Source organism: Schistocerca cancellata, chromosome 9, assembly GCF_023864275.1.
Source record: "Schistocerca cancellata isolate TAMUIC-IGC-003103 chromosome 9, iqSchCanc2.1, whole genome shotgun sequence".
In the NCBI taxonomy this organism is placed as follows: Eukaryota; Metazoa; Arthropoda; class Insecta; order Orthoptera; family Acrididae; genus Schistocerca; species Schistocerca cancellata.
In genome coordinates, this window is record NC_064634.1 from 99741584 (window position 1) to 99805391 (window position 63808).

General features: G+C 43.4%; 1 protein-coding gene across 3 annotated transcripts; it reads left to right on the plus strand.

The window, feature by feature from the left end:
* The first annotated feature begins 25203 nt into the window (after positions 1–25203).
* On the plus strand, positions 25204–57099 carry LOC126101090 (BRCA1-associated protein-like). 3 transcript variants are annotated; one of them, XM_049911769.1, is made up of 3 exons: positions 25204–25335; positions 53947–54102; positions 54950–57099. In XM_049911769.1, exons 1-3 carry the CDS (start codon positions 25330–25332, stop codon positions 55187–55189), a joined length of 402 nt encoding a protein of 133 aa, XP_049767726.1. In that variant the 5' UTR covers positions 25204–25329; the 3' UTR covers positions 55190–57099. The 3 variants fall into 3 exon arrangements, 1 of the variants encoding a protein (XP_049767726.1); XR_007522256.1 differs by having other exon boundaries at positions 25226–25363; XR_007522257.1 differs by lacking the exon at positions 25204–25335 and adding an exon at positions 25461–25576.
* Positions 57100–63808: the final 6709 nt, after the last annotated feature.

The following is a 63808-nucleotide window of genomic DNA, read 5'->3' on the forward strand; positions in this document are numbered from 1 at the left end:
GCAAAATAAACACGATGAATAGGGTGTGAGTAAACGAAAATGTGATAGGTGTTAAGAAATCGGCAGAAAGGCGTCAGAATTTTGAAATGAAATTAGAAAGAAATGAGAATCAAATAGGCAAATTTTCATAAAATGGCTCTGAGCACTATGGGACTTAACATCTATGGTCATCAGTCCCCTAGAACTTAGAACTACTTAAACCTAACTAACCTAAGGACATCACACAACAGCCAGTCATCACGAGGCAGAGAAAGGTAAATTTTCAAATCAGATAGTACATAAAAGGCGTAATTCTAAGATAATGAAAAATGATGATAGTGGCGATGACGACGATTTAGTGCTAAATGATTTGTTTGATGAATGTGACACAAAAGAGTGCATGCATGTTAATACAATCAAAGATTCTATGTGCCAAAAGGAGGCTGAGGTGGAGCTGAATTTGATGGAGTTAGATGGTATAGAAAATTCTAAAGAAGTACTAATCTGCGGTAACAATTATAGTGATGTTATTTTCAGGTGATATTGTGATGGCGAAAGTTGTCAAGGAGGTTAATAAGGGCGGTGTAGCATTATTCTCATCAGCTGTTGATGAATTTGTGTGTGTATTGGTGGATATTGGTGAATTATTTTGAATTATTTTTGAAGGAAGGTAGTAATGATGTTTTATGTGCTGAAGTTACGAAAGTTGAAGCTGCTGGTACTGATACTTCAGAGGAAGGAATTTGTGCATATCTTTCTACTAATGGAGGTGAACCTGAAATTCTGGATGGATTTGCGGATCTTGAATGTTTGTTTAAGAATGAATGTGGATCTGAATTTGATGTGCAATCTGCAATTAATGTGGCGCAGAAACGTGTAGGAGAAGAAAAGGTATTATGCTCAGGTTTAAATCAAAATGCAGAGGAATTTAATGCTACTGTTGATGCTGAAATTGCACGACACTGTACTTACAATTTATGTGATGTAACAGCAGAGGATGGTGAAACTATGAATGGTTATCATATTGGTGATTTGTTGACGGAGGTAAATGACGTTTTATGTAGCGCGTTGTATAATGTATCAGTGGCTGTTGAAAGTCCTGTTTGTGAAAGAGTTTGTACTGAAGTGGAAGTAAAAAGTACCGTAGTGCTTTATTTCATGATAATGATGTTGTAGCTACAAATGTCGATAATTTTAAGGGAGAATACAGTGAGTTTGAGTCTAATATAGAAAGTGATATTTGGACAGAATGGTATCTTAAGGAGGAATGTGATTTTACTGTAACTGATTGGCGATGGTACGGTAGAACATTACGATCGTTATTGCCTCATTTGTGGACTCGAGAGAAGTTTGATAACGAGAGGTCTAGAAGGGAGAAAAAATGTAATTGGGGCGAAAGAAGCATTAAGTGAATTATTTTGGGACAAGTACGAAATTGAGGGGTGGGTCGAACAGGATATGTATACTCTAGAAATGGAAGACGAGGGGAAAGTAGGTTAAGAAATAAATGTACCTGTGTTTAGATTATAAGATTATTTGGAGGGGTAATTTGCAATGTTTTATTTCAGGATTTATTTTGGATTGTTTGATGTTTCGTCACATAAGGATTTTTTTGGGCACAAGGTCTGTGCAGTTACAAAGAGATAGTTTAGACGCACATTTGGGAGTGAGGAGGTTGGAGAACTCGAATATTTGGTGAACGGTATCAACTCAAAAACCAGTGCACAATATGAATATAAATTAGGTTTTTGGGGGTATATAAGGGATTTATTTACGTGTATGTATGTGTTATGCTTAAGTTTTTGGATGGTTTTATGTTTGTTGTATTTTCCAAATTACAAGTTATGGTCGCACAAATTTGGGTGCATGGTGGTCAGAGAAATTTAGAAAATGAAAATTAATAATGCATACCTAGAAAGACAGATGTATGTTTATCTACTTATATGAGAATATTTTGGGGGAATAATTTATTGCTGTATGGAGTACCGATTTGTGTACGCAGCTTCATTGCACGAAGTTAAATGAGGGGTGAGATTTGTTCATATTTGTTGTTACTTTGGAGTCTAAGGGAGTTATTTAAATTAAAAGAAAATATTAATTTGCCGATGAAGTCGATTGGGAATCTGTCACGAGATGCATGTCTCTAGTGGAACTTATACGATAGCGATGGAGTGCAGAGCCATACAGAATTTCGGCAGAATCATTGAAGAATTTACGAGAATCTTGCAAACGCTGTAAATCAGTTGTTTACTGTTTAGTTTAGATCTGTTTATATCGATTCCACTGGGGGAAGAGTTCAGTGCAGCTCCTGGGTGGTTCCGGAAAGTGTTTGTTTTCTGGTATCTGCACCTGATTCGAATGTCAACAGATTTTGTCCCGCAAAACGATGGTGATGGAGTGTAGAACCATACAGAATTTCGGCAGGGTACTTGGCTCCAAATCTCTGGAGCGCCGCTAGAGACTTCGTTGTGACAAAGTAAAAGCGAGCGCAGTGGCGCTGATAATTCTGTGGTATTTCAATAGACAGTCGATTTTGATAAGTGTGTAGTTTTATTTGGCATTTAATTAATATGCTGCAATTCATAAACCATATTAGATATAAGTTTCTTTAAATTTAAATACAAATAATTACACTATTGATCTGGCGCTTAGGATACTTACGTTATTGTATTATAAAATTGTGTCTTGTAAGTTTGGGTGCTACTTCATAACTTATATGGCACGCCAACATATTATGAAGTGGAGGTGTGTGAATTAACGAGCGTTTCTCTCTCATTTAAACATATGGCCGACAGAGTCAGCCTACAGGAATTGTGAAACAGACCCTGTCGTTCAGGACCGTGTGCCACAAAGGTCGCAGATTCACCACGAGATGGGGAAACTCACAGGTGTCTATTGTCTATTGAGGCCTAAGCGCTGTAGTGTGCGAGTGAGACAGACAAGAACCTATGTCACAGGCCGAGAAGACATAGCAGTGTTAAATATGGCGAACCTAAGATCAGCTATAAAGGGAAACCTTTATGGAATCTATTTAATTCTTTAGTAATGCAAGGAATCAAGCCACAGTAATCTGAATCTGCCATTCTCCATAAATTTTCATGGTGATTCCAATAAAACTTGAATATTGATCATATCTGTAATAGTTTAGGATTTACTGTTAAAGTGAAATTCACAAGTTTTGTAACAAAGACCTGAATGCTAAAATCTGAACGCTTTAGTCAATCTTAACGATCGACATTTCATATAGAAGCGCATCATTAAAATGGCAGACGCTGTAAATATCAACTCGGTAACTTTATTTGTTTAAAAGATACAGTAAATTTAAATTATCAGTATTTTCAGTTGAGCATCAGATCATCATTTACTCCACACAAAACACATTGAACGATGACAACATGACATCTTATTGAATCATTAGGTAATAGAATATTTGTTGTGAAGTTTAGTGCATAATAGTTACTTTTGTTCTTTATTTATTTCATTGGTGCAATGCTACTGGCCATGGCATTCAAAGCTAAGAATGAAATCGTATTGGTTTTTTGTAAAGGAATTTGACAATGGATATTACTACACTCCTGGAAACTGAAATAAGAACACCGTGAATTCATTGTCCCAGGAAGGGGAAACTTTATTGACACATTCCTGGGGTCAGATACATCACATGATCACACTGACAGAACCACAGGCACATAGACACAGGCAACAGAGCATGCACAATGTCGGCACTAGTACAGTGTATATCCACCTTTCGCAGCAATGCAGGCTGCTATTCTCCCATGGAGACGATCGTAGAGATGCTGGATGTAGTCCTGTGGAACGGCTTGCCATGCCATTTCCACCTGGCGCCTCAGGTGGACCAGCGTTCGTGCTGGACGTGCAGACCGCGTGAGACGACGCTTCATCCAGTCCCAAACATGCTCAATGGGGGACAGATCCGGAGATCTTGCTGGCCAGGGTAGTTGACTTACACCTTCTAGAGCACGTTGGGTGGCACGGGATACATGCGGACGTGCATTGTCCTGTTGGAACAGCAAGTTCCCTTGCCGGTCTAGGAATGGTAGAACGATGGGTTCGATGACGGTTTGGATGTACCGTGCACTATTCAGTGTCCCCTCGACGATCACCAGTGGTGTACGGCCAGTGTAGGAGATCGCTCCCCACACCATGATGCCGGGTGTTGGCCCTGTGTGCCTCGGTCGTATGCAGTCCTGATTGTGGCGCTCATCTGCACGGTGCCAAACACGCATACGACCATCATTGGCACCAAGGCAGAAGCGACTCTCATCGCTGAAGACGACACGTCTCCATTCGTCCCCCCATTCACGCCTGTCGCGACACCACTGGAGGCGGGCTGCACGATGTTGGGGCGTGAGCGGAAGACGGCCTAACGGTGTGCGGGACCGTAGCCCAGCTTCATGGAGACGGTTGCGAATGGTCCTCGCCGATACCCCAGGAGCAACAGTGTCCCTAATTTGCTGGGAAGTGGCGGTGCGGTCCCCTACGGCACTGCGTAGGATCCTACGGTCTTGGCGTGCATCCGTGCGTCGCTGCGGTCCGGTCCCAGGTCGACGGGCACGTGCACCTTCCGCCGACCACTGGCGACAACATCGATGAACTGTGGAGACCTCACGCCCCACGTGTTGAGCAATTCGGCGGTACGTCCACCCGGCCTCCCGCATGCCCACTATACGCCCTCGCTCAAAGTCCGTCAACTGCACATACGGTTCACGTCCACGCTGTCGCGGCATGCTACCAGTGTTAAAGACTGCGATGGAGCTCCGTATGCCACGGCAAACTGGCTGACACTGACGGCGGCGGTGCACAAATGCTGCGCAGCTAGCGCCATTCGACGGCCAACACCGCGGTTCCTGGTGTGTCCGCTGTGCCGTGCGTGTGATCATTGCTTGTACAGCCCTCTCGCAGTGTCCGGAGCAAGTATGGTGGGTCTGACACACCGGTGTCAATGTGTTCTTTTTTCCATTTCCAGGAGTGTATTAAGTCATTTACAACGTGAAAGTGGTCAAGCTTTGATTATTTAAATATGTTAAAATGTAAAATAATATAGAATGAGCTGTAGCCAATCAGATGGACGGCTTCAGTCAGTTGAGCGAGGATATTCGGCGCGCGGGATACGCGGCCGGCGACGGGCAAAGTGGACAGTGCTGGTGCACATGCGAAAGAGGACAGTTCGGCTGGAGGCACCAAAGGGTACAGTTCGGATTGAGACTCGAAGGCGGACAATCTGTCTTTACGTAGCTAGGAAGTGAAGCGACTTAAAAAATTTCGCGTTATGTGGTATCACGGGACTTGGTCTCTGAACGGTGAGCAGCTACGCATCTGGCGTGAAACCTAACTTTTCGTGTAGATAACTTGTATTTCGCGATGAGATTGTGAATGATCGAACTGTGTCAAATGGATATGCCCTCGAGTATAACAGTAACTCTAAATACGGCCACTTTCGCTATTAGTTTGCTTTCAGAATAAACATTATTCTAACCAAATCGCAAGTGTGTGGCCTACATCATTTATGGGTCGTTAAGTTAGTTCCCGATATTATTAATACTCTTATTATATGTTATGTTAACTTTGTATTTCGCAAAATTGCTATCAGCCAGACAATTTAACCAAAGGGTCACAAATATCTATTTTAGGGCGTGCAATGCAACACATGCGGTTCAACCCCTAGACGATATTGAGCCAAGACATTTCGATGAAGGGGAACCACATCTGAGCCTGAACATCTTTGGGATGTTAGCACGCACCACGGCTGTTGAACATCCTGTGTTCCAGTGTACAGAACCTGCTTCGAACCATTCTCAAATGGTATCCGAAGAAAATCCATATCGTACTGCAGCACCACAGGATGCCCAATGACATGTTGACTTCGCTCTCCACTTTCTCGCAAGGATTGAAGTTGAGGAGGGCTGGCCCTGGACCATCCTATGTGCTGACGAAGTTTATTTTCTCTGACGGGTGAAGTGAACACACAGCATTGCTAAGTGGGGGGATTTCCACCTTCAGTCACTGTGCATGAAGTTCCTCTGTATGATGAAGATGTCACCGTATGATGTGGGTTTATGGCTGTGTACATCATTGGCCCATTCGTTTTCGGACAGGCTGGCGCCCAAGGATCAAACCGAGCCGTGTGACTGTCCAGCGGTACTGCGGTATATGCAGACGCGTTGAACTCTACAGTTTTCATGCAAGATGGGGCCCCACCGCACATCGCTTGTGAAGTTCATCTGCTTCTCCGAAACACACTTGGAAACGATCGAATTATCAGCCGATCATTTCCTAATGCTTGGCTGGCACGATCACCTGATCTCACCCCCTGTGATTTCTGGTTGTGGGCTACCTGAAGGACAGGTTTTATCTGGTGAACATTCACACATGTTCTGACCTGAAGCATATCAAAGAGGTAGCCAGCATACTTATGGACACGCTTCGTTCTGCTGTGCAGAATGCAATCCTGCGCTTTCAGACACTTCTGGACACCGATGGGCGCCATATTGAGTCCGTTTTGTAGCAGTAATGGTACCGGTGTGTAATGGTATGATGTACCATAGCACCACATTAAAAGCGTTTCAATTAAATTGATTATTCCTTATTTCTCTACCCCATGTTCTTCACATTAATGCTACCAAGTTATGTACTCATACGGTAATTAGCTTCTGTGTTATAACATGTTAAATAGGGAAAATTTAATCTCATAACCACCCGGTACATCTGTGATATTGCCAATAAAATCCCTTTAAGCGCTTACTAGATAAAATATGAAACTCGCTTTCTGATTTTCTACTTTAAGGAATTAAACTGTTCGAGGAAAGAATTACATAACACTGAGATTTGCTGAAACCAGTGCTCCACAACAGCTAGGCTTCACAATGATGCTACTAGTCTAGAGGCGTGGGTCCGTGAAGTTAATAGACTAGAGGTGGTGTGCATTTTATAAGCTACCGGAGACAGTTAATGAGTAACACCCCCATGCAGGAATTCTGCAGAGGTACGCATTTGCACAGATGGGACACACGGACTGGTAACTACGATTCTGAGCAGACGACATTACTGGTGTTGGATGACATGAGACAAGGATTCCCATGTGGCTTTCTCATACCAAAGACCTGACACTATTCTTTGACTACGTGAAAACTGAGGTTGGAATCATTTTACCGAAAGTTTTCATATGAGAAACTTTTCTTTAACGAGTGGACGATTTCAACGGGAGCTCCGAAAATGACGAAAATGCACATGGCACGTAAACAAGGCCTGGAGGTAACATAAATATTAAAGTAAGAGGCCGAGAGAAACAAGCTAAGGCATACAAGATCCCCACGGCATTATTGTGGGAGCGAGATGCTTCTGCACTTCAAATTATGCTCCCTGCTGAAATAACAAATTTAAAGCGTGATTCTCGTACAGTAGAGTTTGTAACCCACTTTCTGGAGAACAGTGACCATAATACGCACTGCTGGCCGAATTGTTATTCACTGCAAGCCTGACTGAAGACGAATTATGCAAATCGAAAGAGTGCATCACACTTTCAAATGTACATTAACGAGCCAAAGAAACTGGTACACCAGCCTAATGTCATGTAGGGCCCCCGCGAGATGCAGAAGTGCCACAACACGACGTCGCATGGACTCGACTAATGTCTGACATAGTGCTGGAGGGTACTGACGCGATGAAAACTGCAAGGCTGTCCATAAATCCGTAAGAGTACGCGGGGGTGGAGATCTCTTCAGAACAGCACATTGCAAGGCATCCCAGACATTCTCAATAAAGTTCATGTCTGGAGAGTTTGATGGCCAGCAGAAGCGTTTAAACACAGAGGAGTGTTCTGCAACCACTCTGTAGCAATTCTGGACGTGTTCGGTTTCGCATTGTCCTGCTGGAATTGTCCAACTCTGTCAGAATGCACAATGGACATGGATGCAAGTGATCAGACAGGATGCTTACGTATGTGTCACCTGTCAGAGTCGTATCTAGACTTATCAGGGATCGCATATCACTCCAACTGCAAATGTCGCACACCATTACAGAGCCCCACCAGCTTGAAGAGTCTCTTGCTGACATACAATGTCGATGGACCCGTGAGGTATTCTCCATACGTCCATCTGCTCACTACAATTTGAAACAAGACTCGCCCAACCAGGCAAATGTTTCCAGTTGTCAACACTCCATTGTCGGTGTTGATGGGCCCAGGTGAGGAGTACACATTTGTGTCGTGCAGTCATCGAGGCTATACGAGTGAGCCTTCGGCTCCGAAAGCCGATATTGATGATGTTTCGTTGAATGGTTTGCATGCTGGCGCTTGTTGATGGCCCAGCATTGCAATCTGCAGTAATTTTGAGAAGGGCTACACTTCTGTGACGTGGAACTGTTCTCTCCAGTCGCCATTGGTCCCGTTCTTGCAGGATCCTTTTCCGTCCTCTGATCTTGATAACCTGCCATTATAGCAGCAGTATCCGATCTAACATCTGCGCCAGCCATCTTTATATCTTATATAGCCTTTGCAGACCGCAGCGCCATGTTCTGCCTGTTTACATATCTCTGTATTTGAATACGCAACCAAGATGGCCGCCGAGTCAGATCATGTATTTTCTTCGCCCGCTAAAAGAACTTATTTAAGAGGAAATAGCGTCAAATTAAAATTTTCTTGGTTTTGTATTCTTGCTGTAGTGTCCGTTCGTGTCACACAACTGAATATTAGCGTCCCAGCAGTGCTTGTTCTTGAAAAAACTTGTTCTTTAGCTGAAGTCCCGATAATGGCGACATAACCCGAAATTTTGCGTGACATAAACACAAAAAATTCGATTTAAGTTTTCTTGATAGTGCAAATTCGTTTAAAAAAGACAGCTACTAGTTTCATCAGTGTCTATTGCCGCAATAAAAAATGTAATTAAAAGTTTCTAAATAGTATTTAACTAACACATTTCGTATTGTTTACTAATTAGATAGATGCGATCTAGGCCTAAATTTTCCGAGTTATAAACGTTTAAAAACCTGACCAAACACGTCTGATAACGTAAATTCTCTAAAAGCAAATTAATTACAAATTCATTCTTCTGTCATTGTATCTCTAAATCAGTACAAAAGTAACAACCACCGCACGTAAGACATTTGTGTTGTCTTTTCTTTACTCACAGCCAATCTCACGTCCTTGACAAAATTAAAACGTTCTTTAAACTTAATTATTCTTTCGAAACTGACCATGAGTGAGAAATGTGGGAGCTGTTATAGGGATTTGTTGCCAATCTTGTAGGACATATTTTCACTGGGGTTGGGGGGGGGGGGGGGGGAATGCAATGGGGAGAATGTTGGAAGAACAGAAGCGGCTCTCTCCTGGAACTGCAGAGTGTGCATTAGGAACATTTTGATTGGGGAAGAGGTAAGGAAAATCTGTGCCCTTCAGTCACAGTTGGAGGAAGCAAGGAAGGAACTCATGAGGATCAATGGAGATAGGGGGGAAAGGCAAACTCTTATTGCAGAACTACATCAAGGGGTAGTGGATCACACATTTATATAAGAAAAGAAACACAATTCAAATCAAGACATGACATTAGTACAGTAAGTGAAGACAAAACACTGAAATATCAGCTGTTGAATTAACAGGGCTTGATATCACCAAGAAATTAATTATTTTGTGTGTGTAAAGATCTCCCAGTGGTAGTGTGGACACTTTTTTTTAATAAGTTAACAGAAGTTCTAGATAAAGTCTCAGTATAAAGGTCAACATAATTCTGTATAGGGACATTAACATCAACACTAATATCATAAATGAGTCCAGCAGCAGCTTCATAAACATCCTTCAAAGTTTTGGCATGTCCCTGTTGGTCAGTAGTGCAACAAGGGTTACTACAATGACTTCATCAGTAATTGACTATGTGGCCACAAATATGGACAGGGAAAAATGTGATATAGCTGTCAAAGATCTCAGACTATCAGACCATTGCTGTCAAATAACAACAGTAAAATCAGGCATCGAATCATTCCCTAAACTACATGCGTACAAACGACATCTATCAGAAATCAAAATAAAAGATTTTTCAAAAGAACTAGAAAAACAAAACAGGGATGAAGTTTATAAGGAAATCAATGTGAATAAGAAATTCTCTAAATTCTCCACATTGTTTAAACTGAACTTTGAAAAGGCACTTCCAAAAGTATGCATGTCTGTATCAACATCTCACAAAAGCAGATGGATAACAGCAGGTATTAAGAAGTCCTCCCAAACACTTAAACACCTAAGTTCCACAAAAAAAGATTCGCAATGATCCAGAACTCTTAAATTTCTATCATAGACACAAAAAGATCTATATGAAGGTGCTGATTGCTGCAAAAAGTCATTTAATGACAAAATAACATATAATGCAGAGAATAAAAGCAAAGCCGTCTGGGATGTTATAAGAAAGGAAATGGGGAGAGGCAAACAAATGCAGAATAACATGCTGCTAAGGGAGAAGGATAAGGTAATAAATGATTCACAACACATAGCGAACTATGTAAACGAGCATTTTTCAACTATTGCAGAGAAGTTACAGCAAAAATTCCCCCAAACAAATATAACATCTGTAAATATTGTTGCACTAAATACAATGATGTTACTTCCAACCACAGAGAATGAAGTCAATAAAACTGCTCGAAAATTTAAAAAATAAAGAGTCAGTAGGCTTAGACAAAGTACCAATGTGTGTACTGAAACAATTCATAGGGATTATACAAGGCCCCTTAACCAATATAATAAATGAATCCTTCACATCAGGGACATTTCCAGAGCAGTTAAAACAGGCAAGAGTTGTACCTTTGCTTAAGAAAGGTGATGCAGAATGCATAGAAAATTACTGGCCCATTTCCCTGCTGTCAGCATTCTCAAAAATAATAGAAGCAATTATGAAAGACAGATTAATGAATTACCTGAATAAATACAATCTTTTAAGTGAATCACAGTTTGGTTTCCGAAGTAGCAAAAATACAGTCAGCCATAGTAGAATTCACAAAAGTTGTACTTGATGCTCTTGATAAAGATGAGTGTGTCAAGGGGTATTTTTGGATCTTTCTAAGGCATTTGATACAGTCGACCACAAGATGCTATCAAATAAATTAGAAGCATTATGAATAAGAGGGGTAGCTAATGACTCGTTTCGATCATACCTAACAGATACGGTACAAAGAGTAGAGATAACACATACTTCAAATACATCTAAACATTTAGTAAAACACTTATCAGAAACAAAATGCATTAATATAGGGGTTCCGCAAGGTAGCATATTAGAACCAATACTGTTCCTGATGTACATCAATGACTTTCCCAGTAGTGTTACTCATAGTGAAAAAATTCTCTTCACTGATGACAGCAATACTATAGTCACTGAGAAAATAAAAGAACTTCTTTCCGAGAAAGCAAATGAAACTCTCAAGGAAGTTTATGATTGGTCAGTAAGCAACAAAGTGACATTGAACATAAAGAAAACTAATGCCATGAATTTCAGCTTGAAGAGAAAAAATGACAATGTTAAATTAAATGTAGATGGCACCTCTATAGACGGTGTAACAAATGCAAAATTGCTTCTCAGTTGAAGTGGTGTGGACCCATGAAGGTACTTGCAAACAGAATGTGATCAGCATGTTATGCCCTTAGAATCCTATTATCATTGTGTAACATGCAGTGTCTTTTAGTTACATGTTATTCATAAGTACACTCAGTTCTTAGCTATGGCATTCGTTTTTGGGGAACAAATGCACAAAATATGAACACAATTGTCAAACTCCAGAAAAGAGCCAAAGAATAATAGCCAAAAATACTAGTCGAGCTCATTGTAAAGATCTACTCAAAACACTGGGGTTTTAATTGCTCCATGTGAATACATTTACCAGTCAGTTGTACACATCAAAAATAACGTTGGTAATTACTGCACAAACATCTATGTCCATGACCATGCCACAGGAGATAGACTCAACTTACATTTACCAAGAAAAAATAAACATAAAACTCAAAACAGCATTTTCTACCAAGGAATAAAAGTGTACAATAAATTACCAAAAGAGGTTAAAGATATTGTAAAAATTCACTTATTTAAAAAGGCAACTATTAAGTATGTTATGCAATACATTTTATACATTGAAGGATTACTTAGCTAAAACAGAGTAGGGGTTTGATAAAAAAAAAATGTTATACAATAAAACTGTACAATAAATTACCAAAAGAGATTAAAGATATTGCAAAAATTCACTTATTTAAAAAGGCAACTATTAAGTATGTTATGCAATACATTTTATACATTGAAGGATTACTTAGCTAAAACAGAGTAGGGGTTTGATAAAAAAATGTTATACAAACGAATAATAATAATGATTATAAAATATCCAACATTCCACATAACATCTTCACTTTGTGGGGTCGATGGGTCGTATCGACCATGATTAAAACCATTTTTGGACTCTTATTGCTCTGCCGAGCCTCCATGTTAGTTTTTAGTTCTCTTCTGTATCTCAAGCAGTGTACACACATATGACTTACTGCGAAATATATCTCCATGTGGAATTTAATGGGGATAGTTACTGCATTCGACCGATAATCGTACCCTGTTCCCATACTGGTGCCCCCAAAGTTTCTATGTCTTCTGCGACTTCCACGCCAGGTGTTGTAAATCAACAGGTTTTACGCACGATGCCATGGCTAGCTTATCCAAAGCTTTGTTCGAAGATTTGGAGACCCAACTACGACAACCAGGCCACTCATATCCTCTGCCAACGGTCAGCTCTCCACTAATAGACAGTGATTCGCGATCTCGAATCAAGTTAACCTCAAACTTTGTTGTTCCACAACAGTCGAGTGCTACACCATTAACTCAAATAATGGTCTCAGGTTTCGTGTTGCCAGACTGTGCTCACCAACATGGGAAGTGTGAAGTGAATAATATTCAGAACTGTGTACCTACTGCTCGATTGTATAATGCTCAAAGTGATCTACATTCGCTCATGTACTTTGACTCTCAACAGGCTGCAACATTGGTTACAGTCATGCCGTGTGCAACACCAACATTTGTGCAAAAGGCACACGCTATCAACCGCTATGAAATGAACCTAGTCCAGTTTTGCCTCACCCACAAACTAACGATGGACATTTTCATGTAACAAATTCCCCTTGCTCACCCACCAGACCTGTTGTTCAGTTTTTCGACCATGTGGGCTCGAGCACATCTTATGGCGCTTCACCTTCCAGGAACGTTTTACCGCAACAGTGTGATCTTCAGCAAGTTTCACCGGTAATTTATAGTCCGACCACACGGGATGAGTTCTCGATGTGCACAGAAAACTCACACTGTTGTCACACAAAGTACCAACCCCCCCCCCCCCCCAACGCGCACGGAGGGGCCCTGATTCAGACCGTTTGGTCCCTCACCTCTCCCACAGTTCCACCCGTGTCTACAACGCTGGCCTTCTGCGTCATTTCCAGGGTGGACAATTTCAAATCTCCGGTCCAGTTTATGGGACCAAAAATGTGTGAAATCTTACCTGATTTAACTGCTAAGGTCATCCGCCCCTACGCTTACACACTAATTAACCTAAATTATCCTAAGGACAAACACACACACCCATGCCGGAGGGAGGACTCGAACCTCCACCGGGACTAGCTGCACAGGCCATGGCTGCAGCGCCTTAGACCGCTCGGCTAATCCTGCATGGCAGTATACGGGACTGCCACTCACATTGTGCAACTGCACACTCCCACAGTACTGACTGTGCCAGCAGCATCATGTTTTCGCGACATGTGAAGAACAATGAAACATGCCATTGCTTCAGATGTACTTGCCAATAACACACCTATGCCTATGGTGCCGGGCTGCAGTATGGCCCCTCCTACCACGGACCAGCAGGCCTTCCAAGATGCACCGAAGCCGCCTTCACCCCCCCCCCCCCCCCATGGCCGTCTTCTGAAGCTGCCCCCTTTATATGAGAACAACCCCGTATCATGGTTTATGCTTGTGGAGCATCTGTTCGAGTTACATCATGTGTCCGACGACAATTCTAAATTCCTATGTCTCGTCACGCACCTCCATGATCACTCGGACTTAATTTATGTACTACTCCTCTAGCCACCACCTCCACTGAAGTACGAATTCACAAAGAAAACAATATTGGACCAACTCGCCTGCTCACCACAAGAAATAATCATCAAGATCTTGTACGAGGAGCACCTGGGGGACCGAACTCCATCACAACTGTGGCACCGCCTTCAATTACTTCTGAGTGAACATACGATGCCAGACGTTACTCTGTGGGTGGTATTGTCCACCAAGTTACCTACCGACCTACAGATTCACCTGCTACCACACTCCTTCAAGTCAATTGGCTCTCGTCTTCGCATTGCAGACCAGCTGTATGCATTGCTACGACAACACCAACCAGCACACCATTCACCACTGGTTGGCCTAACTGCTCCTGTTTACCGGCCGTCTGTGGGCAGCGGCAGAGCACGCTTCACCTCCGCTCTGTCTACACTGCCTGGCAGTATCCGCTCACTCTCTCCTCCGTCCAAGCACTCAAGAATCTTCCACGCACCATACATGCCAGTATACATCCCAGAACAAATCAATGAGGACAAGCCTACTCTGCTGCCACAGTCACCGCCACCACCACATCTGGCTCATCCATATTGTTGGTACCATAAGTTTTTCGGTGATGATGCCATGAAGTGTCGATTACCTTGCCAGCACCCAAACGCCGACCACAGGATCTAGAAGACGCCAAGTCCTGAGGGGAACCTCACAGATGTCCTCACACATTGCACTTTGTCCACTCGTCCACCCGCCCGAGCGGTCGTTTATACGTGTCTGACATTTCGTCATGGCTCGTCTTCCTAGTTGACACAGGTGCTGACGTGCCTATCATACCCACATCATTGGCTCCTCCCGCCTTTTCACCAATGAGGTCACTTCTACGAGCTGTCGACATATCAATGTTACAAACCTCAGGCTCTGTCAAAGTTATGGTGGACCTATCTCCTTCTTTGTGTTTTCCGTGGACTTTCTACATTGCTGACATCGATGAACCATTTCTTGGCATGGATTTTTTGGCACACTACAAACTCTCTCCGAACGTGGTTCAGGGCTCAGTGCTACATCATCCCACTAACACTCAGATACTGTGCTCCCGCACTTATGTTCCATGTTCTGTTTCTCTTGCGACATGTGAGTTAGCACACGAGTGCTCCGCACTAACGGGTGACATTGTGACCTTTGTCACTAACCTACTGTCAGAATATGACTTGGCAGCACAACTCCGCCGGGAAAACGACGAGCTGAAACAACAAATAGCACACACAATGAGCTTGTCGTGGATCGTACCTCGCTGCTGAAACTGCAGTCCACAGTGCCACCACCTAATCGTTTTTCTCCAGCAGACACTAGCTAGGACACTCAGCAGGTTAGTCCAAAAACATCAATTGTGTGTGACAATTCACGTCCGGTAGACTCTGCACCCCCGACGAGCTCGCCACGTTAATTGCCATGTGTTTCAAATAGTGCTTCTAATGACACTTGCATGGACAATATGACCACGCCCACTGCACAGGCAGCCGCCCCGCGTGTTGATAAACATTCCCTCTCTTTCGCACGCCAGCCATGTGACTCGGCGGCCATCACTGTTCCCCATGCGACGCCAACGCCTTTCTCGCCTGCGCCGGTTACCCAAGACAAGGCTGACAACAGACAGTCACTGCGCGCCCAAACCCGCTCCATGCTGTGCATGCAGCCGACCTCTCCAAACAAGCGCACGCCGCGCTCACGTAATAGGCATTTGACTTTCATGCTGCGTTTTTCCACTCGCGCTAACGGTTACGCCTCGTTGCGCCCCACTCGTCCACAAACTTCACGTCAGGACATTGCTCAGTCTCATGTGCAGTTCTCAGTCTTTCCATCACTGACGGAATGACACACAAGATAGTTACCACTGCCGGCTGTCCTATTAGGCTCAAGGCGAGATGCCTCAACCCCATTAAGTTGCGCACAGCCTGGCAGCAAATCAACGAACTTTTGGAGGCAGGTATACTGCAACCATCGGACAGCAACTGGTCTTCACTAATTCACCTCGTCGCCATACACGATGGTTCTTTCCAAATGTGCAGCGACTACAGATGCTTAAATGCTCGTACCGTTGTGGACAATTACCCAGTGCTGAACATAAACGATTTCACCTCATATGTAATCAGGCGCCCCGATCTTCATTGTCGTTGACTGTAAATGTGCCTATCAATAGATTCCCGTAGCACCAGAAGACATTCCAAAGACAGCTATTATCACACTGCTCAGTTTGTTCCAATGCAACTTCATGCTGTTTGGCCTGATAACCGCTGCACAAACATGGCAACGTTTCATCAACTCAATCTTACGACAGTTCGAGTTTTGCTTTGCATATCTGGGTGACATACTCATTTTCAGCAGCTTAGCTGAGGAACACGAAAATCATTTATCCAAAGTCCTCCAGACCTTGAACTCCAACAGCGCCAACATCAACAAGGACAAATTCAAATTGCGCAAGTCTTCTGTTACATTTTTCGGTTACACCATCTCCACAGATGGAATACAGCCTCCTAAATCTCGTGTGCAGACCATCATGTCACTGCCGCCTCCGGCTACTTAGAAGGAACTCCGATGTTTCTTGAGAACAATAAATTACTACCACTGTGCAGGTTCCGCTGACAGACTCACTGTCGGGCAAACAGACTTCAGGCCTAATCCAGTTCGCTGGACTGAACCTATGCTGAAGGCCTTCAAGGCTCTAAAAACTTCCTTAGCTCACGGCGTGACACTCGCCCATCCCGACCCGTTGGCCGAGTTATTCATCACTACGGACTCCATCAACATCATGGTGGGGGCAGTACTACAGCAATGCAAAAGCGACATGGTGTCTCGCCATCATTTCTGTCTACAGCTGAGAAGAAATAGTCCGCTTTTGATAGGAAACTTCTGGCGGTCTATGAAGCCATCAAACACTTTCACCCTGACATCGAGGGCCGTTCTTTCCTCATCCTTACTGATGACAAACCACTAGTAGACGCTTTCTGCAACCCTCCCTCGAGGACCCATCCCCTCATAATTTCCGCCACTTTGATTTAGTCTCTCAATTCACAACAGCCGCTCGCTACATCAAAGGCACAGAAAACATCCTTGCTGATTTTTTCTCACGTATCAGCACTGCCTCACGCATCATCGACTTATCCAACCTGGCCACTCTCCAGGCCTCTGACGAGGAATCTCAAGCTCACCTCGCAAATCCTCTTGTGTTTACCAAAGCCAAGTTCCCCGGTGTTTTGGACGAGGTATGGTGTGATTCTTCTACCAGCACCCTGCGGCCGTTGCTCCCACCCATATTGCGCCGGCAAGTCTTCGACACCTTGGATAACCTTGCTCACTCTGGCATCTGCACCACCACACAGCTCGTATTTGAGCGTTTCATTTGGAAAAATATTAAACGGGACTGTCAGACCTGGGCATGCAGCTGCGTTTCCTGCCAATGCAACAAAATCGGCTGCCATACCTCCCCTCCACTAGGCAAGTTCGACATTCTGCAAGTTAAGATTTTGTCATGTACATACCGACCTTATCGGTTCACTACCACCGTCGGAGGGCCACAGGTTTATATTGTCCACAATCGACCGCATGTTTCGTGGGGTGGAAGCTGCTCCTTTACCCAACATCACCGCTGAAACCTTGGCTAAGGGTTTTGTCTCCTCATGGATTGCCAGGTTCGATTCCCAGACCACCATCACCACCGACCAAGGTCAGCAGTTTGAGTCTGCCCTGTTCACCATTTTATGTAACATCTGCAGCGTTAAAAAAATTCATAGAACAGCCTACCAGCCGCAAAGCAACGGATTCGTTGAACAGTCGCACTGCACCCTCAAAACTGCCCTCAGGTGCCATGTCTGCCTCTGGTCTGAGGCGCTTCCATGGGTGCTACTCGGTCTCGGTTCTACCTTTAAACCAGACTTACAGGGAACCATCTCTGAATTCGTTTTTGGGGAGAACCCAGTCCTACCAGGGGAACTTATCCTGCCTCAAGCACTCGAGGATTTTGCCCCCTCACCGCGTTTCATTAGTCACATGCACACTCACTTCAGACATGCACAACTACACCCGCCTATCAGCCATTCCCTGCCAGACACTTATGTGCCACCCACACTCAACACTTGCTCCTACGTTATGCTCAGGGATGATTCCATTAGACACCCCTGCAATCACCCTACCTCGGGCCCTTTAAAGTACTCCAGCGGGGTGAGACAATGTTCGACATTATGGTTAAGGGTCGTCCTCAAACTGTTTCATTACACAAGCTCAACCCTGCTTTCATGGACTCTGACGCCCCTCTACCATCTCAGTCGGACCCTCCTGACTGCTTTTCCACTATGGAGCCTGAAAATACTTTGTCTCATCCCACGGCACTGTTTTCTGAAACCCATGATTCATTGTTGCCATTTGCAGGTTTTCCAGGTATGTCGCCATCCACCCCATGTTCAGGTTTCGCCCCCACTTCACTGACTGCGGAAACTCGCTCTCCCACATACAACCTGTGCTGCAATGTGCCACCACACCCCGTGGACGACGTGTCGATCGCCAACTTCAATGATCGTGTGCTTGTGCTCCTAACAGACACCGTGGCCTCGCCCTCCAATGTGCAGTTAAATGTCAGTGTAGTGCATAGCCTGTCCCTCCACAGCGAGTGCGACCTGTCAGAAATTCGCGCGTTTATCTCCTCAGACTGCTCGAACTGCATTCGGGGCAGGCACACCTGCACCATGCCACAGGCCGTTCCACACGACTGCTCTCAGGGCGACTGACGCATCGTCAGCCCCTGCTGCTTGACTGACTACGAGGTGGACCTGCCACCAATCACTCTGCCTCTGCGCACCGCATCGACTGATATGGAAATCCCGGTTGTGCCCCTGCTGCCTCGCATGACTACTACCGACGCTGACATGACCTCCACTCAGTTGGTACTGCCTACTGGTGGCGGGGGGGGGGGGCTGTGTGGCGTCGATAGGTCGTATCGACCATGTTGAACACCATCTTTGGACTCTTATTGCTCTGCCGAGCCTCCATGTTAGTTTTTAGTTCTGTTCTGTATCTCGAGCTGTGTACACGTTTATGACTAATTACGAAATATATCTCTATGTGGAATTTAATGGGGATAGTTATTGCATTCGACTGATAACCGTGTCCCATTCCCATAACTTTATGTTTTTTTCCTTCTTTTTTCCTTCCTAGAAATACATTCCCCCTTTGCCTTGCTTAGCACAATTCTAACTCCTTCTTCCTCCTTCTGAGCTCAACATCTCACTCATTATGGAGGAATGCTGACTCAGTTTTTCAGGATAGCAAATGGGAAGTTGTGGTACAGAAAATGGCCCAGAGAACACCAGTGTGTGTGTGTGTGTGTGTGTGTGTGTGTGTGTGTGTGTGTGTGTGTGTGTTATGAAGCAATGTGTGTATGGTGTGTGCAGTGACTGATAGTAAGATATGAGTGAACAGTGTGGCATTACATTATTTAATAGTAAGATATGAGTGAACAGTGTGGCATTACATTATTTAATAAGTTATTTGTAAAAAAAAAGTATTATATACCAGGAGTAAATCTAATGATTTCTCTAACTAGAAGTCTGTAAATATATGTGTATACGAATTAGCTTATTTTAAATTGATCTAAATTTGTAAACACTTTGATATGTCGTATATCCTTGTAAAAAGAAATATACAGATGAATAAAGCCACTACTACTACTACTACATAACACTTTCTTTGGCGCTTCAGTCTATCTAGCTGGAGGGGAAGCATACTAAGCGTCTTCATAAAACTGTTCTTGCGTTTATGACTTTCGTTAAAGATAATTTGTTTGCCCACCTAATAGTTATAACAAAAGGCATAAATAGAGTGCACCAGTAGACGAGGACCTTATTGCACAGGAAGACAGTTGTTGAAAAGTGCCATCTGAATCAGAAGTCGTGGAAGTTTATTTGACGAAAGACAATCAAGTGGAATGCAGCTGCAAACTGGGTATCGCGACTGCAAAACTCGACTGTAAAACTTGCATTCATAGATATTCGTGCTCATGTGTCGATTCGAGCGTAAAACGGAACATGTGCAGGCATGTACTCAGCGTATGCCAAACGAGTGGCCAGTCGTTCTCAGCCTCTGACGTTCACGAAAAATGACGAAACACATGCCGTAGCAAGCAACTATCTTTCCGCTCTGAACGAATGAGGTGCAACACTTGTGGATGTCAGCAAACATCATACCTGTAGTAAGGATGCTGTGATCGTGAAGGAACGAAAAGACAAAATCGCTTCTAAGCTATTAGGCTTAACCAGCGAGACGTAGATGCTATCGAAAAACATGCAGCTTCCATAAAAGTAACGTTAACTGCTCTTCATTCCGAAACATGATAAGCACTTCATTCCGAAATATGTCAGACGAGAAAAATCATTCCTCATCGAAGACTGTTTTCATCAAAACAGAAAACAGCTATCCTGCACATCCCGTTCGCAAGGCCTAATACAACGGAGAGTCTTTGTTGAATTATCGGACTGAAGCAACAGATGTTTCGCCGGATCACAACACGGTGTCGATGACTTTATTTTGTACACTGTCCATTTTATCATAAACTTTAGTTGTGATAAAACAGCCTGGAGCAGTATTATCAAGTGTTTTCTATTTTATTTCTGTATTATTTACATTATAGTTAGGCATGGATGTTGGCGGGGGGAGGAGGGGGTGTATCTGGGCCAGGCGGCATTTTGGGGAGGGCCAAATTCATATTCTTGAAGGAAAAAACCTTGTTTCACGAAGCGCCTAGCACTCAGCGCACGTTGGTTTATCGGTCATTCATATGATTTTGAAATGCATTCCATTTGGTTTTCGAACATTTTTGAAGACATTGTAAGTTGATTTCTCAACGAATCATGAGTTGCTTTTTGAATGCGAGCATAGTGTATGTGATGTCTCTGCCGAGGGAACCCCTGTCACATCTAGGAATACAAAACATTACCATAGACAAAAAGGGGATGGGACTATACGAGCTGAACCGAATAAACCGAACGTATGAATGCCAATCGCTGTTTGTGTCTATGGCTAAATGGGTGTGCGAATGATCAGCGTTGTTATAATTATTAGTGATAGCGGTAATTCAGACTACCAGGATGGAAATAAACGACTAACAGGAATAACGGTAAGAAAGATTACATATTATCTTCTCGGTGTATTAAACACAATGAAAGCTTGACCTTTTTTTTCCCACATCGCTACACTATCAGTTGTACAGTCCCCGGTTAGCAGCCGCTAGGTTCTGTTCTGGGAATAGCGAGGAAAAACGCATTGTACGAACACGTAAAAACGTCCTACCAGAGAATAAACGAGGGATACCTGTGATTCTGGTGGGGTTAGTGTAATTAACTGGAGGATAAGTTTTGACAATGGCAGGAATAGTTACAGAATTAGAGATGCAAAGATTTACGGTAAATGATAAAGAATTTTTTTTTTCTTTATTGAGTTTCGATTCCCTACTATGGGGGCGGGCTGGCAGCGGCTTAGTATTCTGCTCTTCAGCCTACAGACTTTGTTTTAAAAAGATGAAGATAACAAATAATAAAAACAGGCGATAAAATCGGAGACAAAGTGTAACATGGCGAAAAAATCGTGGAACTTAAAACATAGAACAAAGATATGACGATGCTAATAAAATACATATGAAGCAGACAGGTAAAATAATAGACAATTAAAAAACACGGCGACAGTCTGGTTTCTGTTCTCAGAAGACATAAAATTCACACCCAGCGACAGCATGGTTTCTGTTCGCAACACGGGAAAAGACGAGACAACACTGAACAGTCACTGGAACACTGCACTAAAATATGACATACCACAGCTGAGAGCAGGTGGGGGGAAACTGGACAGATGATGGGAAAATAAAAAAAGGGGGGAAGGTGAGGAAAAGCGAAGGGGTGAAAGGAGCCAATGGAGGATGAGGACCCATAAGAGGGGTGGGGGGTGCTGGGCAGACATGACAGAGAGTGGGGAAGGCAGAGGACGGGAATACAAAAGGACTCGGGGGGGGGGGGGGAGGAAGGGAGGTAGGGAGGGGTAAGGCAAGGAGAAACACAGGATGGAAGGGGGGAAGAGGGAGCCCAGGGAAAGGACGGAGGAAAGGAGGGGGGTGAGGATCAGAGTTGATAGGAGGGATAAATGGAGGGAGAGAGGGCATCATCCGGGAGGGGGACTTGATGGAAGCCACCTTGGGAAAGGAGATGAGGGGTGTAGAGATGGAGGGTAGGGGGGACACAACAGTGAAGGCGTGGCAGGGGGCGGGGATGGGAGAGGAGAGGAGCAACCAGGGGTTGAGGGGGACCATGGCGGTGGGAGGTGTAGAGTATGCAGGTATGTTTGAGGAATAGGAGCAGATGGGGGAAAGGAATGAGGTCATAGAGGATCCGCATGGGGGACAGGAGGCGTATACGGAAGGCGAGGTGGAGTGCATGACACTCAAGGATCTGGAGGTACTCAGAGAATTTGGGGTGGGCAGATATCCAGGCAGGACTGGCATAACAGAGGATGGGACAGATTAAGGATTTGTAGGTGTGAAGGATGGTAGAGGGGTGCAACCCCCATGTCCGGCCAGAGAGGAGTTTGAGAAGTCAGAGGCGGTTGTGGGCTTTGGATTGGATGGAGTGGAGATGAGGGACCCAGGTGAGGTGACAGTCAATGGTGAGGCCAAGGTAGGTGAGGGTGGGCGTGAGGCGGACAGGACAGGTGCAGACGGTAAGGGAGAAATCCAGGAGCTGGAAGGAGCGAGTGTTACGACCTACAATGATTGCGTGGGTCTTGGAAGGATTGATTTTCAGGAGCCACTGGTTACACCATGCGGCAAAAAGGTCAAGGTGATTCTGGAGAAGGAGTTGGGACCGTTGGAGGGTAGGATCTATTGCAAGAGGTGTACTGGAGGGGGGGGGGGGGTTTGGGGCATATCTGCCGTGTACAGGAGGCAGAGGAGAGGGGAGAGGACAGAGCCCTGGGGCACACCTACAGAGGGGTAGAAGGTGTGGGAATTGGCATTATGGATGGTAACATAGGAGGGGCGGCAGGAGAGGAAGGAGGTCATCAGACGGATGTAGTTGACAGGAAAGGTTTGGATTTTAAACAGGAGACCGGGATGCCAGACACGGTCGTAGGCCTTTTCGAGGTTGAGGGAGACAAAAATGGCGGAGCGACGGGAGTTAAGCTGGGGGGAAAGGAGATGAGTGAGGCGGAGGAGTTGGTCATCAGCAGAGAAGGAAGATCGAAAGCCACATTGGATGTTGGGGAGGAGGTGGTTTTGGTGGAGGTGGTGATGGATGCGCCGGATAAGGATGGATTCCAAGAACTTCATGAACACCGATGTGGGACAATGATAAAGAAAAAACACTACAGCTTAAGTAACTGTAAAATTACCAGAATATTACAAGAGCAAAAACTTTTAGTCACTTACTAAAATCACATCCTGCAGTAGAGATACATAAAACAACTGTGCCAAAGGCGTCGTCGTAGTTAAAACATCATCTCCATTTATACAACAGAATTAAGGACAGAGGGTTGATGCGAACACAGCATAGCATCATTACCTCGCCTGTGAACTAGTGTGAAGAGGGTGTGAAAGCCCTAGGGCAGACAGTTTCACCGAGAGAGGGCACTTGTGGTTCTTTTTCAGTTCCGATGCTAAGTTTTAGCTAATGAAGGTGTCTTCCTGTTCAGGCGCATTTTACTTCTGATGAAGGTATATGTAGATATACCGAAACCGTGGACAAGAATTTTAATAAATCTTTATCCTGCAACTGTTTGACTGTTATTATTTTCTGTGAAGAACTTCAACAGTTGCTGTTTCAGCCATGTTTAAAATCTTGAAAGATGCCAAGATTGTTTGTTAGAACGAGGTAGGAGAAGAAACGGGGACATCACACAAATTATGAGGAAGAATATGACAATTTCAAATTTATGTGAAAATTTCGGACTATTACTTCTTTCCGATCTCGTGTTTCAGAGAATGGAGTGTATGCACGAAATGTGAAACTATTTCCTAACGTAAAACTTTTTGCTTGTAGTAGGACTAATAGGCATTTCATGTTGGTACTTTGTGAATTGTATTCTCTCGTGTTATTTATGTAAATGAGGTAGTTAAAATGACCTTCTGTGCCAAAACAGTCTCTCTTATTTGGCATGTGTTACAACTGCTGGGATATTAGGAAGACCTGTTTCGTTTTATCTACCAGACAGTGACAAAATAGACGTAATCATATCGAGAAATCACATTAGTTCAAATTGTTCTGAGCACTATGGGACTTAACATCTGAGGTCATCAGTCCCGTAGAACTACTTAAACCTAACTACCCTAAGGACATCACACACATACATGCCCGAGGCAGGATTCGAACCTGCGACTGGAGCTTTCGCGTGGTTCTAGACTGACGCGCCTAGAACCGCTGGGCCACACCAGCCGGCACTACACTAGTCTTGGGTACTATTTGTATTAACAGCTTTTACACTACTGGACAACAACCTAAAGATTGAAGAAATGTGTACTGTCTTGCTTGTCTCTTGTCTTTACTGGTTTTATGTTTCTTATATTTAATTTTACGTCACACAAAAGAGATTAGTTAACAGACAATAAAGAGTGATCGTGAGGTTTCTTTTTTTATTATTATTATTATATTTTTTAAAGGGGTGGTGGGATGTCAAACCGGCCGACTGGCAGCAGGAGAGGCACCACAGAGGATATTTTAATTTCCACTGTCTTGAATGTAGGTTTGATGGCTTCCATTACGAAATATAAAAGTTTGAATTCCACAGAGCGAAATAAGAGTGTCGTGCGATAGAAGAATATCGTGTGAAGAGCCGTGGCACTGTACTTTGGCACACTTAAGACCAAATGACATGACTAACATTTCCTCGATCATAACTGTTTTATACAGCAAATTCTTCAGAAAGATGTGCGCAATAAAACGAAAATATTTTGGAAAAATTGATTTTTAAAATAATTTTTGATGTACTATCTCAAACGCTCCGTTTCGGAAATATCGTAGATCTGGGACTGAATATAGATAGTATGGAAACCCATGAACGTCTCTCCACACGCATTAAGTATGGTACAAGATCGCAGGCCAGCAACATTGATTCCAGCTGCGCTGTCGCCACCAGACTGAGCGACTCGTAACTTTTCGGCTGTTTTCGGTGAGGTTCACGAGCGGAGCCCAGGACGCCGTCTGTCAGTAATCAATAGTGATGCCCCGCTATGTAATGACACACGTCCGGCATAATTCGACAGTGAAATATGGAGGTGTGGCTCTAATCCATATCTCTTCTTTGTAAGTGAACAAATATGTTCTTGTAATCGGTGGGACAGGCAATCGCTCGCAAGCAGCACTGCCCGTGTTGTTATATTATGTTCGATCGATAGCCACACCAAGTGGACTTGCACCTGTTGTGCACCAAGACTATACGTCGTTTTTGTGAAATGGGTGTTGAATACATATACTGAAGCTGTAAGGTTTTTCTTTAGCATGGTGGTGTAAAAGGGGGTAAGAAATCAGCTTTTTAGAAATATTGGATACAATATCCTTGATCACAACTGCTGTATATTTACTTGGGAAAGATATACTTTAACTGTAGCCCGAAAATCTTTGCAAACGTGTGAAGCGTTTCAAAGTATGACCTTTACACCAAAATGTATAACGCAATTTGGGAACTGTTATTTGTGAAAGATGATATTGTGGCTAAAAATTCTAAAAAGCTTAGCCTTAGCCTACAGCTGCCGATACAACACTGCACAATATAACACATTCCCGAAACCTTAGTTTAGGTTTACAATTCACGTGTACGATATATGAACTGAGAAAGTGACTTATATGGACAAATAATTAAAATTTAATACTACTACACAGTATATCTCGACACTTGCTCGGACTGAAGTTATGTATTGCCGCCGCCGCCCCCCCCCCCCCCGACTAAAATCTTTGTTTTATCTCGGTTTTAGGCATAAATGCCAAAATACTGCTGATAGTATTTGGGGTCGAGGGGAAACTAGTATTGAACATTCCTGTGTATCCAATATTTGTTTCGTATCAAATCCATAAACTGAAAGAGAATCAGCAGGCTTAGCATAAAGTTATTTGTTTACTGTTCTGTCTTGTATAACAACTTGATCATTGGCAAATAACGTCGTGTTAATATATTTATTCACCCCATTATTTATACCTGATGAGCCTGCCCAGTTAGCCGTGCGGTCTAACGCACAGCTTTCCGGACTGGGAAGGAGCGCCTGGTCCCCAACACGAATCCGCCAAGCGGACTTGTGTCAAGGTCCGGTGAGCCAGCCAGTCTGTGGATGGTTTTTAGGCGGTTTTCCATCTGCCTTGGCGAATGCGGGCTGGTTCCCCTAGCTACACAATGTCAGAGGTTGCTGCGCAAACAAGTTCTCCACGTATGCGTACACCACCATTACTCTACCACACAAACAGAGGGATTACACTCGTCTCATGTGATACGTTCCCTGAGGGGGGGGAGGGAGTCCGAAACGCACAATAACCCTGAAGGAGTGGTTTGGTGTGGGGCGGTGGAGGGGTGAAATGGACTGCAGTAGTCGTCGTGGGGCTGTGGACCACTACGGCTGCAGTGGGAACAGAACCTCTCCATCATTTATAGACCCCCGGTTGACATACAATACAATGTACCTGATGATGATCTGTTTCTTTTCCATTTGCTGATCATGTCATATATATATATAAAAAGAAAGATGATGAGACTTACCAAACAAAAGCGCTGGCAGGTCGATAGACACACCGATAGACACACAAACATACACACAAAATTCTAGCTTTCGCAACCAACGGTTGCCTCGTCAGGAAAGAGGGAAGGAGAGGGAAAGACAAAAGGATTTGGGTTTTAAGGGAGAGGGTAAGGAGTCATTCCAATCCCGGGAGCGGAAAGACTTACCTTAGGGGGGAAAAAAGGACGCGCGCGCGCGTGCGCACACACACACACACACACACACACACACACACACACACACACACACATACATACATATATATATATATATATATATATATATATATATATATATATATATATATATGAGGGAAACATTCCACGTGGGAAAAATATATCTAAAAACAAAGATGATAAGACTTACCAAACGAAAGTGCTGGCACGTCGATACACACAAAATTCTAGCTTTCGCAACCAACGGTTGCTTCGTCAGCTTTCCTGACGAAGCAACCGTTGGTTGCGAAAGCTAGAATTTTGTGTGTATGTTTGTGTGTCTATTGATGTGCCAGCGCTATAAGCTAGATACTGAATAATTTTGGTGACAAGCTACACCATAGTTGTACTCCTCAATTTGTTTGTATTTCAGATGTTATCACTTTACTCGTGTCAGTGCCAATTCTGATGTTCACATACAGGCTTTTTGCAACTTGGATCAGCTGTTTAGGGATTCCCATTACTGCTCATAGCTTGTCTCTGTAAATTCTGTCATATGCTTTTTCATAATACGCAAATGCAAGGTGAGTTTCCAGATTAAATTCTCATCTCTCATGAATTACCTGTTTCAGTGCAAAAATGTCTTGTATACATGATCTCCCCCGTCTGGAAACCTGCGTGTTCCTCCACTAAGATCACACCAGTGATACTTTAGAATGTTTCATTTAATATTTTGCTGTAGATTTTGTAAGCAGTGTTCTGATTACTTATGCCCCTGTTGTTGGCTGTGTTACTTCTTTCATCTTTCTTACAAATTGAAATGACCTTAGCTATTTTCTATTCTTTTGATACCTCATATTTTACCCAGGACCTGTCAGAGATGTGTAGTGTACTTAATTCTATGAGACATTCTCTGGGTTTTTAATCGGTTTGGTATTTATTCCATCTAGTCCTGGTGACTTTTGGTTTTTCATTTATTTTAAATTGTCTTTGAGCCTGTCAGATCAGTGTAGTCTGTTCCTTGCAGGTGTCCTTTTTTATTTGCTTCTTTAATTTCTGTTTTGTACCATAGTTCTTTATTATGTGAAACATAGTCAGATGGTTGTATTACATTTTCTTCTTTGTTGAAATGTTTCATCAGTTTGTATGCTGTTTCTTTTCTCCCATGGATGCCATGTTCAACTCTGCTTGCCGATGTGTCCCAAAATCTCTTTTTTTTTGTTTGTTTATTTATTTGTTTTGTTCATTTGCCTGTAGACAAATTTCTTTATATGGATTTGTAATTACACACACACTTATACGCATAATTTATAATAGAGACGTGTAAGATAATGGATAAAACAGGATATACATAAGAAATTCATTATAAAAAAAAACCATGATTGATCACTGAATTATATAAGGCAGAAAGAACAGGCTTCAAACGAGAGGAATGAATCGTAAGACTCCTCCGATAAAATACCTTGGCTTTAGATTGTGTGGAGTAAATTACAAATTAAAATTTATTGTGTTGCTTACGCATTTACTCAATCCTCTTTGTCTACATTGTAATTGATCAACCTAATTATTTATTTGTAATAATTTTAAGATACATAAATTCTTTAATGGATTAAAAACTATTTTTAGTTAAGTATCCTTTAAGATATGTTTTAAATTTGTAGAGTTCCTTTTGTCTTTGTTCACTGTTGATAGTTTATTATACAGCGTGTTACAAAAAGGTATGGCCAAACTTTCAGGAAACATTCCTCACACACAAATAAAGAAAAGATGTTATGTGGACATGTGCCCAGAAACGCTTAATTTCCATGTTAGAGCTCATTTTAGTTTCGTTCTTCCTCCTACGCGCAGTGGAGCATGTTATCATGATTTCATACGGGATACTCTACCTGTGCTGCTAGAACATGTGCCTTTACAAGTACAACACATGTGGTTCATGCACGATGGAGCTCCTGCACATTTCAGTCGAAGTGTTTGTACGCTTTTCAACAACAGATTCGGTGACCGATGGATTGGGAGAAGCGGACCAATTCCATGGCCTCCACACTCTCCTGACCTCAACCCTCTTGACTTTCATTTATGGGGGCATTTGAAAGCTCTTGTCTACGCAACCCCAGTACCAAATGTAGAGACTCTTCGTGCTCGTATTGTGGACGGTTGTGATACAATACGCCATTCTCCAGGGCTGCATCAGTGCATCAGGGATTCCATGCGATAGAGGGTAGATGCATATATCCTCACTAACGGAGGACATTTTGAACATTTCCTGTAACAAAGTGTTTGAAGTCACGCTGGTATGTTCTGTTGCTGTGTGTTTCCATGCCATGATTAATGTGATTTGAAGAGAAGTAATAAAATGAGCTCTAACATGTAAAGTAAGCATTTCCGGATACATGTCCACATAACATATTTTCTTTCTTTGTGTGTGAGGAATGTTTCCTGAAAGTTTGGCCGTATCTTTTTGTAACACCCTGTATATCTTGAATCCTTGGTAAAACAGAGTGGTTTGACCCTTTGCTCCATTCATTCTGTCTAGGCAAAAGCAATCACTTTATCTGGTTTGATGATCATGTATGGAGCTGTTGGCTGCATATTGCTTGAAAAAAACTGCAGTTTGAAATATGTATTCACTTGGAACTGCCAGAATATGCCATTTTTTGAATAGCTCAATGCAGTGGGCCCTTTTTTTGCTCTTGCTTATTGTTCTGACGGCTCATTTTTGCAGTTTGAACCCATTTTCCACTTTCATAGCATTTGCACCTCAGAATATTAAGCCATAACTGATGATAGAATGAGTGTGTATGTGTGCAAAGTATGTTGTTTTTACTGTAACCTGAGCTCAATCCCACGAGCCATTATTTTGTGGAGAGCTGGGGAATTACCCCAGTTACAATACCTTAACAACCACTTATCTCAACAACCAAATAAGTGGTCAGTGCAGACACCCCACTTGGCCCACTAGGAGACACACTAATTGCAGATATATGCAAGGGTGAAGGATATACTTGTGTCACAGCATTCTACAAGTATTATCATCCAGGCCTTCCAATGCAAATGGATTTCAGTCTGCTAATAAGGGACATTTTCATAATCCCTGAAGTATAAAGTCCGTGCGGTCCAATGCCTATTACTACTGTGGCCTTAACAGAAATGGTAAGTATTGGCATTAGCTCCCTTCAATTCACGACTACCTTGAGGACCACCAGTGTCAACCTGTAGCCTCACTAATCAACTCCAAAGCTGTTTAGCTTGAGCTACATAGCAATTAAATTCACATTAATATTTAACAAGCAGAATGTGTGGCATCATCAACCCTGCCAGCAGTTGCATGGCTAATCTGTGCAGTATGTAAAACCACGAAAATTCAGTCAAAGTACAACTCAAATGAACTCGGCTGATTGCAGCAGTACCTAAAACCACTGGTAAATTTAAATGACATACAGCTACAATGCAGACGAACACAGTGGATACCCAGCTGATCTATGCAGCACTTAAAACCCATGAATATTCAATCAGCAACAGCAAAGACAACAAATGAATTAAACAGCTGCCCAGCTGATCCGAGCAGCATCTAAAACCGCTGGTAAATGTAATCCACAAACAGCTAAGAAGCTAACGATCACAGTGGCTCCCAGCTAATCTGTGCAGCACTTAAAAATACATGAAAATTTAATCACAACTGCAACAACCCAAACGAATTCAGTAACTGCCCAACTGACCCTTGCAACACTTAGAACCACATTAACATTTGAACACAAGTCCAAAGAATTCCCTTCAAGGAAATGAAAAGCCAGCACAACCACCTCAAGGTGGCCCACAGCACAACCCACCGAAGCACTCTCTCAACAACTTTCCCCTTCCGTGCCACCACCGGAGCTCCACACGTCCCCTGACCGAAACAAGAGGGTATCACCTGTTTGCCCTGTGTGCAACAACTTAAACCAGTGGGTCTTTCAAATTAAACCTATAGTTGACCTGTGCCAAAAGGTGAGAGAGATGCTTGCAGCAAGTACCATATGGCACAAACTCCACGGCACAGAATTTTTGGCCTGGCTAACTTAGGTACCCTAACCTGCCGCAACCAGCTTTAACTGAGATATATGATCCTAATTACATCACTGTGCTGCAGTCCAAGCAATTGAACTTTTGACAGGTGTCAAGAAATTGATTATTGAAACGGTTTCCTGAACTGTAGTAGTGGCTTCTTCACAATCTTGTCAACAGCCCTACTTGTTGCTGGATAATTCCTAACGAACACCACCTGATTTGGTTTACCTGCCACCCTACAATGTATTTCTTACACTGCTATCAATACACACTACGGATGTTAGCCTTAGCTGCCTTCAACTGCTGTATAGTCATGTCAGCACTAACCATATCCGGCAATGAATCTCCTTTGCCTAAGAGGTTGCTGAGGGGTGAATGGACAGTAAAAGTAAACATTCATTGGGCAGCAGTTGCCTGAGGGGCTTTGTGCCTGGCTGTGTTAAAGGTGCTGAGCCAGGGCACTGACTGATCCCACTTATTTTGACTGTCATGATGATAAGGATTAATGCTGCCCAAAAATTCTGGTTAACTCTTTTGGCATATGAGGGGTCTGGATAATAGGGGTGGTTGTAATGTGCCTAATACTCAAACTAAAACGTAGACTTCTGAAAAGATTGGAGTGAAAAGCAGTCGTGTTGTTATTAACAGGTGTCCTACTAGGCTCAAATACAACACACATTTGTTGCAAACCCTGCACCATGAATTCGGCAATAGCACCCTCGGTGGGAGACAACCAAACAAATCTGGAAAACACATAGACACACCAAAATATACTTGTGTCCATTACAAGTCATAGGCAACAGCTCAACAAAGTCCACATATAATTTTTGAAAGGGATTGCGTCTGGGTTGAATGCCAGAAAAATGTACCTAGTATTTTACACTGGCTTACTCGTAGCACAAATCTGACAATTTCTTACTTCACCATTAATTTCTCTATCCATTCCTTTCCAAATAAACATGTTGTGATTTTTCTGAGTTCTTAAATGACCAAGATGTCCACCGACCAGACATTGCTGAAAGTGTTGAAATATGTATGATATTTCCATCAACTCTTGCTGTACAGCACAACACATGTTCCTTAAGTGAATAGGGTGGCACCGACGCTCTGTTATGTAGCTGATCCTTAGCACCTTAATGGCTACAGCTTGGTCTTGATACTCCCAAATCCCTTCGCACAATGGCAGAAAGTCTATTACAATTAAATTAAGTTGTGAGAGGGCATACTTGGTAACATATGCTGTTCAATTGTTTCCTGGTTAACCAATCTTCTAAGACTGTCAGCAACATGATTTTCAGTCCCCTTAATGTGCACAAACTCAAACCTAAATGCTAATACCCATGTAGCCCATCACACTATTCGCTTGTTCTTACAGTGTTTTCCCAGGATCCAGCTGAATGCCTGGTTATCTGTCTCAAGTTGAAAAGTGATATGTTTGATATAATAACGAAACTTCTCTATGTGTATGCAGTGGGTTGTTTATCTTAATAACACAAACAATGATTTTTTTTAAAATTGAGCACTGCTGATATTGGAGCCGAGGCGAAGGCCTGAAACACAGCTTTTTGTGCTGGACACCATTCAAATTTCTGCTCCAGTCACCTAAAGTGATTCAGCAGGGCTGCCGTTTGGGCTATTTGAGGGACCAAGTCCCCCCCTCCCCCACAGAAAAAAAAGGCAAGCTAGTAAAACCGGGAATGGCTTTGACATTGGTAGTTCTTGGACGACTGGGAACTGCTTGTAATATCTTGCGGTCGACAACTAGTCCCTAGACAGACACTATATGGCATAGAAACTAAATTGGTCTCTGTGCAAAGTTCACCTTACTGGACTAACAGTCAATGCTGCAATATGTAATCTACCAAAAATGTGGTTCATATGACCCCAATGCTCCTCCACAGTCCTATAAACAGGCACATGATCCAGGTAGTGTAATGCGAACTTAATATCTGTAAAGATGGAGACCATGAACTGTGATAATTCTGCTGCCCCAGTGCCCCAAGTGGCATCCTTGCAAAGTCAAGTAAATTCCAGTCTATAATAAATTAATAAATGCAGTGATTTTCATAGAGTATGTTGGTCACTTGCCTCGGGGCTTCTGGGGAGGGGGGATTGGAGGATGTGAGAGGGGAATATTTTATTGTTTCTCTTCTAATACTTCACAAGTCACCAAAGGTGTGCACGGCTTGTACTGATTAGCTGCTATGATACAAATTTTGACACGAAAGTAACATGGATTCACAAATGTGCATTGTAGAGACAGTCATCTTCAGACACTGTCCACATCCGTAACAAGGAATATAAAATTAAATTAAGGATGGTGTTATGCAATACAGTGAGTAGAAGAAGAATGACATACAAAACATTTAGAAAAGATTTGTGCCTCATATTGTGTAATACGTTTGAATATAAGTACAACTGCAATTGTTAATCAATCAATCATCCCCTCCCAAAGGCAACACAACAGTTCATGAGCAGTTACTGTGTCACAACTTTGTGGGCAGTAAGGGTGGCAGCAATATGAAACAGAGAACATTCTATACATCAGAGTCCATCAAACAAGCTGATCGCTCAGCTCTCTTGTCAGGTTACATAAAGATTTAACTACAAGAATACTTTGTGCTTGATGGGTAGCACATTTGTTGAATACTTGTTAAATGTGAAAACAATTGTTAGCACCATTTTAAGAAGAATACAACTGATTTGTATGCTAGTTTGTTGCTGTGGGTGAAACTTGAGTTTATGAATACACATTAGAATTAAAACAATGATAAAAGCAGTGTGTGTAAGCTAGTTGCCCAGCATGAAAAGGCCAAGTTGATTTTACCTCCTTGATTTGATGGCCACGTTTTCTGGGATGTAAAAAAGGAGCCTTGTGGATCAACAGAATGAAACAAATAGATCGACTTCCATATGCAGCAAGATATCGTATGATTTGTGGTGGGGGTACCTGTCATTTTCCCACTTGCTGTTCTGTTTGTGAATGGTGTGTGGGAAGGTCAATTGCCGATAAATTGGCCAGAATTATGAAAGAACAGAATAAAATAATCTTAATTATACATGTATGCATAAAGTTGCTTTGAAAATTGGGATTGAAGTATGGATATTTGGAGCAACCTCACTATTATTGACTAGAAGTGTCCATAAATTCTCATATCCAAATAAATGTGTTGCTGGAAAATGTTTTATCAGTATGTTGTAGCAGCTGTAAAGTAATATTTTGCAGATCAACCAGAATTCCAGTTCAGGAATGGAACCAACACAAGTGAAGAATAGGCTAGAGTTTTACAGTGCCCCCCCCCCCCCATCAACATCTTTACAATGATCTGTAACATAGTCTAAGGTCTAAGAGCATGAAATGTGCCAGCTTGGTTGGGAGGTAGCAAAGCTTATGAGTGAGTATGCAAAGTAACTATTTTGGTAACAGCCTTATCTGTAGTGTAGTTTGATGTTTATGTTTGTGCCATCTTTAACATACTTCCCATAAAAACTGAAACTGCAAGATAAATTTAGAAAATCTATATAATGGTCTAAAATCCAACAAGTTTTTTTGGTGTATATTATGTACACATATTGCATATCAGCTGTGAAAAATGTAAGGGGTATGGTGACATTCATACCAAAAAATGTTGTGTAAAGTAAACTGACATGAAAGGACACTACATAATAAACTTGGTCTATTGTTTTTCACCAGAAGGCACAATCTTTCACTGCAAAGTTGAGAGCTTGTCAAATTTCTCTTGTAACCACAAAATTAAGTAACACATGAAACTTTGTGCCATGGCTGACTGAAATGATGCTATGGACAGCACAATGGACTTGCATTCAGGAGAACAATGATTCAAGTTCCTGCCTGGTCTTAGAGACATAGATTTTCTGTAGTTCCCTTAAATTGATTAGGATAAATGCTAGTATAGTTCTCTGCAAAAGGACATCCCCACCCCGATCAACCAGCCTTTAACTCACTTCTCCACTTCATTGTGTTCCACAAACATCTTCCTCTGCCTGCACTAGAGTGAATTTACTTGTGCCACATTCCATCAAGTTCCCTTGCCACTTCTCCCTCCTGGCCATCAGCCTCTCTTCCCTCCCAACCCTCCCTTCTCCTCCCTAACTACTTTCTCCTCCCACCCACTCCACTCACCACAATCCTCCCCCCCCCTCCCCCCATTTTGGGCTTATATGCAGTGATAAAATAGTTTTTCTTTCTTCCGTGCGAGTGTGACTGTGACGGTCTGGCTGCATGGCCACCATTTACGTAGTTAACCCTGAGAAGGACATTGTCCAAAAGCTTTGCAACATTTTTAGTCTCATTCATGTGCTTCTCAAGTGTTCAATGCCTCAGTTGTATGCTGTGTTGTTACCTTTACTTGCTTCTGTACAAGAACCAATTAAGATGTGTATCAGCAAGGTCACTATGGTATGAGGCAAAATTTACAGAATTCTTATTTTGAGTTTTGAGAAGCTGGAAAAGGTGATTTAAATAATTCTACTCTATATTGTTAGGTTGCCAAGAAAATGACATGCAACTGTAATGGGATGTCAGCTGATAAATGTATGTTGTGAAGACTGATAATGAATGTGGTGGCTAGGAAAGTTGGAGAAAGACAAAATACATTTAAAGCAGAGTCCTAGTTTTTATATTACTAGGATGGGGAGGGAAATTAGGCATACAGTTTTCAAAGGAATGTTACTGACATTTACCTTAAAGCAATTGGATGGGACTTGAATCCAGTTCTTTGTGAATGTTAATCCATTTCATTAATCATTGTGTGAAGCAGAAAACTGTTATGCTGTTGTACACACTTCTGGAATTTACAGAAAAAAAATTCTGGAAAGGTATCATTGTCATATGGGTATAGCTAAACTTGTTCAACAACTGTAAGTAGAAGTCAAGGTCTTTTTCTATGTAAAAAAGCATAATGGCAGGGGACAAAGACTACAAGCAAGACACTAATTGATATATTGCCGACATACGCCACAATATTATAGCAAAAATGTGATACAGTTAACAACAACAAAATACTTTCTCACTACTGGTTTGTTATTTGATAAAAATTAAAAAGTTGTGTTAAATGAAGAAATGTCTCTGATAATGCTTCTACGGTTCCATTTCCACAGTCCAAATATGCAGTGTTTCAGACTACTAAATTCCTATCTGGGATTGTAGTACATGGACAAAAAAGCCAGTGGAAAACTACATGAAAATGTGAGAGCTGTTGTATGGAATTAATGATCAATTCCCAATCTATGAATGGTTCATTAAGGCAGAACTAAACTCCTGTAGTTAAAAAAAATGTTCTAGGTCAAAGTTGACGTGGGCCAAGTAAACAAGGTTCCAGTTTAGGTGGGCCTGAAATAGTTCAAAACTGATTCTAGGGTAACATCTGAAGTTACAAATTTATTTTCTTTCATAATTTAAAGTAGATGCTCACATTAATAAGTATATCCAGATGTGGAAATAATTTCATATGCAAATTTTCAAGTGTTTTCAAAACTGGCAGGAAAATATTCATGAACTTCAGATACGCCAACTTCATAAAACTTTGTATTCAAATCTGACTTATACAGGAAGAAAATTATCGCCATTTGCATTGATCACTTACTGATTTAATATTTAGTGCAGAAACTGAAGAGATCAAAGAAAACTAGTTTTTCAGTAATTTAAAATCTACAAATGCTGAATCAAGCTTTCGGAGACTCAAATTTTTTTTATGGATGTGTTCCACGTGATAGGAATGTGAACTCTTAGGGAAAATAGTTTGCTGCTCAATGTAAAGATGACATGTTGAGTTGCAGATGGGAACCTTTTATTAACCTGACACATTCCACATCATTACAAAGTGTTGTATTCATGATCTATGGAACAAGTACTAATTTAATCTAATCTAAAAAAGACTGTTGCATATTTAGCTTTCAGTCAAAGTTCTCATCACACACCTCACACACACCTGATTGGTGTTTCTGGCAGCTTGGACTAGAATGCAGCTGTTTAAGGAGTTGGGCATTCTGATTACTGATTCACAGTACATTATCCCCTCACAAAGTTTGTTGTAAATAATCCATGACAGTTCAAAAGGAATAGTGAGGTACGGTAAATAATTATAATACCAGAAGGAAAAATGAAATTTCATGTTAAGGTTGTTTTTAACACAAAAAGGGGTGCCTGTGCTGCAACAAAAATTAGTGATCACTTACCCAGTGATATAAAATGTCTGACAGAAAGCAAAGAAAAATTTGTAGCAGACTGAGAGTGTTTCTACTTGCCAACTCCTCCTGTTCGGTAGAAGAATTTCTATTACTGTAATGTGTAGAAGATGGTGGGTAGGAGTTGCTAACTCATCTGCATATCTTTTTTCTTTGTGGGAAAAAAATCTCATAGAAATGTTCAAAATGTAAATGTATGTACAAATTAATTCGCGATGTAAATGACTCATTCCACATTATTACGATCTAGCATGTTAAATGATCTATGGCATGTAACTAACCAACACCTGTCACGTTGAATGAAAGTAGCAATCTGGAGTTGGGTGGGGAAGGGGGAGGATAGCAGGGTACAGGTGTGTGTGGGGGGAGGGGGGGGGGAGGTGGAGAGAGGAGAGCTGCCTGGCAGAGCATGCAGGATTTAGATGGAGCCATGACAAGACTGCTAGGAGCAGCATTGGGGGGGCTGTAAGGCATGTCGGGATGAGGGGTGGAAAAAGAGAGGAGCAAGGAAGGAGAAAGATGGGAGGGTGAGGGGGGGGGGTTGCGTTGGCAGAGGGTGGCACAAAAAAAGGGTGAGGGGACGTGAACATGGAGGTGGTGTTAGGACAGAAAGTGTTGGATAGAGGGTGTGGGAACAGTAGGTCACTGTAAGTTGAGGAGAATATGTTCTGTTAACTCCCATCTGTGCAGTTCAGAAAAGCTTGTGGTGGAGAAGAGAATCCAGATAGCCCAGGTTGTGAAGCAGCCATTGAAACAGTATGTTATGTTCAGCTGCATCTTGTGACACAGGTTGGTATACCATGCTGTTGACCACAGTTCAGAAGTGGCCATTCATCCTGGTTGACAGCTGGTTGGTAGTCATACCAATATAAAAAGCTGTGAAATGATTGCAGCAGAGCTGGTATGACATGGCTGTCTTCAGAGGTTTCTGAGCCTCTGATGGGGTGGGATAAGCCTGTGGCAGGACTGGAACAGGGTGGGTGGATCTGCACTGGGTCTGCCACAGGAATATGATCCGTATGGCAAGGGGGTTGGGATTGAGAGTGGCATAGGGATGGACTAGGATGATGGGCTAGGATGTTATGGAGGTTTGGTGGGTTGGAACACCACTAGTAGTAGTGGGAAGGATCTTGGGTCATAGGTCCCTTATGTCGGGCCATAACGAATGAAGTATTTCAGTATATATAGACACACACAGAACACAATCCCATTTTAACTCTATATAATTTTCCTAGCCTTGGTCCAACATTTTGAAGCTATACAAAAAAATTCCACCAAGCCACTTATTTTGGAATCAAAACTGCAGGTCAAATCCAGTTAATATGGTGGATGATGCAATAATTGAAACATCAGTTCCAAAATTTTGTCCACTGAAACTATGCAGGTGGGCACCCACGTGCTCTTCCCTCCCTGTTCTCGCTCCTTCACCTCTGCCCCTTCCTTCCCTTGCTCGGTGTTCTTCATGATGTGGACCTAGCTGCCCAAGTGCTTTCTTGTATTCCTTCTGGATTTTGTTCCTCTTGCCTTTTCTTTTTCACCTTTTCTTTTTTGGTATTTTTGGTCTCCCTTTGTTGTTTGACCTCCACTTCTAAATTTTCTCTCTGTAGTGTGATCCATGTGGAGAACAACTCCCTCCCTAGCATCTACGGTGTGAATTCCTCTCCCTCCCTCCTTCCCCTCTTCCTTTCCCGCAAGAGCCCTGTCCTCCCTCCCCTTGCCCCACTAAGTCACCATTATGGCCCCCTGCGGGTTCGGGGGTTAGAATAGGCCCGCGGTATTCCTGCCTGTCGTAAGAGGCGACTAAAAGGAGTCTCACATGTTTCGGCCTTATGTGATGGTCCCCTCTCGGGTTTGACCTCCATCTTTCTAAATTATTCCGAAGAGCGAGCCAATTGGGGAAGGGCGCCTTACGTGGTGCACTGTATCCGTCGTGCATTGAGACCTTTAGCCGGCTTTTTCGTCGTTGCAATGGTGTCACGCTCGTTTTCCATCTCTTGGGCGAGGATACGTCCCTGGGTGCGATACCCACGCTGCACTCTGCAGTGTTTCTTTTAACTGCAACGACGACCTTGGACAGTTTTGCACCTAAGATCCAGCACGGTAGCCAGTCCGTTGTGGTGGGGCCGCCATGTACCCTCTTGGTTGTAGCCCCCTGACAACACAGGGATCGCTCTACTGATGCCTGCGCCGTTAACTCCCCACGTATGCCAAGGAGTAGATGCCCGTCTCCCTGGGGCATCAGGACTCCCGGCAATGGACATCCTGCCAGGTGGCTATTGCTGCGGCTGGGTGGCGCCCGTGGGGAGGGCCCTTGGTCGGAGTAGGTGGCATCAGGGCGGATGACCCGCAATGAAGCGTGGTACATCATCTCTCGCTGGCAGCCAGCCGCCAGCAGTCTCTAAGCGTTCTCGGGCTCACTTTAATGCTGAAAAGTACAATCCGAAAACATTCCCCTCTCTGGCCACGCCGTGGGAGGAGCGTAAGTCTCAGGATGGAGGTAATAGTTATTCGCCCCGATTCTTAGTTTGTACGAGAGCTGATGGGGAGTCTTTTCTCTCCACAAAGCCTCAGTTCTTCGTCGAGCATTTAGAGGACAAGTTTGGGGAGGTGGAGGGCTTGTCAAAAATGCGCTCTGGATCGGTTCTGATTCAAACTGCATCCTCTGCCCAGTCACGACGTTTGCTTGCTTGTGACAAGTTGGGGGATGTTGCTGTTACGATCACGCCGCATAAGAGTTTAAATATGGTTCAGGGAGTTATTTACCATAAGGACCTTCTTTTGCAGTCTGATGACGAGCTGCGCGCCAACTTAGAGCGCAGGGGTGTACATTTCGTCCGGCGCGTTCATCGGGGTCCGAAGGAAAATCAGATAGCTACCGGTGCCTTCATCTTGGCCTTCGAGGGTGATACGTTACCGGAAAAGGTCAAGGTGATGGTCTACCGATGTGATGTCAGGCCCTATATTCCTCCCCCGATGCGGTGCTTCAAGTGCTGGAAGTTCGGCCATATGTCTTCCCGCTGCACTTCCAGCCTCACATGTCGAGATTGCGGACGCCCGTCTCATCCCGATACTCCATGTGCCCCGCCTCCCATCTGTGTCAACTGCGGGGAGCACCATTCACCTTGCTCGCCTGACTGCAAAGTCTTTCAGAAAGAGCGCAAAATTATGGAATATAAGACCCTGGACCGGCTGACCTATACTGAGGCCAAAAGGAAATATGACAGACTCCATCCTGTGCGAATGACATCTTCTTATGCAGCTGCTACGACAACTGTGCTAGCCCCATCAGTTTTGAGACTTCCAGCCAGCTCAATAAGCAGTAAGACTCCTCCTGCCCCCTTGCCTGTGGGGGGCTCTACCCAACCGGTTGCTCCTGCACCACCTACCTCAGGAGCGACCTCCTCCCACCCGTCGGGGACGTCCGTCCCCGCTTCTCAGCCGGAGAAGCGTCTAACTTCTTCGGCTACTCTCGCCCGTAAGAGTTCCCTTGGGACCCTCCCTTCCCAGGGTTCCACCAGCGGGAAGGATGACGGCCGCCAGTGGCATAAGTCCTCACCAGCGGCCGGGCGTAGGGCTTCACGATCCTCCTCTGTCCCCGGAGACTGAATCGGTGAAGCCTTCCCAGCCGGTGCAACCCAAGGTTCAGCGAGAGAAGTCCAAGAGAAAGACCTCTAAGGCCAAAGAACTTGCGGTGGCGTCAACCCCACCGCACCTTTCGCGCTCTGCGTCTGAGGATGCAGTCGAGATTCTAGCGTCCGCTGAGGACCTCGATCTCGCTGGTCCCTCAGACGCCATGGATGCCTCTCGTACGGGTACTGAATCGGTGGCAGTGAGTGAACAAGCGGCGTAAATTGCCTTCCCAGTCCTTTCACGCCTTTCTCAGCCATGGACAATATCATCCTCCAGTGGAACTGCGGCGGTTTTTTCCACCATCTAGCTGAGCTCCAACAACTTATCAGCCTTCACCCTTTCTTCTGCATTGCTCTTCAGGAAACTTGGTTTCCAGCAATGCGAACCCCCGCCCTCCGTGGCTATCGGGGTTATTATAAGAAACGGGCAGCATATGAAAGGGTGTCGGGTGGCGTCTGCCTCTATGTCCCTCACACTCTGCACAGCGAGTCTGTCCCTCTCCACACACGTTTAGAGGCTGTCGCTGTTCGGGTGTGGACGCCACAGGCTGTTACCGTCTGCAGTCTTTACCTTCCACCGGATGGTGATGTCTCGCAGCATGTCCTGGCTGCGCTGATAGCCCAATTGCCGCCACCTTTCTTGCTATTGGGCGACTTCAACGCCCATAACCCTCTGTGGGGTGGGTCAGTGGCAACAGGTCGAGGCGCCATCGTCGAGCATTTATTGTCGCAGCTCGATCTCTCGATTTTAAATGATGGTGCCTTCACACACTTCAGTGTGGCGCATGGCACATACTCCGCCATTGACCTTTCAATATGTAGCCCTAGCCTCTTACCGTCTGTCCAATGGAGTGTGCATGACGACCTGTGTGGTAGTGACCACTTTCCGATCTTTCTGTCACTACCACAGCGTCACTCTTCTGGGCGCCCTAGCAGATGGGCTATGAATAAGGCTGACTGGGACTTGTTCTCCTCCACTGCCGCTCTTGAGTCTCTCTCTAATGACGACATTGATGCGGTGGTTAAATCGGTCACCACCGGCATCGTTACTGCCGCCGAATCTGCCATTCCCCGTTCTTCTGGGTCCCCTCGGCGGAAGGCTGTGCCTTGGTGGTCGCCTGAGATCTCTGAAGCGATTAAAGATCGCCGGCGGGCGCTCCAGCGTCACAAGCGACATCCCTCCTTAGACCACCTTATCGCCTTCAAACGGCTGCGTGCACGGGCCCGCCTCCTTATCCGCCAAGGCAAGAAGGAGTGCTGGGAGCGGTATGTGTCCACCATTGGCCTCCATGTCACTCCTTCGCAGGTCTGGGCCAAGATTCGACACGTCTACGGCTATGGGACCCCTATCAGCGTCCCTGCGCTCTCACTGAATGGAGCAGTTTGTACTGACTCCGACGTCATTGCCAATCGCTTAGCAGAGCATTTTGCTATGAGTTCCGCTTCTGCGAATTACCCCCAGGCCTTCCGCTCCATTAAAGAGCGGATGGAACGTCGGAGCCTTTCGTTTCGCACCAACCACCCAGAATCTTACAATGCTCCATTCAGTGAGTGGGAATTTCGCAGTGCCCTAGCTGCTTGCCCTGATACTGCTCCTGGGCCAGATGGCATCCACTGTCAGATGCTGAAACACCTTTCAGTGGACTGCCAGCGGCGCCTTCTCGATCTTTACAACCGTCTTTGGGTCGAGGGGGTGTTTCCGTCGCAATGGCGGGAAGGCGTTGTCATCCCCGTTTTGAAACCTGGAAAGACCCCTCTGGAGGTGGACAGCTACCGCCCCATTAGCCTCACCAACGTTCTTTGTAAGCTTCTCGAACGGATGGTGAGCCGGCGCTTAAATTGGGTACTGGAGTCTCGGGGCCTTCTGGCTCCGTCTCAGGGTGGGTTCCGGAAAGGCCGCTCCGCTGCCGACAATCTGGTGAGCCTGGAGTCGGCCATCCGTACTGCCTTTGCCCGCCGTCAGCACCTGGTCGCTGTCTTTTTCGACATGCGGAAGGCGTACGATACGACATGGCGTCATCACATCCTTTCTACGCTTCATGGATGGGGTCTTCGGGGCCCTCTGCCGATCTTTATCCGCAATTTCCTGTCGTATCGTACCTTCCGCGTGCAAGTCGCAGCCTCCTATAGTTCCACCCACGTCCAGGAGAACGGTGTGCCACAGGGTTCTGTTTTAAGTGTCTGCCTGATTTTAATAGCCATTAACGGGCTCGCTGCGGCCGTGGGAAATTCTGTCTCTGCTTCCCTGGATGCTGACGACTTCTGCCTTTATTACAGCTCTACTGGCATTGCAGCTGTTGAACGTCAGCTACAGGGCGCTATCCGTAAGGCGCAGTCTTGGGCTGTAGCGCATGGGTTTCAGTTTTCGGCAGCCAAGACCCGCGTTATGCATTTCTGCCGGCGCCGAACAGTCCATCCTGAGCCGCGGCTTTATCTTGCCGACGAACTCCTTGCTGTGGTGGAGACCCACAGGTTTTTGGGGGTGGTTTTCGATGCCCGGTTGACTTGGCTGCCTCATATCCAGCAGCTTAAACAGACGTGTTGGCGGCATCTAAATGCTCTGAGATGCTTGAGCCACACCCGCTGGGGCGCCGACCGCTCTACCCTCTTGCGGCTCTACCAGGCGTTAATCCAGTCCCGTCTGGATTATGGGAGCCTGGCTTATGGCTCAGCATCCCCATCTGCGTTACAGGTGCTGGACCCAATTCTCCACAGCGGGATACGCCTTGCCACTGGTGCTTTCCGCACCAGCCCTGTGGACAGCGTACTAGTGGAGGCAGGTGTACCTCCACTGCGGTTCTGGCGCCAACGTTTGCTGGCCGCTTATGCTGCCCATGTTCTAAGCCTGCCCGGGCATCCAAATTATCGTGTCCTGTTCCCGCAGTCAGTCGTCCATCTGCCAGACCGTCGGCCCCGGTCGGGTTGTCCGATCGCCGTACACGTCAAGGAGCTTCTCTGCGGGCTTGGGTTTTTCCCTGTTCCACCTCCTTTCCGGGCGCCTCTGCGTACACCCCCGTGGTGTGTTCCTCGCCCTTGCCTTCGGCTCGACTTGGCACAGGGCTCGAAGGACTCGGTCCCTCCAGAGGCCTTCCGCCGCCGCTTTTATTCCATCCTGGCCACGTATCAGGGCTCTGGAATTGTTTACACCGACGGTTCGATGGTTGCTGGTCGTGTCGGGTATGCGCTAACTCTAGGGGACCATTCCGAACAACGGTCCTTGGCAGCTGGCTGCAGCGTTTACACTGCTGAGCTAGTCACCATCTTTCGAGCCCTAGAGTATATCCGCTCCTGCTCAGGTGAGTCCTTCGTTATCTGTAGCGATTCCCTGAGCGGTTTACGAGCTCTCGACCAGTGTTTTCCTCGTTCTCGTCTGGTGATGGCTATCCATGAGTCCCTGCATACTCTTGCGCGTTGCGGCCGCTCTGTGGTCTTTGTGTGGACCCCCGGTCATGTCGGTATCCCGGGCAATGAACAAGTTGACCGCCTGGCGAAAGAGGCCACGAGTAAACCATCTCTGGATGTTGGCCTCCCAGAGGCTGATTTGCGGGCAGTCCTCCGCCGAAAAGTTTTTGCGCTTTGGGACGCTGAATGGCGCGATCGGATTACACCCAATAAACTCCGTGCCATTAAGGAGACGACGACTGTGTGGCGGTCCTCCATGCGAGCCAACCGCAGGGACTCAGTCGTCCTTTGTCGGCTCCGCATTGGCCACTCCCGGCTAACACACAGTTATTTACTGCGCCGGGAGGACCCTCCTGTATGTCACTGCGGAGCGGCTTTGACGGTGGCCCACATTCTGTTGGCCTGCCCCCTTTTAGCTGTGGTCAGGCAGACATTTGCGCTGCCTGATACGCTTCCTGCCGTTTTATCTGATGACCCTGTTATGGCTGCCTTAGTTTTAAGTTTTATTAGGGCAGGGAGTTTTTATTCTTTCATCTGAGTGTTTGTTTTATTTTATTTTTTGTGTTGATTCTGGCCTTTGGCCTATGATTTTAAACTGATCTTTTATTGTGTTTCTAAGTGGTTGGCTTTTCCTTTTTTATTTCTATGGTCGGCCAACCACTGTCACACTCTGTGTGGTTTTAGTTCGTTTTGTCTTGTGCCTTGTCTCCGTTTCTCTTGTTCTAAATCGTCTGTGATCTATTCTGTTCCTCGTTTTTATTCTCTGTGGGTGTTCTTTGTATTTGGAAAAAGGGACCGATGACCGTAACAGTCTGGTCCCTTTCATCCCCCAAACCAACCAACCAACCAGTCACCATTATGTGTTGTAGCCAGTACATGTGATGAGGTTATTATGTACCCATCTGGCTGAGCCCGCTGACAACTCAGGGATCACACCTCTTGAATGTGAGCTGCTGCCTCCCTTTGTATGCCTAGGAATGGTTGCTCATCATTCTGGGGCATCGGAACTCCTGGCAACGACCACCATGTCGGATGGCTCTTACCACAGCTGTGTGGCAACCACAGGAAGAGGACAACGGTTCAAACCTGTGTCCGGCTGTCCTCATTTAGGTTTTCTGTGATTTCCCTAAATTGTTTCAGGCAAATGCTGGGATGGTTCCTGTGAAAGGGCACAACTGACTTCCCTCCCCATCCTTCCCTAGCCCGATGACCTCATTGTTTGGTTCCCTCCCCAAAATCAACCAACCAACCACAGGGAGAGCCCCTTATCAGATTTTATAGTATGAGGGTGGATACTTTGCATACGAAAAGCATTAGGCTCCAAAAAACTGGCCATTCTTGTATGGTTGTTTCCTCGGTTGGCAGTGGATCATTTAATACTGCTTGTTACGATCCTGCGGCCTTTTTCTTGTCTGGCTGCACCCTGGGAGGTGGGCCAGGCTCACTGTCTTGGGGTGAAACACTTTCCTCGCTACCTGGTGTATGCTAGGACTGATGGGGTCACTTTCATCAGCACAAAGCCTTTACTTTCTGTGGAAAATATCAAAGACAAGTTTGGCGAAGTTGAGTCTCTCAGTAAGATGTGGTCGGATTTGCTGTTGATCAAAACTTCTCGTGCCACCTGATCTGCAGCCATTCAAACTTTGACCATCTTGGCAATGTCTTGGTGTCCATTACTCATGACCAGTCTTTGAATGTGGTTCAGGGAGCCATTTTTCATGGGACCTCATCCTTAAAACTGATGAGGAACTCCGGGCTAATTTGGAATGACGGGGCATTCATTTTGTTCAGTGTGTTCAGAATGGTCGTAAGGACAATCGTATCAATACTGGCATCTCTATCCTGGCATTTGAGGGAGATACCCTCCTAGAGGTCAAGATTGTGTGTTATAAGTGTGACTTGAAGTTATATGTCCCGCCACACATGAGACATTTTCGAGATTGGTATTTCACATACGTGTCTTCCTGCTGTATGGAAGACCCTTTATGTAGTGAATATGTACACCCACTCCATGAGGGGAGGTCGTGTTGTGCCACCCGTGTATATTAATTGTCATAACTGTAACTCTCCGTGCTCGCCAGATTGCCCAATTTATAAGAAGGAAAAGAAAGTACAAGAGTATAAGCCCCTTGATAATTTATCCTACACTGAGGCTCATCAGAAACATGACCATCATCAACCTATGTCAGTGACATCTAATTTTCCGTCTATTATGTCCTTTCCCCCTACTGCCTCCTCCTTACCCCAGTCCCACTCCCCTCTTCTCTCCGCTTCCCTTGCAGTTCCTGCGACCTCCACTACAGATGCCACTCACCCTGCCCAGCTGGAGAAGTGTCCCTTCTTCAGCACCTGCCGGTGAGGAGGCTCCCTCCCAGGACCCCTACTCCGGCATCCCCCAGGCTGGAGGTCTGTTGCCACAACTCAGCCACGGTACCAATGGTCCATGCACCCCAGGGTCGCCTCCTCTCTCTCTCTCTCTCTCTCTCTCTCTGTGTGTGTGTGTGTGTGTGTGTGTGTGTGTGTGTGTGTGTGTGTGTGTGGTGTGTGTGTGTGTGTGTTTTGGATCTTGCAGAGGCTTGGTCTCACTCTGTGCCCTGTGCTCCTCAGACTATGAAAGAGGAGAATGAGGAGGAGGAGAAGAAGAAGAAATATAAGTCCCAGGACAAGGCCACTCCAGTCCCCCAAGAGGTACCATCACCCTCTTTGCACCTTGAGCCTGATCTCTTATTTACGGATGTCAAGTCTTCTCATTGGTGACTCAGCAATGCAATTGACTCCAGCTTGTTGACCTCACATTTGGATCCTCATTATATGCTTATTCAATGGAACAATAATGGATACTACTGTCGCTTACCCAAGTTGCAGTCCCTTATTTCCTTTTACTTGGCAGCTTGTGTTGTTCTACAGGAATCTCATTTTACTGATACTCATCGACCCTTTGTGGGTTCTGTCGGAACCAGGTCAACCCTTTGAGGGCTTCCGGTGTCATTTGCATGTTGGTCTGTACAGATGTTATTGGTACCTGGATCCCCCTTCGTACCACATTGAAAGCAGTTGCCATCTGAGTCCACTTGTACCCTGTGATCACGGTTTGCAATCTCTTGTCTCCCTCCTGACCAGCCAGCTACACCCGTTGCCCTAATTGCCCTCCGTCAGCAGTTCCCCCCTCTGTTTCTCTTCCTTGGGGATTTAATGCTCATCACCCTTTGTAGGTCAACGCTTTCTCTTCTAGTTCCCTTACTCATTTTAGTGCCGCCTACGTCACTTTCTCTGCCACTGATCTTTCACTCACTTCCCCTCCCTTGTTCTTTCCTTACACTAGTTGCCACATTGACCTCTGTGATAGTGACCACTTCCCGTTCATCGGGCTTTCCATTGAGCTGATTGGCCTCTGTGTACCTCCCAGGACATGTTTACACCTTCTTTGTCAGGTTGTATTGATATTGCTCATGATCTGTCCGATAAGATAATTCGTCCCACTACCACTGCCTTGCTCGAAAGATCCCGTTCGCTGCCGGCCAGTCCTGTGGCGGAGCATGGCCATTGCCAATGCTGTCCATCTTCACCATCATGCCTTGCAACATCTTAAATGGCAACTGTCCTCAGCTGGGCTTATTACCTTTAAACGTCTTCTCCTCAAAACCTGTTACCTAATCAAACACAGCAAGTGGGTGTGGTGGGAATGCTTTGTCACCCCTCTAGGTTCTTCTATCCCTTCCTCTATAGTTGTAGGACACACTGCCCAGCTCCAGGTTGCCATCTGGCGGATGCGTGGACGCTCTTGCACGGTTTTAAATTCTCACCCCTGATATTGAGGGTGGAGCATTTCGCCACCCTACTATGGTCCATCCTGATGTAGTACTCTACCTTGACGCCCAACACTTGACTGTGACCCCTAGGTCCAGTTCTTGGGTCTTCTTTCTCCAACAAGCTGAATTGGTTGCCCGATATTCGCCTTCTGAAGGTTGGCTGTTTTTGTAAACTCAGTGTCCTTTGCTTCCTTGCCCACACCTCTTGGGGTAAGGATCATTAGACTCTTCTCTGTCTGTATTGGGTGTTAGTTCTGTCCCTTCTGGACTATAGTTGTTAAGTTTATGGGTCAGCTTCTCCTTCCACATTGCTCCTCTTGGACACGATTCACCATCACAGCTGCTGTTTAGCCACCAGTGCCTTTCAGACTGGCCCTGTCAATAGTCTTCTGGTTGATCTGGGATCCCCCCTCCCATTTCAGTTGAGTGGTCCCAGCTCCTGGTTTCCTGTGCCATCACTACCTGCTTTTCTCGCGCTCACCCCCTCCTATTCTATTATTTTCATGGCTGGGGGACATCACCCACCCTCTGCACGCCTACGGGTGGGTTTACCAGTTGGGCTCCGCCTTGCTTCTCTCCTCTATGTTTTTCATCTCTCCTCCTTGTCCTCTTCCCCACATTCTCACTTGTCCACCGAATCTTGGTTAGTTCCTCAGCTCCAGATTTGGTTGGATCTCTTCTGGGGTCCGAAGGCCTCCATCATTCCAATGGTGTTCTGTTGATTATTCCACCTGCTCTTATGGGAGTTTCAGGATGCCATTGTTTTTACATCAATGGCTCTAAATCCACCAATTACGTGGGATAAGTCTTCACATCTTCTGTTGGCACGGAACACCATCTCTTGCCTGTCACGTGCGGTTTGTGTACCGCAGAAGTGATCACCATCTTTTGAGCACTCTGCGTTATTAAACATCCTCCCTCACCTGAATTTTATTATGTACAGACACAATGAATGGCCTTCAGGCTATCGCTCGGTGTTTTTGCTGCCACCCCTTGGTCCCCATTATTCACAACTTTCTCGCTGATCATGGTGCTGCTGCTCCTGCTCCTTGGGGTTTATTTCCTTTGGTATCGTGGCCTAATGGGTATCCCAGGTAATGAAATGGCTGATTGGCTGGGGGAGGGGGGCGGGGGGGAGGTGGTCCACCAACCCCCGTTCTCTGTGACCCCTCAGCAGATGGATTTGCGGCCTTATGTCAAATCCCTTTTTGGTCAATTGTGGGCTGACTCTTGGCGGAGGGGTGGGGGTGGGGGGTGGCTACCCTCCATCCCTGTCTAATAAACTTCATGCAATCAAGGAGAATCCCACCATGTGAGAAGTTGGATTCTCTCTGCCTCTCCTGGTGGGAATCTACCATCCTCTGCTTTGTATCAGCCGTACTAGATTGACGCGCCCCCCCCCCCCCCCCCCCCACCCCCCATGTAGCTGTGCGGAATTGTCATAGTGATTTGTATTTTGCTGAACTGTCCCCCCTTTTTGACCCTTCACGCTAAATACTCCCTCCTACGTTTCTTGTCCCAGGTGTTAGCAGATGACCCTTGCATGGTTACATCAGTCCTTGGTTTTCTTCAAAAAAGTGGCCTTCCAGGTTTAAGTACCTGAATTTACCTGTAGAATTGGAGTCCCTCTGTTAGTGTTGGCATTGGTTATAGAGGCCTTATCCTTGCCTCCCCGTGCATCAGGTTCCCCCCGCACCTTTTCTCTGTGTTTTGTCTTGTCTCTTGTGCTGCTTTGTTTCCCCTTTCTTATGTCCTCTTCTCCTGGAGTTGCTCCTGTTGTCGTGATTCTGGTATGATGGGGGGATCAGGAAGGGTCAGCAGCGGTGCTGGTGCCCCAATGCACAGAGCATCTCTGGGACATCCTTGCTCTTATCGTATCCCCTGCCCCCTCTCATCTCCTCTCCTGTTGATTCCTCTTACTGCTGCCCCAGTGTTCTTTTTACCTCTGTGTTTGAACGTTTTCCGTTCCCCTTGACTGGACTGTGCTGTTTGTGTAGTTCCTCCCTTGGTTCGTACCACTTCAGATCATGGGAATGATGACATCACTGTCTGGTCTTCTTCCCCAACCAGCCAACTGACCAAGATGTCTTTTTTTAAATAAGTATGTTTGTCCTTGAGTTATTCACTAAACCAGTGCAATAATGATGCATAATATTTGCCAGTAATTGTTTGTTGTCCCTTTTCCAAGTAATTGGCATAGATGATACTGCGAGCATCACAGAAAGCAATAGCCCTCATCTTGCCAGCCAATTTCACTGTCTTTGCCTTTTTTAGAGCCTGTTTGCTTTCAAAAACCCACTGTTTTGTTTGTTTCTTAGTCTCTGAAACATCTAGTGTATTCATGTTTCGTCCAGAGTTATGTATCAGTGCAGAAATCTGACAGGATTTTGATGGAAAAGTGCCAAAAATATCTCAGCATTGACCACAAGTTGTGTTCATTCTCCACTAAGAGCAAACGTGGCACCCATCTTGCCAAGATTTTTTTGCACCTAAGTTTTATGCAAAACTGCTTGTGGCTTCAAGTATTTCATGCACTTGATTTTTTAATAACTCAGAACCATAGTATATATTTTGAAACCATTTTGAGGGTAGTCACTCGCACCGGATGTCCCAAACAGTATTTTTTTGTGGATGTATGACCATATTTAAATTCATTTACCCAGTTGTAAACAGTTTCAAACAGAGGGGCAGATGTGCTGCGAACTTCACCCAACTCAGCTTTTATCTGTTTTGTTGTTAAGACTCTTAAATACAAGTGTTTCATCACTGATTGAAACTCAATTTTTTCCATGTTACAAATTAAATATGAGCTTGTTGTTTAAATCGACTGGGACAATGAAATCAAGCAATGGATACGGCTGCAACTTTACCTGCCCTCTAGCGACGGATGATGCTTAGTACCAACGAACTGTTTCAATATTAGGAGTGGCATCTCTTGGATTTTCTAGGGGTTTATGAACGATCCCCATAAAAACTGAAAGCCAGATCAGGAAAAGCCATACACCCAACCATATCCAGTATTCTGAAGCTGCTAATTTATAGTGTATTGGGAGAGACTGAAGATTCTTGAAGAATGGGGAACTCTTGTAGCGAGATAGAGCTTTGAGCTTGAGTGTAGCATAATTGTTGTTTCATTTCTTACTAAAGTCACGCATGGTCAAGGTGACAAGTTTAACTTGTTACACAGTGACACTCTGCTAAAGAATATCTTAATTCAGTCTCAGCTTCTGAATATTTTTACACTGTGAGGAGCATTGTTTATTAACATTTTAAAGTGTGTGACAAAATATTAATTCCTGCTGTTTATAAAATTAAACTTTACATTAAAGCATTAACAATTAAGTTTTATGGAGCAGTATGTTGTGAAACCCTTAACTAAGGAAATAACGTGATTGTGGAGGGAGAAGTCTCCCCAGATGCAGCCAACAAATCAGTTCTTCTTATTAGTCATTCAGTGAGTATAACTAGATAATTTGAACAGTAAAAAAGAGGAAGGGGAGGGGGGGGGATAGAACAGAGGCTGAGGAGGACAGCCAAGAGGGGAGGGTGGGTGTAGATTAATGGGCTGAAGCGGGAGGCAAGGGTCTTTGGTGGAGGTGAATTTTGGATAGGAGCTAGCAGAGACTGAAGCCAGGATGACTGTGAGGTCGAAGTGTTTGTTGTAAGGACAATTCCCATTTACTTAATTCAGTGAAGCTGGTACAGGGAAGTTGAGGGGATCCAGATGGCAGGGGTTGTGAAGCAGCCATTGAAATTCAGTCTGTTGTGCTCAGTGGCATGCTGTGTCACCGATTGGTCAACTTCACTTTGGGCTGAGATTTGATATTGGCCATTGAAGCAAATGGACAGTTGGTTGGGGGTCATGCCCACATATAGGCTGTGCAGAAGTGACAGTAGAGTTGGAATATGAGAGGAATACCTACACGGGTGGCCTTGCCTCTTATTGGGGACAAAATGCTTGAGGCAGGAATGGAATAGGCCAATAATTTTCCCTCCTCCAGGGTTATGCATCTCCCAACCATCAGCAAGGATAGTGGGTCTCTGTGGTCATAATTACTTGCTGAATTAAAGGTGGTAGATGACAGCTTAGAAACTCATTATGTCAAACAAGTTTACTGTTACCTGTCACTGTTTATTTCTACAATACATTTCAAAGGCGTAAACCTCCATCATCAGGTGGATTTGAGTATAAGGGGCACTCAAACAACAATGAGAGAGATGAAAAAAAAAGTAAACAGCAGTTTACTTTTGAAATAATAATTGCCATAACTGCTAATACATTTGTCCCACTGTGAGACAAGATGGTCAATGCCTTCATAGAAAAATGTTTGAGAGTGCCTACAGAATCATGATTGTATCCTGGCATGTATCTCTTTGTATAAGCTAATTGACTGCCACTAATGTTTTTCTTCAGGGCACCTAAAATATGGGAAACACATGTTTTGACTGTTACAGAAGTTTTGCAGGAATCCCTCACATGTTCTCCATACAGTCAGTCTCTCCCTACACAATTTCTATATTTGTAGATCCCTGAAGAAAGGCCTTTGTCACCGTCGATTTGGTCTGGACAAAGAGGTGTGTGTCTGATACAGTGGTACAATCGTGGTTCCATAGGCAGCCGTAAATATTATTCCATGAAGGCATTGACCATCTTGTTTCGCTGTGTGATAAATGTAGTAACAGTTATGGCAATTATTTTTGAAATAATAAATAATTTACTTTTTTCCCATCTGTCTTGTTTTCATTTGACTGTCCCTTATAGAGTAATATGGCATATATGCATTGTGTTATAACTTTGTAGTAACCTGTGAAACTGTCTCCAATGGTCACGGGCTCCTCTCTCTGTCATGCTACCCTACGCACACCATCACACTTTGCAAACGCTGAGGGAACAAAGGTGGCCCTAGAAACTAATAAGTGCACTTATATTAGCTTTGTTCCCCTCTGACTAAGGCAAATAATTTCAGAATTTGCCTTAAACCTGTGCAGACAACCTGCATGCTCAGTATACTTCTGTGCTTCAATATTGTTCACATTGTTGTGAGTATTTGGGTGAAATGCAGTTCATATAGCGGAACTAATGCAGCTGTACCTCAGTCTATCAGCAGAATTAAAACTCATCTCCCAGATTTCACTTTCTCGCATTTTAGTGCTGCATCACAAGAAATATATTCAAAGTCCTTCCATTTGCTATCAAATCTAGGATCCCAAGAGATTTTGGAAATTCTTTTTGTGAATTCAATCAGTTTTCCTTCTGCTTTCTTACGCTTTGCAATTTCACAGCAGCTGAAAGTGGTTTCTTTTGCTTTTGTGTGCATCCTTTGTACAGATCACTAAACACTTTACTTTGCATGAGTGAAAATATAGTTCCTTCACAGTGTACTTTGTCACAACTAGACGGATGTGTAGAAAACACAGGTTACTACGCTGTCCAGTCACTTTAATGTTACCATCTGTCAAAAGCTTGAACAACCACTTTTTGCAGTGTCGGACATCCAGAAACAGAGCCAGTGAGTTTCTGGAAGGTACCGACTAGGATCTGGAGCCAGGCCGACTCCAGTGCCATAGTCATCTGTGCTATGTTTCTGGTTTAGAATCCATGGCACGAACAGCCCAGTCAAGGCGGTCCCACCGATTCCCAATTGGCTTTAAATTGGGGAGTTCGGTAGATGGTAGATGCCATGGTCCTGAGGAAAAACAAACTGCCTGTAAGACTGGACATGGTCCCCGTAGATATGTGATGGTGGATAACTTACAGTGCTTAGTCACTCAGCAAGAGAGAGTACAGAACTGAGCTTCATTAAGATAGTTCACACTGCATCTGTAATAAGTCCAAAATTCTCTCATCCTCAGTATGTGATGTTATTTCTATTCCAGCTGTCTGAAGTAAATGTCCAAGCAGTAGCTGCAAGGGTAGAACTCAGAGAGAAACACCAGATAGGAAGAGCATTTTGGGAAAATCAGACTGCCTGGCAGGACAAATTCCAACAGCTAGAGGAACAGTTTTCTACTTACCAAGAAGAAAAGGACAAGGTTTGTTCAGTTACCTTGCCAGATAATTTTTACGTAGGCTAGTAGCATTTATTTTTGTTTGGGAATGTTTAGTTGTTTTGTACAGTTTCTCCTTTAATTTTAATTTCATAAAAGTATAATATTCTTGGTTATTTTCATTCAAAGAGTGCTTATGCAAAGAATCCACATGTCCTTTCTCTTTTCAGGAATATTTTAAATACAATTTAATTTCCAATGTGTTCAAAATAGCCATTCAGGTAATGAGACATGTATTTATTTTATTCATTCCAAAATAAAAATAACATAACATGTTTGCATCAGCTCAACACAAAATTCTGTAACAAAACTGAGCTGGCATTAAGTTTTTAACTGAAAGAAGTCCTTCACAGTTATTGTTTTCTCTGTGGTCTTTTCCTATTGGGGGGGGGGGGGGGGGGGTAGCAATTGATGGATGATGTTAAACACGAGCTGGACACATCAAAGACATCATCATACTGCATTGCTGGAGGCACCCGAAACAAATATTAAAATTTGCCAACACCACTGTATTTACAAATATCCCCCTAGATAGGCAGTCAATCTAACCATTTATTAACCAAGTGTTTGAACCTTTTCAACTCGCAGATGAGATGGCCAGCGAATTCTTGAAAAAAATTGAGCACTGGATCCTAAGTTTCAATTACATTCAAGCCCCCATAATTGTATGGTACTTTTGCAACCCCCAGATGCCTACACTCTTTAATTGTACTGTACAATATTTAAGTGAGAGATTAAGAGATGAGTATTGTGACACAAATGCGAGTGTGTACTACACAGTAATTATTTTTTAAGTGTAATTTCACTTGGAATACTAATTTTATTGCAATAGTTACAGGAACTTCCACAGTTGTGTGAGCAACTGAGGGATGAAATGTTCTACCTCGAGTCCCAGAGGCAGATATCAGAATTGTCAGACCACCACAAAATAGCAGAGAGGCAAATAGTTGGCACAAGCCATCCACGGTGGCTTCTCATGGAGGAAGCACAGCTGGCCAACATGGTTGCCACAGGTGCAAGCACTGTACTACATTATATTTCATCATCATATTCTAAGTGTTGTATCGGATGATGTATTTATAATAGTTGAAGGTGATACTTGTTGATCTTGTATCCCTTCTTTTGCTACAAAAATGAGGCCACACAACACAATGTGATTTATTTAGGTTTTCATTGGGTAATCAAGTAAAACTGTATCTTGCAGTTTGAAGGCCTGTAAATTGTATCCGATTATGCATATAATTTCCAGCCTTCGTGCATGCTGCAGCGTGCTATTTGATATTATGAATCTGATTACAGCATTACAATTTTTTATATGACAGGGAAGACTACACACAATTGTGGGAGGAAGCACTAACATTTGTGTGGAAACAGTATGTAAAATAAACAAGAAAAACATTATTTTACTCCCTGTCAATATCCAAATTGAAGTTAGGACAGTTGTTGGTGTTGCAACAACTCTACTTATCACAAGTTTCATTTTTTAATACTATGATAAAAGCTTACTCTTGTATATTTATTGATCAGCTGTTGCTGTTCAAGCACTAGTAGCTGGAAAGGACATGCTTATTATGATACAATATATATCTAAATACAAGTGTTAAAAAAATTATGTTAAATGTTGCAAAGATCTAGATTGTTGGTTGAGATTTGTTCTAAGTGGAGGAAGTGTTAATCATTTTTGTAACAAATCGCCATCATTATACAAATATACAGTTACTTAACTTTGAGTAATTATTTATTTATGTATTCTGCATGGACAAATACAAGGATTTGTTTTGCATAGTTTACATATTGATCATTTCCCCTTATAACATTGTGGGAAACAATTATATACAATAGGCCTACAGATACAAAATTGTTCCTTTTTTTTTTTGGTACATGTAAATACTATTTATACAAATGAAAGTATTCTACTCCTCTGAGAGGAATTCCTTAATACTATATAGCACACTGGACTCGCATTTGGGAGGACGACAGTTCAATCCTGCGCCCGGCCATCCTGATTTAGGTTTTCCGTGATTTCCCTAAATCTCCCCAGGCAAATGCCGGGGTGGTTCCTTTGAAAGGGCACGGCCGACTTCCTTCCCCGTTCTTCCCTAATCCGATGAGACCGATGACCTCGCAGTTTGGTCTCTTCCCCCAAACAACCCAACCTTTTAATATTATAAAAACACTTATCGCTGAGGAACTCCTTCAAGGCAATTTCAAAGCAGCTCCCACTTAAACTTTTCAATTTTTTTTCAAAATTTGTTATAAAATTTGATCCCCATGTAATAGGGGCTCTTGTCAGCACTTTTTGTATTTCTTTCTTTCCAGGTGATAATCATGGTAGCTCCTAGTATTGTACATGTGCACTTCTCTATTTAGATGATTGTACTGCTTGTATTTTAGCATCAGCTGAACAGTTTTATAAATATATAGTGATGGTAGTGTAAGTAGTTTCTTAATTTTGAAATTGGCTTTGTAGGACTCATTATACCTAAGCTTACACTGAAATGATGTCTCCATAGGCACAGAGAAAAATCTAAACTATGAAAACTGCACTTCATGTCCATAGGATCATTCAGTTGGGCTGTCAGTAGCAAGTGCTGATTTTTTTGAGAATGTAGGCATGTTGTCCCATTTAACTTTGTTTCCTATTGGAGTACAGAATGCAAAACATTTAGACTCTTAGTCTAGTTTATATTAAGGATTGTTAATGTGCTTTAAAGTAAGGATGTATAAGGCCATCATATTTGTGTATTGATGTAGTAATTTATATCTCCACTGAAGTAGGGTTTACCACATCAGAAATATTATGTATTGTGCACATAAAGATAAATTGGTTTACTACAGGTAGTTCTGTTAAGGATTATGTAGTATAGTTCTATTAATACTAGAGCTAATTTTAAAAAAGAAATTGTTTTATGTCACGTGTAAATATAATGATAGCCTGGGTGTTTTGTACTTGTGAAAGTTTTAGAAAAAAATAAAACATTGTTGTCGTAAGTTTGCATTCATTTCTTACAACTGTTATTATAATGCAGATGAACATTGAAAGCTTTGTTTTACGACAATCAAATTATTTCCCCATCCCATTTTTGTGTATCTCCTGAATGTTGTGATGTGTAATCACAGTGCTGCTGCAACCAGCAGAAAGTTAACTGCTGACCTCCTGGCAACAGTAAGTCACATGGAGTACATCTGCCCTGATGCTCAATATAAGCTCCTAGTAGCACTGTTAACAGGTAAGCAATGAAATAATAAGTATAACCAGAAAAAAAGGCTCTGTTCACAGCTTTAGAGCAACTGAATAAGTGCGTGCATTCGTGTGTGTGTGGGCGCGCGCGCGTCCGTGTGTGTTATTCAGCTACTCAAAGCTCCACCTGTACAGCAGCAGACTAGCTCGCAGGTGGCCAGACCGACCTTGCCTGAAAACTCAAGGCACTTCCTTCCTTTGTGCTTTTACATCTATAATAAATGAGCTTCACATTATTGGCCATGTCAAAATAAAATGGACACAAACTTGGCATTCAAAACAGCAAAAGTGCTGGTAATTATCAAGCCATACAACAGTAAGTAGTAGTCACTAAAATTTTACATAATTATTTGGAAAACTATTTCAGTTCAGATATAGATGTTGGAAAAAATAAAGGGCTCTTAAATGTTCACCCAACCTACTTTTCGAGGGTAGGTACGAGATGTTATGCTTCTTTTGCTAATAAAACCAACCTTGGTCATTTCCAATCAAGTAAGTGTTGGCTGGCATCATCTTGGAACAGCCAAGGATCCTGAGAAAGATGGCGGTACCATTAAATAACTGTCTATGAGAGTCTCACAGAAGTCATCAGTTACACGTCTTTCAGTGTGATTAAAAGACTCAATGAAAACCATAATACAGCTATTATGGTTGGAAGAATATTGTCTGGACTGTATAACTCTGTGGTGTTGTTGTATACATAACCATGCAGTGGGGGACATTTATAATCATTGGAACATGTTACTTGTTTCCATTGTTGGCGCTCCACAAGTTGTGATCCTGTGATAATTGGAGCCTCTTCTTTGTATTTCTCTGTGTTAAGACGTGTGGCAATAGCAACTATGATGATGGAATGTTTTGTTTATCCTGTTTCTATCACATTCAGTTCTCTAGATACATGTGGAGTTAATAAGTAATTTTCATGATATTAGTCTTTTAATTGGAGATAGGGGTTACTATTGGTAATTTTAAGTCAGAAAATCACAGTAGCTCTTCTCATTTCCCAATGCACATAACTATACACACTGGGCAAAGTGTTAGCGGCAGGATTTGGAGAGCTGGGGGTGGGGGTTGCAAAACACATCTACAAACAGTGTGTTGTTAGCGCTTTAAGGCAATTTTTACAGATGTGATGAAAATGTACACTATTTTTTTTAACCTCATTTGTGTGAGCATTCAATTACTTGATTTACTGGGTTACTGTTTAGATGACTCACTTGAAGGGGATAACACACCATGTTAAGACTATCTGTTCTTCCAGTCTAACTGTTGTCTGTCCATCTGAGAATAAACTAATTTTGATTTTATTTGTAACAACATACTAAACTGTTTTACTGAATGTACTAAATTATTTTGTCACCAGGCAATTTACTGCAGAAGAATTTCTTGCAAATGAAGTAGTAACGTAATAGAATATGCTGAATTAAAGCTTTCAGAAATTTTCACAAGGGTGTGAGAAATATAAGGGGACACAATTGAATATAACTAGGGATGAAGGCAAAACAGAAACTTGTGTTGGGCAGATACCACCTTTCTGCAGTTAAAATCGCAGGCAGTGCAATAAATAACAGAGAGAAAGTTACAATAAGAGAGAAGGAGAGTTGCTACTCATCATATAGCGGAGATGCTGAGCTGCGATAGGCACAATAAAAAGATTCACACAATTAGTTAGTGAGATAAAAACTGAAGGAAAATTAATACAAAAGGAATTGCGAAATGGTTTACAGAATGCCTGCAGAGGAACATAATTCTCCAGAATTGGAATATCACTATAATTATTATTATAATGCGAGTGTATACCTGTCCCTATTCCCCCCTAAGGTAAGTCTTTCCGCTCCCGGGATTGGAATGACTCCTTACCCTCTCCCTTAAAACCCACATCCTTTCGTCTTTCCCTCTCCTTCCCTCTTTCCTGATGAAGCAACCGTGGGTTGTGAAAGCTTGAATTTGTGCGTGTGTGTGTGTGTGTGTGTGTGTGTGTGTGTGTGTGTGTGTGTGTGTGTCTATCAACATACCAATGCTTTCGTTTGGTAAGTTACATCATCTTTGTTTTTAGATATACTATAATTATTATACTTCATAAGAAAGGAAACTCTAAACTCTGTCTCAACAGACCCCGAAGGGGCACCGGTAACAACCAACCGCTGTGTCATCTTCAGCTCAAGGAATCACTCAATGTAGACATGGAGGAGCATGTGGTCAGGACACCACAAAACTGTCAGTTTTTGTGACCTGAAAGAAAGAACATAGGCAAGACAAGCTACAGACCTCTCAGCCTCCTCTCTGTAATAGACAAGGGATTCACTAAAACAGTCATCAACTTTGTAGAAATAATAGTAGATTTTAACCAGGCAAAGGAACAAGCTGTCTTTAGAAGATAATAAATCACAATAGACCATTTGCTAACCACAAATTATGTAATGTAGCTCCGAGCATGAATTATCGCCGTGTCAGAGTTGATACATTTATGAGAAATCTGTACTAACAGCCTAAGAAAAACATGGTACTGATTCAATCTGTGTGAATATACAGAAGAATAAACATATCAGTGCTTACAGCTTCCATTTGGCTTCATTAGGATGGAAAGAAATTTAAAGTTGAAGGATTAATAATTTGATGAGTAAAGGCAACAGCCTGCTGAGTAGTGGAGGTACTGAATCATTGACAAGCATATCAACAACAGTGAAAATTATGGTTGGATTGGAGAAGCACGAAGTGCACAGTGCAGGGAGTGGCACTGGTGATCTGGTTCCATTCTCATTCGGGAGCAGGGGACAGGCACAGAAAGACGGTGAGTGCAAGGTGAGTGATGGGCAGTGGGTGTATGGCAGTGGCTAGTGGAGATAGAGGCCAGAAGAATTACAGGATTGAAATATGTCTCACGAAGATAATTCCCATGCACATAATTTATGAAGCTGGCATTGGAAGGAAGGAGTATGTTACAGACTGTGAAGTAGCCTTTGGAATCTAGTGTGTTGTGCTCAGCAGCATGTTCTGCCATTAGGTGGTCAACTCTGTTCTTGGTTGCAGTTTTGTGGTAGCCATTAACTCGTGACAAGCTGGTCACTCAATGTGCCAGTATAAAATACTGTGCAGAATGTACAATAGAGCTGGTATATTATGGGACTGTGTTCAAAGGGGCCCTGCCTCTGATAGGATAGGATAGGATAAGTGAGTGACAGGACGAACAGGGTGTGCTGGGGAATGTATCAGACAGGTCTTGCTCCTGTGTCTTCCACAGGAGTATGATCCATGTGGCAAGGGGTTGGGCATAAGTGTGGCATAAGGATGGACTATGATACAGCATAGAATGAATGAACAGTGTAGATCTAAAGGAGGCAAAATTCCCTCTTTTTCTTATGTGCCTGTAGACAACTTGGGGACTCCATTATTTGCTGAGTTGTTACCTTAACTCCTTAATTTATTTATTTCCACCAAGGACTTCCCAGTACTGAATGGAAAGATGAGTCTGGCACAGATTTTGGAAAGTACATTTAGTTTCAATCTGTCAGTCATTGTTTTATCATGTTATTTTGGGATAGTTAAACAGTAATTAACACTCTGAAAATAATTTTATTTTCTAGAAATAAGTGTCACTTATTGCTCCCTACTGACAAGCAGGGTAAGGAGATTTATTACCGAAATGATTTTCAGCAGTTGTAGAGGAACTTATCAGGTCTTTGATCCGGGAGAACTGAGTACATCATAATGGAACATTTCTGTATCATCATCATTTTGTTGCTAACAATGTACTTAGTCTGCTGTTGAGTTAAACTGCAACAACAAAGGAGTATCCTAATATAGAAAGTTCAAAAGTAGGTATGAAAATCAAAGTAAGACTAATATAATGTGCAGCCAACATGCTAAAAACAAAATAGTAGCAAACAACACTGAGCCCGTTGAACCAGTTTAGTTTTTGTATTTAGAGCAGTTTCAAACCACAACTGTGTGGACAGTGAAATACACGACAGAAGGGTAAAAATGGCCTGGAGTGTTTGTGGTTAACTACATAGTTTTTTTCTAAATTAAGCTTCTATTGTGTCTGAAAAGAAAGTTTACAGTCAGTGTATTTTACTTGTTTTGACATTAGGAAGTGGGGTGTGGACTTTTAAATGAAGAAGCCATTCAAAAAGTGTGTCAGTCAGCAAGGTGCATGTTGGTAATTATTAGGAGAGACAGGAGAACAAACTAGTGGATGAGGGAACACATTAGAATGGAAAGTGTAATTATGACTCAAATGAAAATTAAATGAAGGTATGTGGCACCAAATACGTACTAGATGGCCAAAGGATGTTCCAAGAGATAAGGAAACACTAAGACGACAACTTAATGGAAGGTGAGTCCACGATGATAAGAAATATGCAAGAACAACATGGGTGCTTGTAGCTGAAGAATGTAATCCACATATGAGTGTTGAGGAGGCCTTTATATAGCAGTGGATATCATGTAGGTAATTATGAACTTCCTGCAACACATTCTGTTTAACCACAGATGCAAACAGTGTGATGTTAAAAAGTTTAATGTGTGCAGCTGTTTAAATTTCAATAGCTAAATTTAGTAAAAATGATTTCTGCCTGTGCGCTATCTTGATGTATACTACATAATAAAGAGGGTCTCGAAAGTTTATATTTGATGTGTCAAAATAAAATAGAGGTTGAAATTATCAACAAAATCTTTATTACTGAAATATACAGTATAGGAATTTATTTCTGAAAAAGTCATTTAAATGCAATCCAGCATGTCTACAGCACCCATTTAAATGATGAACAAAACTTTTCATGGCGGCATGGCATGTAGACACTGGGATGGCTGCCACTTCATTACTTTGAAATTAATGAACTCTCTACAGATGTGCAGCATGGTTCCTGGAAAGGCAATTCTGCAACAGCAGAATTAGATCTGGTTACTGGGATAAAGCATAGTTTTGAAAACAAAGAATCTGTAGCACTGATACTTTGTGACCTTAGTACGGCATTTGACAGCATTCCTCATAAGGTACTCCTAAACGAGCTCAGTCAATACGGAGTTGGGGGCAGTGTTCTGGCAACCCTCAAATCTTATTTAGAAAACAGAAGGCAGATTGTATCAGTCCAAGGAGCACTATAATGTGAGTGAAAGTTTGAATATGCTGTGCCACAGATATCTGTAACAGGCCGCCTCCTGTTCCCAGTAATGGACACTACATGCAGTTCACAGATGACACTACTCTGTACTCAAAAGGCACTGATATCAGCAACACTCAATAAGTATATGCTTTGTTTGAGACTACAAAGGAATGGTTTGCTGTATACAAAATGGAAATAAATGAAGAAAAAACACAAAAATTGGTTTGTAGACTCTATGACAAAGGATACATAAAAAGTGCAGGGACTGTGAAGCATCGGAGGGGTCATGGTGGATAGTAAACTCGCTTGGCAAGAACACACCGCACATTTATGTGTAAAACTGTCAAGAGTCATAGCTTCTGAGGAAACAAGCATGTAATAACTCATCAGTATCTGCTGGTGGTATATTATTCACTGTTCCACAGCCACATTAACTACAGCCTGCTACTATAGTGTCACTCTACAGGCTGCAAAGCAATAAGGATCATAATCTGTCTCATGTATGTGGAAGAAAATCATGAAACATTAACAAACAGGAGTGATGTCCACAATCATAATACACGCAATAAGGGAGACAGACATCCCAAGCTGTCAACTCTATGTCATGGGACAGTTTCCCTATAGTAGCTAATGACATGTTCAACCATCTACATACTAAAATGCAATCCTTGGACTTTGTGTGGTTTTGAGGAAAGACGTCACATCGTCGTCGTCTATCATCTTTTATCTCCTCCTTCCTTTCAGTTGTCTCCAACAAACCAATCCCTCCAAAACATCTGCTAGCAAGCACTCCCTTCTCAATGAATGTCCCAACCAGTTTGTTTTCCTTTCTCGTACAACCTGCAGCAGACATCCTCTCTCACGAAACCTTTCCAATACTTTTTCATTACACACTCTTTCCATCCAGCTTATTCTCTCCAGTCTCCTCCACATCCACATCTCAAATGCTTCTAACCTTTTTTCATCCCCTCGTTTCAGTGTCCATGTTTCTGCCCCATATGGTGCCACACTCCAGACAAAACATTTGCCAAGCCTTTTCCTTCGACCTTTATCTAATTTACCACAGAAGAGTCTCCTCTTTCTGTTGAATGCCTCCTTAACTATGGCAATTCGAGTTTTCACCTCTTGGTGAAATCTCAAGTCTTCAGTTATTGTGCTTCAAGATATTTAAATGCACTTACTTGGCTAATGGTGGATTGTCCTATTTTAATATTGGGCACTCTGCATCTTGTACTGATAACCATACTCTTTCTTTTATTTTTTTATTTTATTTTTTGCTGTGTTTATTTGCATCCCATATTTGACACAAGCTTCATTCAGATCTTATAGCATGTTATTCACTGTC

Excerpts from the sequence above, each read along its gene's own strand:
- LOC126101090 (XM_049911769.1), top strand. Across the intron at positions 54,103-54,949 it reads ACCAAGAAGAAAAGGACAAG|TTACAGGAACTTCCACAGTT; the intron begins GTTTGTTCAGTT and ends TTATTGCAATAG.